General features: G+C 37.1%; 1 protein-coding gene across 1 annotated transcript; it reads right to left on the reverse strand.

Moving 5' to 3' along the window:
• Positions 1-9437: 9437 nt before the first annotated feature.
• Positions 9438-48684, reverse strand: LOC149223658 (uncharacterized). The gene is made up of 3 exons (XM_089387967.1): positions 46763-48684; positions 10329-10392; positions 9438-9728 (listed from the first exon to the last, which is right to left on the reverse strand). Exons 1-3 carry the CDS (start codon positions 48682-48684, stop codon positions 9438-9440), a joined length of 2277 nt encoding a protein of 758 aa, XP_089244093.1.
• Positions 48685-72089: the final 23405 nt, after the last annotated feature.

A 72089-nucleotide genomic window follows, 5' to 3' on the forward strand; every position in this document is an offset into this window, starting at 1 on the left:
GTTATGTACATGTGGGATATGTAGTGTTATGTGCATGTGGTGTTGCGTGAATGTTCTACATGTGGTGCTATGTACATATGGTGTTGCGTACATGATTGTACAAGTGATTTTGTGTGCTTGTGGTGTTGTGTACATGTTTTACAAGTGGCATTGTGTGCATTTGGTGTTGTGTACATGTTGTGCATGTGGCACTATGTACATGTGGTGTTGTGTACACATTGTGCAGGTGGTGTTGTGTACATGTGATGTTGGGCACACGTCGTGCAAGTGGTGTTGTGTAAAAGTGGTATTGTGTACATGTTGTACCTATGGTACTGATGTACATGTGGTATTATGTGCATGTCATACATGTTGTGTTGCAGGCATGCAGTACTATAAATGTGCATTGTGTAGTCGTGGTATCGTGACATGTGTATTCGTTGTGTTTTACTCTGTTCATGTATATGTATTGTGTTGTACGTCGAGTGTAGGTGTGTGTATTGTATTGTGGTGTACACCGGATGTAGGAGTATGTGTTGTGTTGTTTTGTACACTATGCGTAGATGTATGTGTGGTATGTTAGGTGTAGGTGCATGTATTGCATGGTGTTGTATGTTGTGTGTGGTTGTATGTGTGTGATGCACACTATGTGTATGTGCACATGGTTGAGGAGAAGGAAATAGGTGTTTTTTGGGTGTGGAAACTGATCCAGTGTGCGTACGGGATAAGGACAAAGGTAGAAGCTAAAGATTGATTAAATGATAAGTATTAATATTTTATTTCAGTTTTATTATGCATGTGATTTATGATTTTGTTATATGATGATTACATGTGATCTATGATTTTGGTTTATGATGGTTACATGTGATTTATTATTTTTATCTATGATGGTTGTGTTTTTAGTTAACTTGATGTGATATGTTTATACATGATGATTTGATCAAAGATGCTAGTTTGACTTTTTGTGATAGGAAGTAAACAAGATTTCAAGTGTACCTTATTAACGAGCTAACAATGAGGAATGATGTGAATTTATTTCAATTTACTTTGAATCTAATGGAAGTTATGTGCTTGGCACAGGAAGTATAGAAATGCCCAGTTGGGTGGTTGAAACTGACTACAATAATTAGCAGGAACAAAAAAAGGAATTGGAACATGCAACAATATGTTGGTAAATCACTTCAGGAGTAGGGCCATTGTGGGACACTGGTACCCAATAGTGTCCATTGATTTCCATGAGCATGCTATGAACGGTATGATGGTTTTGAGGTAGGTATATGCCTTGGTTGTTTGACCTTTTGATGCGAGGAAGCCTTGCTAAGGGATGGATCACCCAGGATAGGGTATGTCAAGGAACTTGGAAGGTGAGTGACTACATGGAAGGGGTGACCAGATTGCCCGAGGGACTATGTAGCAGAGAAGGGAAGGTCGAGGATGGATTTGTTTTGGTCATTAGCATTTCCAGATGGAATCAAATGCACATTTGGAGTGTGCCTATAACAATGAGATGGTAACTGTTCATTAAGGGTATAGTAGCACAATATTGTAGCGTTGGACATTGGATGCAGATTTGACCTTGTAGTGGATTCTAGACTTCCTGGGAAGGAGTTGAATCTTGGTACTACTTTTGAGGGTGAAGGTGTAAGCCTCTGGATTCCCTTGTTGCTAATGTGGGCATCGTATCCATTTATTTGTTGGGTGAAACAAATGTGTATGTGTATATGTGGTTATTATTGTAAATATCGTAATGAGTTGTGTTATAAAGCTCCAGTAAATGGTATGTTTGTCATGTTTTAACAGATGTTCATTGTAAATATTGCAACAAGCTATGTTATAAAGCTCCATGGGAAGTATCTTTTGTTTACATCGATCTTTCTGGTTATATGTGTCATTGAACACCAAGGATGGTGTTCCCCCAAGGGGGAGGGTTCTATAACAACCCTGGTTAAAAATCCATGTAAAAAAAAATATATGACCATGGTCATGGGACACATATTCCAAGTTGAACGGTGGGAAAAGCATCCTAGTGGGTGTTCATTTTGGTTATTATGGCTAAAGGAAATTGGCAAAGGCTTTGGAAAGGAAAAATGGCATTTTTGGAAAATTTATTTATGAAAATATTGGAAATTAGGAGAAAAGGAAGGTGAAAGTTCATAGGTTTCATGTGAGGAGTAAAATGAAAGAAAATAATGGAAAATGAATCAAATAGAGGCCTTGTTGATAAAAAGGCTTCTAAGGATCAGTTCATGAACTTTTTTAGTTCAGTTTTGGGCTGTCTCATTACTCTCTCTCTCTCTCTCTCTCACTCACTCACTCTTGGACACAGAGTTTTATTGGAGCACTTTGGCATTGGATCAAGAAAGGAAAAAGAAGGAAAGACGAAGGAAGAGCAAGATCAAGCAACTACAACAAGATTCTTTGTAGGTATCAATTTTCATGTGTGTTTTCCTTTCTAGATTTGGTATGCGTGATATTGCATGCGGTTCTTTGTTTTTACGGCATGGGTTTGCTAGGTGTGACAACGTTTATCAGCCTAGCCTTGCTATTTCTGGATAGTCATGGTTTGATGGGGTTCTCATGTTTTGGTGAAGCTGGATTGCTGTATGGATTTAAAGATGAGTGAGGTGGATCTCTGAATAATAGAACACATGGCCTAGTAACCCTTGAACCAGACTATAGGTTGTGGTAAAGCCAGATTTTGTGTTACCTCGATGGGCCTAGGAATCCTTGACCGGTGAATGGCGACATATACGATAAAGCCTAGAGGTGGGTGCTATTCATCAGGCCTAGTAATCCCGGGATGGGGTATGCGTAAATCCTAGAGAGTGGATCTCAGTTTAGGGCCTAGTGATCTAGTGTGGATTGTGGTAAAGCCTGAGAGACCAGGAGACAGGAAAATTCCTCATGGTGTAGGTGGAGAAATCTGGTGGCATCCATTCTTTTTTTGGCCTATTGATCTGGTGGAGATCATGGTAAAGCCTATTATTACCTATTTATGGTTTAGACTAGTGATCCAGAATGGATTACGGTAAAACCTATTTTCTATTGGTGAGGGTGAGGTGGTTTAGCCTTGGGATTCCCTGGTTGGTTCTTTTAGTTTGAGTCCCACATTCATGCTTGGAACATGGCATGGGGGTGATTGGTTGAAGAGAGATATGACTCATCCAATCTATGGCTAGGTGGAATGTGGTAGTCCCATACCAGGTTGGATTTTGCATTCATTAATAACAAGTTCTCTCATGGTATATTATGTGTAAATGTACTGGTTTATATGTGGATTTTATAGTTGATGTATCTTTGATATTTATGTTGCTATTATGCTAGTTATAAGCATGTATTATGATAATGATGATGTATGGTTGTCCTCATGTTTTGATTTGTAAATAAATGAACAATGTATCTATGACCTAATAGATGATAATGCAACTCATGATATAAGGGAACAATGCTTCTTAGCAATTATCAGATAAGTATGAGTCCCCTATGCTCAACTCTATTGTTTAGAACTGTAGATCACATATTTGTGACATGTTTGACGAAATTCCTATCATGGCTAGTAGGAGTCCAGTCAAGTCCTTATTAAATAAATTGCATTTGTAAAATCATTCAATTGTTATCTTTCTATTCTAAAGGTGTCATTTAGTTCTGGGCAGTGACCAGGGCTCTGAGTCTGAAAAAAGTGGCTCAAATCCCGGGGATGCTGGCACAACACTAGGGGAAAATTCCTTGGACTCTAGCATACCCTTGTTGTAGGAGTGTCCAAAGCCCCCTGGATGCATGCATGCTCATATCAAGGGAGCATCGAGGAGCTAAATGGTCTAAAATATCAATGGGACTAAAGGGCTGGTTACCTAAGAGGTTGGGATGGTTCCTGGGAGTCATGTTGCTATCGTGGAAGGTTTGTATGGTGCATTTCCTTCGATCCAATTCCTTAAGGTCACCTAGGAGGTTGAATCCAATCATAGTAGCATCTTGTCACATGTTTACCCTAGTTGGATGACTACTTGGGTAGATGTGGGGGGATGGTGTTACATGCCATCTCCTTACACCACTCAACCACCTCATCCTCCACCTCTTCAGTCACAACTATAATATGCCTTCTACACTTTGTATTATTCAACCCATTTATCCAATAATGTATGTTAGAGGCAGCAATACCATGTTTTTTTGAGGAGGCACAGATTGAATATCCCTTAAACTCGATGTCATCAATTGCAGCTAGCATGTCTTACTTTGTCTAGCCTATGATGGCACCAGTTTCCTTTGTTGAAGTTTCACCTTGCACTGTGGCTGAAGGTGGCTCTGTGGTTGATGGTGGGATAACATGATCTGCCACCACAGTGTCCTTTTAAATGACATTGTTGGGAGCATTCACTTCTCCCCCCCATCCTCATATGATGAAGTGGATCTTAGTTGAGTCCCCCTCTTCCCTCACCTTTTCCTATTCCTTGTATGATATGCAATAGAAACTCTTGTCATGGGTGCAACAACCTACAGATTTACCATGAAATTCTGATTTAAAAAAAATGTTGATTTTTCTCAGTAGATCACCAATCATTCATGCACTAGAATTTTCTTAGTGAAAATAAGGCTTATTGCATGGAATTTTATGTTGATTTTCAAGGTAGAGAAATTGATATTACAAGAGGCTTGGAATAATTAATTTCACACAAAGAAATAAGAATGCTATAAAGAAATAGTAAGGATTGACACACAAAATTTCTTTCTAGCATTCTTTTGCATGGTTGTGGGATTTATTTGATTGATTTGTTTAGATTGTGAGGGTCTTCTAAGGCCTGTTGCATGTTATTGATGTTTGGAGTGTATGTTTTCACTCACTTGTAAGCTTACTTCTCCTCAACAGTGACCTATTGCAGACTGTTGAAAAATATTAGGTTTGAAGCATTCTTATTATAGTAGTCTGATTTTAAATTGTAGGGGTCAGATTTGAGGTTACAATGGCATTGAAATTGGTTACTAAACTGGAAGGTATGGTTATTTTCATCTTAAGAATGATTTAAGTGTTGATCTCATCATTTAATTAAATGATATATACTTTCCAGTAAGCTACAACAGTCCAAGTTCCATTGACAGTGGTACATTGAAGGACTAGTACTTTCTTGAGTTAGCATATTGACATTATTGTTGGATTTTCTCCCTAGCCTAGTCAAGGATAGGATAACCTTCTTGGATTCTAAATACCTCATTGAATCTCTCATCAACCTCTTACTACTCAGTGGTCCTCTAGAATCTCTAGATGTTATCTTTTATAGATCTGTAATCACAGAGTTTACTAAGTGTTCTATGCTCGAATCTTGCTCAACCAATATTGTTGACAATGGACTGATATCATTGCTATAGTGGTCCGATAATAAATTGCAAGGGTCGGATTTGAGGTTACAGTTGCATTGAAATTGGTTACTAAAATGTAAGGTATTGTTATTTTCATCTTGAGAATGATTTAAGGGTTGATCTCATCATTTAATTGATTGATATATACTTGCTAGTAAGCTACAACAGTCCATGCTTCATTGAAAGTGGTACATTGAAGGACTAGTACTTTCTTGAGTTAGCATATTGGCATTGTTGTTGGGTTTTTTCCCTAGCCTAGTCAAGGATAGGATAACCTTCATGGATACTAACTACCTCATTGCATCTCTCATCAACATCTTACTACTCAGTGGTCCTCTAGAGTCTTTGGATGCTATATTTTATAGATTTGTAATCGCAAAGGTTAGTAAGTGTTTTATGCTCGAATCTTGCTCAACCAATCTTGTTGAAAATGGAGTTATATCATTATTATAGTAGTATGATATTAAATTGTAAGGGTCATCTTTGAGGTTACAATGGAATTGAAATTGGTTACTAAAATGGAAGGTATGGTTATTTGGATCTTGAGAATGATTTAAGTGGTCCTCTAGAGTCTTTGGATGCTATCTTTTATAGATCTGTAATCCAGCCTTAAAGAAAGTTCATAAGTAATAGATAGTATGGCACAAGGTTATTAGACTCTGAATGGATTGGGGTTCGAACAAACTCATTATATTGAGTAAAGAGCATGAACGAATGGTAGTAACAACAGGCCCATATCACTGAGGAAGGAATAACTTTCTTGACATGAGGAGTGTGAGGTGGGTTCAAATACAATATCTTGAGCCTTAAAGTGCATCCTAAGGCAAAAACGAAATAAATGATTCTTCGTTGCATCTCATATTTCATAGTTGCATTGTATAAGTATCTCTCTCTTGCAAATTGCATTGCATATCTTTTAGTCCATTTGACTAACTAATCTCACTGATAGCAAATTTGTCTAATTCCTTGTAGTTATGCTCTTGCAATCTTTTAGTTGGATCGTCTTAATTTGATAATCTAATAATTAAAAAAGAATTTCTAATAAGCATATACAAGTGATAATGAGACAGTGGTATCGTTATTCATTTAAACGTGCTTCTCTAATCAAATCTTGTGATTTGTTTAACAAGTGATATTGGCTATAATGCCTTTCATTTACCCTTGTCTCTCAATAAAAATAATGATAAAATAATCAATATGATAACATTATTCAACAAAAAAACCTGTATGTCTCCAACAATTGATGAATAAAATGAATGTAACAATGTGCACACACTCTATACTGATGAATAAAATGAATATAACATTGTGCACACACTTTGATTGTATGTCTCTAGTAGCTAATGAGAAGAATGAATGTTTCAAATGAAAATCAATAAGGGTTGCTTTTTCTTTTCTTTTTTTTTATAGTTTTTTGATCTAGAATTTAATTGGTAGGGAAGATTGGCATGGATTTCCATCTCCCAAATTCAAATGTGTGTTTTCGATTGAATTGTACATGATCCAATGGCTGACAAAATTTCATGGTTGATCCTTGTGTTTGATCGTGTTTAATTCCTTAATTGAAAGGGCTAGTGTGTGTAATACTTGAATTGAAAGGGTTGGTGTCATTTATGCATCCTATGAACTAATTCCTGAATTGAATGGTGTTATTTATCATCTTTAATATGTTGAATGGTTAAACACATGTAGATATGGCTAACACGCATTTCACTTGTTCTTGTGCATGTATTACCCAAAAATGCAGATGTGTTCCTCTAGTGGAAATTAGTGGGTGACTGTTTGATGGGATAGGTGTACTTCTGGATATAATTCAATGGAATGTTTTGTAGTCTATGTTGACTTAATTGGAGGTAGTTGGGATAATATGTCTTGTCAACTTTTAATGTTAAGGCTTAGTGTTTGAGAGTTGTTCGTGCAATCAATAAATGGGCCCATTTTGAACATAATTTAATACCTTATATAACTTAATATAAATTATTTATATACCTTATTTTATGGTTTATAGTGATTTTTTTATGGATGTGTGGGACCAATACGAATCCCTACACAACAATAGAAACTTCTCCCTAAATCTAAAAAATTAATTATAAAATTATAAAATAACTTATTATTATACAATTAATTAATTAATAAAATATTATTTTTATTTAAAAATATTAATTAATTATTTTTTAATATTAAATTACTTTTTAATATTAAATTACTTTTCAAACTTTAGTGAGGGCTATCCTGATCCCTTCCAACTTTTCTCAGAAGTACGGCGTGCAGAGTGAAAGTCTCGAACCGACGTTCAATTTGGTCACAGACTTGGCTTTAATGGGGAGGCAAAAAGCAAACTCAAGACAAACACTTCATCACATTATATTATATTATGAAAATCATAATAAGAACAACAAAATTAAATGAATTGTATTTAGCTTTTATATCACTAAATATTGATTATACGAAAATATGATTAGTGTATATGTGTGAATCTGAAATATTTATTATTTAATATTTAAAATCTTATAATTAATAGTTTATATTAAATCTCATGTAGCGTTTGATTCTGTGTTAGGATTACGAAGGAAAGTGGAAAATGAAAGATGATTGGATAATTAGTTTTTTAGTGTTTTAAAATTAATTTAAATAAAATAAAAATTATATTTTATATTGAATAAATAAAAGTTATATTTGGGGCCTGGAGTATGCCCTAAAACTACTTTTGTTTGGCTAAGAGCTCGTCTTCCTCGGACGTAAGGAAACAGGTTAACGGCCCAAGACCCAGAGGCATCTGGCAGGAGTGAAAACCTGCTCCCTTACGGACCACCAGCGGGTTATTTCAGGTGGCGTGGTTTTCCTTGATAACAGTGATGTGTCAACTGACATTTGCGGATAGCAGCCAGAGATGGCTGTCCTCACTGTTGGTTTGACAAACTGAGTTTGATAGGTTTTTCCACCTTTTGAAAAAAAAAAAAAAAAAAAAAAAAAAAAAAAAAAAAAAAAGTTATATTTGGGTAGAGTATGTATTAAAATTGTTTTTGTTTGGGTAAGACTTAGAGGCATCTGGCACGAGTGAAACTCTGCCTCCTCACCGACTGGCAGGGGTTATTTCAAGCCCCGTGGTTTTCCTTGATTAAGGATGATGAGTGAGTGTGCATTTTAACCTTTTTCACGATATCTTTTAATCAAAATTTTATGGAAATTTTTAAAAACTTGAATTTAAATTATTTAATCTATATAATTCGAACCCTCTAGAGTTTTAAACAACAAAAAATAAAAAAATTATATTTTCAGATTATTTTAATAAATTCAGGTGAAAAAAATTATTTAATCAATAAATAAATTAGACTAAACATTTTCCTAAAAAAAAAAAAAAAGTCGGCCTGGAGTATGCCGTAAAACTGCTTCTGGTTGGCTAAGAGCTCGTCTTCCTCGGACGTAAGGAAACAGGTTAACGGCCCAAGACCCAGAGGCATCTAGCAGGAGTGAAAGCCTGCTCCCTTACGGACCACCAGCGGGTTATTCCAGGTGGCGTGGTTTTCCTTGATAACAGTGATGAGTCAAACCGACATTCGCGGATCGCAGCCAGAGATGGTTGTCCTCACTGTTGGTTTGACACCTGAGTTTCATAGGTTTTGCCACCTTCGGAAAAAAAAAAAAAAAACTATGGAAAAAAAATTAAAACAAAAAATATATTTTTTTACAAAATTCCCATTAAATTTTAGCAAAACTTTCTGATTTATACACCGGGTTTCCGAGCACGCTGGCTATAGAAAGTGGTCTGCTGTGTAAACGGGTTTCTCAGAAAATTTGACCAGTGTAGCCACAGTTCCTAGTGGAATGCAAGTGGGGAGTGCGAAACGTTACAGGATTCGTACCGATATTATTAAAGATCCACTACAGTGTCACCGACTTTAATCAGCCACTGCTGGACGTGGCCCAGTGGAAAAATACCTCGAAAAGCGGAAATAATGATGCCAACTTCCCTATTTATAACGAGCAAACCTGCAATTCGTTTCCAGGGCTTATACTCGCATTGGACTCTCTATATGTGGAAATTCAAAGCCTTCACGCTCTGTAGCAACTCGAGATACGTTTTAATTAGAGGTATACAAATTAAATTAAATGGCGATAAGTTTTATGGATCTCTGGTGGAGCTGAAGCAACTGAAGCCGTACACTTTCAAGTTTCAGATGAGCAACGTGCAGACCTGGATGAGCGCGGCCCTCACAGACCAGGAATCCTGCCTCAATGGCTTTCAGGATCTCCACGCCACCCGTCATGTTACGGCCATGGTCACCGGTCGCGTGCAGAACGTGCGGAAATTGATAAGTAATGCCCTCGCTCTCGTCAACACATTCGCTGCCACCGGAGGAGGATATGGCCTCCATGCCTGAAGCCTTCAAGGGCGCCTGAAATAATATATTCAGTATTTCATCGAATCTGTATACCATAGCTTTTACCTCAGGCCTCGGGGTTGTTTATTGTAAATTCGGTTGTAGTGATATAATAAATGTTTTTAAATTATAATTTTTTTTGTGTAGACTTTTTTTTGGTGCGGAGAAACCATATTAGACATAATTCCTTGGTGATAATTCCAATAGTGTGGTTTATGAATCTATGTACGTTTTTGGTATATAATATTTTTAAAATACAATTTTGTGGTGGATTCAATAATATGAAACGGTTTTAAGTGGCCTGACGACGCACATAGAAACCTGATAGGTAAATAATCAAGGCCGGATTCTTATTATTTTTATTTAAAATTAGTTTTTAAATTTAAAAAGTAAATATTAATTTAATTTAATTCCAATTATTTATTATTGATGTTTTCACTGTAATATTATTTAATTTATTAGTAACCCTGAAAAGAACCAGTCTTCTGTTCCATAGTTTTGTTCTCTCCAATATTTTGCCATGATATCAAAGCTTAGAAGGCTTTTAGAAAAAACATTTACATAAAACTTCCCGAAAGAACAACCCTATGAGTGAAAAGAAATAGGCAAGCTAACCTTTGACAGAGCAAGCATATTGCGAAGAAGCAAAGAGAACATAAAATAGAAAGCCGCAAAAGCACTGAAAGAACGAAAAAGCCAGCAAAGTTAAATTCAAAGTCCGATATTTTTCAGAAATTTTTTACGTATTAACCCAACTCAAAAGTTTGGAGAAGGTGAATATCGTACATCATTGAATACAACATATTAATGCAGCCTAGAAATTCGGAGAAGGCGATAGCGTTACTAGCGATTAACAACACGGCAATAGAACGCGTTAGTTTCATTTACTCTGCTCTAACGCTGCCTTTGCTCATCCCACAGTGCGTCTCATCCCACAGTGCGTTAGCTGTGATATTCAAAAAAAATTGAATGTCTACATGTGGCAGTAGCCCACATACAAGTTGTTTTTTGAAAAAGTCCAAGATATGTTTAGACGATTTGGAAGAATGGAAGACTTGCACCAACAAATAAAGAATTTGAGGTTTGAAGGATACAACAAGAAGAAAATGCTTAAACAATTTAGAGGTTACAGAATCTGGAAAAAGAGAAGAAGAAAAGTAAATGTAGTTCAAGTCAATTTTTTAAATTGTAAACCCAACAAAGTATTCTCATCTGAGTTGTTGCAGGCCTCCTCATCGTGGTATTAGCAGCTCCTAATGTCTAAGAATCTAAGGTACGTTAAGTGACTTTTTTAGTGACTTATTTGAGAGGGGTGCTTCTTAACTAGGATATAGAGTCACACATGTTAGATTTTCATAGGATGTGCACAGGCTTGACCATAGGGAGAAGATGCGTAAGCAGGCTCGACTGTTAAGGATGCTATCGCTGTAATTAAGGGGGAGTGTTGGAGAATCTAATCCCAACCACCTGTTAGGTGTCAAAACTATCCCTCCAAGTGTCCTAGTTAAGTGTGATTAAGTTCAGTTTAGTCTAATTTAACTCCAATAATTTATTACTGATGTTTCCAATGTAATCTCACTTAACTGATTCGTAATACTGAGAAGAGCAAGTCCTTTGTTCCATAGTTTTGTTCTCTTCAATTTTTTTTGTCAAAAATTAAATTGAAATTAACCCCTTTCAATAACCAAAACCTAGCCACAGTAAGTAAAGTCTTGTGTTCTGGGCCTCACACCTCGTTGTTCTAATGAGCCTTTTCTCGAATGAAGTCTGCAAATGATTTTCATTACTCCAGTATCAAATTTTCCCTGAAAGGTTTCTACCTTTCACTTAATTGAACAATTATTTTATATAACTTCTATGAGATTAAAATTTTGTGGCGAGATGCCAGTTTACAGAGTAATAACAAGCAGGAATATGATTTATAAAATATGCTTCTGCGCCTTAAGATGGTAGTCCGGTTGTAGATGCATTGGATGGTGTTTGGTTCCATCAGATCTGAGGGTCGAATTCAGGGGCCTTCTCAGCAGAAGGTTGCACTGGATCCTTAGTTGCACATCCCACCCCGCTTGCTCACTCAAAAGATAAATATATGTTGAAAAAATTTCAGACTGGAATCATATGTAAAATCGCTCTACATTGTTTTAAATATCGTGATGTACACATTGCAATCAACATATTTATTTTTTTAATATTGATTTGGGTCACGAGCGACCATATCACTATAACTTCGAGTTTGTGTCATATCACTATAACTTTTAGGTAATGTGCATAATGATTAATTGATTTTATTGCTAAATATCACTTTGATCAATTTGGGGAATTGAATCAATTTTATATAAAAAAATAAATATTTTAACAGAATACCCAATCACTATCTATTTTTTTCTTTGCATAATTTAATTTTATTATTTAAACCTAAAACATTTTTCCATTTAAAATTATAACATGAAAATATTAATCCATTTAAATTTTAATAGGAAAATATTATGATATACAAATATTTTTATTTTGGTTTACATTGTTGTTAATATTTTTACAAAGCCCACCAACACATCCTACCATGATTGAAGCATTGCAGTGACATGGAAAATGGGTATAAATGAAATATTTTCGATTTCCATCAACTTCATTCAATTACTATGTCCTGTAGTCTAGTGCATAAAGTCATGTTTCCATTCATAGACCAAGGCCCTAAATCAGAGTAACGAAAGCTACTTTTGCTAGTGTCTTTACCCTTGCCTTTACTAATAGTGCTTTAGGAAGATATGAAACAATATTACATGATTTCTAAGGACTAAACTTCTCTATCTAATAGTTGGACCACATTTTTATGAACCATATTTTTATGAGTTGTTTCTGGTGCTTTCTCTAACTCCCCTGTAAGATACCTTTGAACTAACTTAACTAGGGAAATTGTGAAGTAGCATAATAAACAACTTTCACAAATTTGCTTAACTAACCATTGATTCCAACCATTGATTATTATTGTGTTGATAGTGCCCACTATAGGGGTGATGTGTAGGTATAATGTAAGAAAGTTTGTAACATTTTTACATGTGTGTTTAATATGGAAAATGTTGTAGTGTCACTAAAAAGTTAAAAGTTATAAAAATAATAAAACTCATTTGGTTACATTGTAATTTTGTTTTTATTAACAAAATTACAAATAACATTTTAGATAAAAGAAATCATAATATACATATTACATTAAAATATATAACGTATAAGTAGAAACAATAACTTAGCATTTATTTTACCTTGTAAATTAGAATAGTGATTCTGTAAACACATTTAAATTTAATTGATAAGCATATAAAAACTTGAATACTCCCAACAAACTTACAATATAACAATATGTTTTACCATGTATATTCACATCCACTTTGGGATAGATATTATTAACTTGTAAATCTTTGTTACAATACGATGAGCCAACACCATGGATCATCAATAAAACATGCCCAAAACCATATCAATACCACATTGCTAAAAACGATGACTCATGAATACCACATGCCCAAAAATCATCTCACATTTCACAATCAAAATTTATATATATATATATATATATATATATACACACACACACACACACACATATATATAATTTTATTACATTTTTAGGCAAGAGACTCCCCATCCAAGTATGGAAGAGATGTTATAATGTCCTATTATATTATGTTATCTAAACATTTCGACCAGGTAAAACTACATAAAAATAAAAATGAAAATACAAAATAAAATTATTACTTAAAATATTTTGACTCAGTGAAATTACGTAAAAAAAAAAATTAAACTAAAAAAATAATAACTAAATTGGTCGAGATCCATTTTTACTCTCGATCTATTAGACTTCGAGAGGGATGAAATCTCTTGAGCAAGTTTTACACTTAGAAAAGAGGTTTGCACCTTGTTGTAGCGGCTACAACCACCCTCCAAAAGTTTTCCTTCGCCTCGTTTTGGAGCCTCCCTCCTCGAAATATTAGCAGCATGTCTTGCACTGCTCAGGTACTTGTGTTTCATTCAATTTTATCTTGTGCTTTACAGCTTGTGTTCACTTACTTGCTTTGTTGACTAACCACAAGCTGACCCTATGACTTGGTTTACATCCGGTTCTTGTGCTGTCTTGAAAAACTACGCAGTCCTAGAGGGCAACCTACCTTGCTCTCAGGAATTGTGTAGAGTATCCTGGTAGCCTGCCTTTCTCTCAAGAATTGCGGAGAGCAGCCTAGTAGCCTGCCTTTCTCTCTAGGATTGCACAAAGCAGTCTGACAGACAACCTTGCTCAGGGAAATTGCGTAGAACATCCGGACATTGAGCTTTGGCTTAGGAATTGCGCAGACCCAGATGATAGCTTTTCTTCAGCTGGGAAACTGCATAGATCATGAGAGGAAGCCAGAGCCACTTAGCCCAAGAATTGCGCAGAAGAATTCCATCAACTGTTGCTCGATGCATGTGCCAGCAAGTTGCTTGGTTCCCTCTAGAAATATGTAATTTCTCCATGCATGTATGGTAGCGTTTCCTGAAAAATCCAAAAGAAAAAAGAATCCCTAAAAAGTGGGGATATATTTTTAGCACTGGGAGTTACACTCAAGTTGATTTTAGAAACTCCCCGCCACTTGTCGCTTTTTCTTAGATTTTTGGCATGTACGTCATAAAACCTAAATCAACCAAATCTATTTAAACGACGCCCCATAGCTCATTCTACACATTTGATCTTGGATCTCTAGCATTGCCAAGGCATCTAGGAACCTTCAACATAGTTGACACAACTTTTCCGGTTAAGTTTCATTTTTCAAGTATGTTGTTGCTTTTTCTGTCGCTTTTATTTCCTTGGCTTGTGTGAGTGTTGTTTTGCATGTTTTACCGAATGACCACTAGAATTTTAGTTTGTTTTAACTTGTAGACGTTCAGTTTCAATTTTTCCATTGTCTTTCTTAAGTGTCGCATGCATAACACTATTTTTGCACTAACAATCATTGTTGTGATGACTCTCCCCACTAGTTTCGTTGTTCATCGATTTGACTATTTCCTGCATTGGTTTTGATTACATGCATGATCATTCACTCCTATTTGCACCACCTTTCGCTCATGCATTTAGATCTACTCATTTTCAAGTTGCCCTTGGGTAGATATGGGTTGCCTCATCTTAGATCTTGCTTTACCCAGCATGCACTGCGCATTCCTAGAACTTAAGGCTCTTCCTTGCCTCCATGAATTTTGTAGAAGTTGTCTCTCACTGGTATCTAGTTGTGCTATGCACAATTCTGGGAGATAGTTCCCTGTCTTGTCCAATGGGATTGTGCAATGCACAGTCCTAACGAGCAGTCAAGCCATACTGAACTGCGCATTGCGTAGTTCCAGTCCACAATCAACCGAGATAGAATGTGCTCTGCACAGTTCCAATCCACAGCAAGTCTCACTAGCAGCTGAGACTATGCAATGCACAGTTCCAGCTGACAGTCTCCTAGCCTCTGAGAGTCACTACTGTCCAATCTTGCCCAATAGTCACCCATTTTATTGCATGATTGATCCTTGAAGTGATTTGTGTTTTAAACTAACATTTTCTTTATGTGAGTGTCTACTATGTCTCCAAGTACATCATTTGTTGAGCAGTCTCTTAGCAGAACAAACATCATGGTTTCTAAGAGAGCCAAATCAAAGGACACTATAGAGAGCAGCACTAGGGATGTGGTTGAATAGGTGCCAATGAACTTGCCCATATATGCAGACATGCAGTTGTTCATAAAGAAGGACATGAAGATCACATGGCAAGAAATAAAGGACATATTTGCAGGTAGTTTCAAAGAATATTTGGAAGATCAACAAGTTTATGTCAACATTCACAAGTCAGTCTTATACAGGGTTTTATGCAAGTACCCTACCTTCCCGTGTGTGGACATCATTCACTAGGTTGTCTCATATACTGATCCTGAGACGATGACACTAAAAAATACCAATGGGACACAAATTTCCACCTTTAGGACAGAAAATTACCATCATATGTATCACTTACCACAACCAGTGAACTACATGGATGCATTGTTCTTCACTCCCAACAACAATGTAAACTTTAGAGATATCATGAAGTGTTCGGTAAAAGATCCATCGAATTTCAGGATGACACCCAACCAGGTCTACAAGACGAAGTCACTTAGGAAGGCTTACCAACTTCTAGTCATATTCACATGTCACTTGTATGGTCAAGAGAGCATGAAGACCTTCCCGTAGATTTTGGTTTTTATGTTAAATAAGTTGGAAAATGAAGGAAGGCATTTCAACTAGTTGAACATGATGGCTCTTCAGCTTAAAGTGCATGTGTCAAATACCCAGAATTCGCCTAAGGATGGAAAATCAAGATTCTATATGTCCACGTACTTGCTTGATGCAATCTGTGCCCAACAACAGTTCCTTGGCATGGATTGGGCATGGACACCATTAGAGGAAGCTATGTATGTTTATTGAAAGTTTCTCTTTGAGTGCAGCTATCGAGGAGTCATGGCGAGGTTATCTGACCACTTCATCGCCCCTCTATACAAGATAATATTTGAACAAGATCTGCCTTACATGTCCCAGGAAACGATGCAGGCATTGTTTAACATAGTAGATTGGTATGCCTCACCTGGTGGCACCTTCATCAGGATTTTTAGTGCGTAGAAGCCTCCATATGAGCTACTAATATTTTCCACGAACAAGCTAGTCATGCTAGAGGTTACATACCACATCTCTACAGGGTTATCAATAGGACCGCACATGAGGAAGAAGGCACCATAGCCTACTCTTCCTTTGTGGATTGGGTTGTACGAGATCCGTACCTTGAAAGATGCAGATGTCGAGACCGAGGACTTGAAGAAGTTTGGATTCGACACCAAGAGGTTCAATCCATATTATTTTCACAGCATATGCAACAACCATTATGCAAAAGTGTACTACTCATGGATCCACGGGGCATATCATTGGCCAGAGGAAGATCCATGGAGGTATTGCTATAACTCCTCTAAGCTCAATGAACCGGTCATCATAGTAGTAGAATGGAAAGTAACACTCCAGGAAATAGCACCATAGGAGGTAACAACAACAGCAGTAGTGAGCAGCAAACCGGTGCAAGACAAAGGCAAGAGGAAGATTGCGCGCAGAGGTTGAGAAAAGCTACAAGTTCAAAGAAGGTCCACTTGTTGAGAGAGTAGCTTAGGAGATAGATGTGAAGAGGCGACAACATGAAAGAAGAGTAGCGGAGAGAAATAGAGAAAAGAAAATATTGGAAGAAGCAAAGAGGAAGTTGCAGGAGATGGAGAAGAAGCTGAAAGAAGAACAAGAGCTCAAGAGGAGAGAAAGGGAAGAAAGGAAGAAATAGGAACAAGAAGAAGGCCAAGGTGCACTGACAGAGCAAATTGAGCAGATACAAGTTGAGACAACAAAGCAGTTAGTAGATGAAGAAGCGGGTGAGTAGGTGAAAGTTTGGGAACTTGCTCAGAAGGTTGAGTAGTTGGTTAAGATAACAAGCATGGAGATGGAACATGAGATAGAGGATCAAGACATCGATCTCATACTGAGGGAATATGAGATCGCACCACAGTATCTGCCACCTCCACAACTACAACCAGTCCTGATCGAGAAAGGAGAAGTTTTGATCCTTGATGATGATCTAGAGATGGATGTGTACAATTTGGCATTTGACGAGTCACAACAAAGGATTGTACAGGCACAAGGAAATCATCTCCTAGATGTTCATACATAACCTGCACACATAGAATAAAGGGTGATTGCACCAGATGTTAGAAGATATCCAATTGCCATGATCGAGGCTTATAAGGCCTATGCAGAAGCCACAAGTTCGATGGTCAAGTTCTTGATAGTAGATAGTGATCGAATAGCGAAGGAATTCCAAGAGGCGAGGCAGAGAACAAAGCATTCTATAGGATCCACCATGAAAGAGATGAAGAAAACAATAGTGGTGGAGATATCAACTTTGGAGCCCACCATGAAGATAGTGTATAGAATATTTATCACCATGCACAAAGCGGTTGTCCATCTATACGGTTTTCAAGAGAAGTACACGCATACAACCCAAACTCTCAAAGATGTTCATACTGTTATTGTGTACATGTAAGAATGGACAATGAAGTACAAGGGAGCCCCGATTTACTTACATAAGAGGATGAAGCCAGAGGCTAAGCTAGACAAAACATGGATTCAAATGTTGATCTGGACCTATGAGCAACCCCCTCCACTCATCACTAGCATTGAGGATTCCTATGCACAGTTGTTTAGGAGTCTAGATGTCATAGTACGAATGCACAATATCCCTTCCATCGAAACCCTCACCTAGGCCTTGAGGAAGAACCAAGTCATGCTGGATGTCGACAAGTACATAAAGCAGTTGATGCGTGAAGCCACTAGTGATGAATTGCATCTCAAAGCAAAGAACATGCAAAGGTACATCAGTGGTCCATCCACACTCAGGATAGTGTTGCGCATGCTTCAGGATGAGTTGGACAGAGGTTTTATAACCATATACCCGAAAGCCTTGGAGGCAAGAGTCCGCTTCGACAAAGATGTCATCAAACAGTACGGGGACACAATAGCGCATTACCAAGATTCGTATCAGTTCGTCACCAAAGATAACCGCAAGGAGGTTACCAAGTTGGTATTTCCCCAAGGCCCTGAGTGATGTTGTTTGTCTTGTCAGGCTAATCAAGCCTAGTTTTGTCTCACATGGGTATATGTGGAGATTGTATTATTGTAAACATGTTGTAAGTGAAATTCCAAGTGTCATTAGTGGAATGTGAATAGTCATTGTTGTAATGTGAAGAGTTAGGAGGGTAGTCTAAGAGTCAAAGGGGAATATCAAGGGTCACCCCACCCTTTTCTATATATAGAACCTCATAAATCATAGTACAGGATTTTGGGAGCCAATATTATGGCTAGGCATGCTTAGAGAAGGCTTGGAGAGTATTGTGACAAGCCTTGGTTCCTCCACAGTGCAGAGTGAGTACATCTCTTTAGAGGAGCAGGCGGTGTTGAATATAATGTTACATTATTAGGGCTAGTGGATGTCAATGGCGTATGTATGGATGGAACTTTCACTTTATATATATATATATATATATATATATATATAGCCAACACGTTTCATGCATATGTTGTTATTGTATTTGGACTATTCTGGTTGCTTTAGCAATGTATGTTATCTAACTTATGCATTTGTCTATGAACTATTTTGTATGCAATTATATGAATCTTGTTTCAGACGTGTTGTTGGTTTAACTCGTCACTTCGGATTGTGGACTATTCTGCTTTCCAGCTCGTGACGTCATTCAGCTTGTGTGTTCCTTTCAAGCTATGTACTATTACAGGCTTTTAAGGGCCACACTTCCTTTTCCCCTCCGTGTGTTAGAACCCCCACACATCTCACTTGACTCACTGCAAGGTCACACACTTGGTTCTGACAAATATATCAAACTTACCTCTGCGCGCTATCACAGTCAAGGAATTGCTTTACTAACCATTGTTGGGACTCCTACTCCAAATGATCTGAGGTCTAGTTGGGACTTCTTACCAGGGAGATCCCCTGACATGTTGGCAGGTCCAGCGCCGTCAACACATCTAGAAATATTTTATCGTTCCCGACACTTGATAGACCCAGAGTTAAGATGGATCTAAACTAGCTGAGATCCCCTATACAGAATTTCTAAAGCAATGTTTACATATCCTATTCCCCTCCAATAAGTTTCCTATTCCCGTCGAATAAGCTACCCATTCCCTCAATTATATATATATAATTATAATTGATATATATATATATATATAATTGATTGGCATTTATTGCTGACCTTATTTCACTTTCATTCGACCCTACACTAACAGTTGAAAATATGTACAAAAGACATACAAGACCGTGGTCACCACCTCTCTATATGTGGAAATTCAAAGTCGTCACTCTCTGTAGCAACCAAGATAAGTTTTAATTAGAGGCATACAAATTAAATTAAATGGTACGTTTTAATGAGAGGTATGTAAATTAAATGTGAATAGTTTCAAAATATATGTTATATTATTAAAGAAAAATAAATAAAATAAATTATTATTTTATTTTAAATTATTATTATTAATTATAAAAAATATATATATAAGAATTAAATGTAGATAAAATTGGGAAAGTATGTAATAAAATTATTAATAATAAAGTTTTACAACACTAGTTAAATCTCTAATAATTAAATTAAAATATAAGAAGATCTATAAATATTTTTGCAATTTAATCTAAAATTTAGTTTGTAATTTTAGTTGGATACAAAATTATGATTATGTTAAGAGGCATTCTCCAACTCAATATACAACATATATAATATCATGTCTTGCTTGTCCTATTAAACATTCTATGCTTGTCAAACTAGATAAAAATAAAATAAAGATTTAATACGTGTTTGGTAGGTTCAGAATTACCAAGGACGTAGGGATCAAATCTCTTTTCACTCTAAAACAAGTATTCAGAGTAAAGATGAATCTAGACTCTTTTTAACAATTACAATTCGTAAATATAATAATGTTCAATTGTCCAACATATTATTTATATATTTAAAATTATAATTTTATAAATTCAAAGTAAAGATGAATCTAGACTCTTTTTAACAATTACAATTCGTAAATATAATAATGTTCAATTTTCCAACATATTATTTATATATTTAAAATTATAATTTTATAAATTCAAAGTAAAGATGAATCAATTCGTAAATATAGTAATGTTCCAGTTGTTGGACACAGATTGTCATTGATGTCAATATGGCAATATTCAAGGAAGGAGACAGAGCCAAAGAAGAGGAGCACACAGAGCCAAGAGGAGCCAAGAGGAGTAGAGGTAGTTAAGCGTTGTATGAAGTTACTGGTGAAGGCTGCTACAGCTGTTGAACACTGTTGAAACACCTGGAGAAAAGTTGCTGAAACACCAATTTCTCCGTTGCTGAAACACCAACACTTAAGTTGCTGGTGAACACTGGTGAAGGCTGCTGCAGCTGTTGAACACTGTTGAAACACCTGGAGAAAAGTTGCTGAAACACCAATTTCTCCGTTGCTGAAACACCGACACTTGTCAAAAATTTGCCGATACACCAGTTTCGGCGTTGCTGAAACACCTTCGCGACGACATTATATTTCCGCGTTGCTGAAACACCTCCGCGATGACATTATATTTTCGTGACACCATCAATCCAAGGTAATCATGGGGAAGATAAAGCAAATGGAGGAGGGAAGCCGGAAGGTCGAGCGAGTGTTGAGGAAGCCGAAGCTCAAACGAGCGAGGAGGAAGCCAAAGAGCCATTGAGTAAGCGGAAACGAATGGACAAAGGTATGAGAATGTATAAAACAGTAAAAACATAGAACTGTTGTTGCTGTTGGTGTGTTGAAGAACCAGAGTGTGAGGTAGTAGAAGCAGCAGAGGCAGGAGAGCAAGAGTGAGACAATCTCAGCTGAATAGTGTGCAGCAGCATACCTGTTTATACCAAGGTTGGGTTGGAGCCCAAGAGGTTGGAGCCTCAGAACTGAACTGGACAGAAGTCATTGGGGTAGGTGCTCCTAAGTGTAGGACCACTACAAAACAGAGTTGGTGCTCTGGAGGTTGGAGCCTCACTGAAGTCCAAGTTGGAGCTTGGCAACTATTCACAATCAGATTTATACTTATATTGTATTTATTTCATTGCACTGTTTTGAGTTTTAATAAAAGCATTAATTACAGCTGTTGATTTCTGTGTTCTGTGTATACATACACATATCTATATATGTTGTTGGCAATCACTAGAACAATTAAAAAAATTATATAAATAAATTGTAAGAAACATTGATTCACCCCCCTCTCAGTGTTTCCAACAATTGGTATCAGAGCAGGCTTCTTCATACTAGCCTAACAGCTTGAAGAAGGATCCGAAGCCATGATGAGAAATCACGAAGCATCGGGAAGACCTCCTCTGTTCGATGGCACTAACTATGGTTTCTGGAAGAAAATAATGACCTACTACCTAATGTCCCTTAGACCCGAAGTCTAGCATTTTGTTCAAAATGAATACAAAACGACTACCACTCTTCCAACGGACCAAGACGAGAGGAAAGCCTACATCGCAAATGCAAAGGCCATGAACTCCATCACTAGTGGAATCACTGATTCTGAGTTTACAAAAATCATGCACTGTACATCTGCCAAAGAAATGTGGGAGAAGCTAGTTGGCTTGTATGATGGAGACTCAAAACTAAAAAAGGCAAAGCTTCAAACTCACCGAAGACAATTTGAAAGTTTGAGGATGGAAGATGAAGAAGACATTGCAGCATACCTCCTCTGAGTAGCTGAAGTGGTAAATTCCCTGAAAGCATTGGACGAAAAATTTGAAGAAAGTACCATTGTTCAAAAGGTATTAAGGTCTCTTCCAGACAGATTTGACTCCAAAATAAGCGCTATAGAAGAAGCAAAGGATCTAGATACCCTCAAAATGGATGAACTCCATGGAATTCTCACTGCCTATGAAATGAGGAAAGGTGGCCCAAGTTCCAAAGATGCAGCATTCAAGGCCTCAAAGTCAAAGAAGGGGAAAGAAAGGAATGACTGTAGTGATGAGTCTGATGTGGAATCCGAATTGGCTCAATTTGTACGAAAGCTTAAGAGAGGATCTAAGCTTAAAGGCAGGTATCCTCTTATCTGTTTTAGATGTGGTAAAATAGGTCATTATGCAGCAAAATGTCCTCATAAACATGACAGTGATGATGAAGGAAATTCTAAAAGAATGGCACATAAAAATAAAGGGTTCAATAAGAAAAACTTCTTCTCCAAGCAAGATGGGTCTGATGAGGATGGGTTTATGGTCATCAAAAAGAAATCAAATGAGGAAAGTGATGATGATGAAAGCCAAGAAGCATTATTCATGGCACTCACAGATGATGATGACTCAGGGCTAGAGGGAAGTGTAGATGAACTGTTAATAAGCGCCATTGAAGAAAATGAGAAACTACGGAACAAAATCATTTCTCTCAAAGTGGAAAACGAGGAAATAAGAAGGAGAGAAGATCTCTTGGAAGCAAAGCTTAAAGAAAAAGAAGAGACTTGTGAAGAACGCGAGGTCGAAATAGTATCTTTGAGAAAGGAGTTGGAGCAAATTAAAAAGGGCTGTAAAAGCTCTCAAATACTTGAGACTATTCTGAAAAATCAAAAACCTCAACATGACAAGTCTGGAATAGGTTTCAAAGGAGAATCCTCAAGCACTAAGAATAGTGCGAAAAGCTATGCCGATGCACTTTCCTGCAATCCAAAAGATGAAAAAGTATGTTATCAAAAGTGCATCCCAGATTCCAAGAATGAAGAAAGAATCACTCCAAAGAAGAATGTGGAGTCGAATCATGGACACTACAGCAAATACAAACCTATACTCCACCAAGGGCCCATCAAAAATCCAAAGAACGAGGGAGAAGTAATTCCCAGGAAGGAAATCAAATCAAACCATGGTTGCTTCAACAAGTATAAAACCATTTTTCTTGGACATTGCTTTCACTGTAAAAATTTCGGTCATCAAGCCAGACATTGTATGGCTCTCAGAAATGAAAAGACAGAGCTAAAGGACCGAATAATCAACTCATATGCCCCCAAAAGGCAGGGACAAATCAAAACCTTCAATTCATTTGATCCCTTAACCAAATTTGATCTGATTTGCTCTTTCTGCTACAACATTGGACACTATGAACAAGATTGCCCACTCAAAGGAAGAAAGACAAGTAGCAAGAATTCCAGCATGGACAAATGCGGCCTGGCTCTATATGCTCAAAATAATGGAAACCAGTGGTTTGTAGATAGTGGGTGCTCCAAACACATGACAGGAGATAGAGGGAAGTTTGTCTCACTGAGCAAAAAGGAAGGGAATGTGTCTTTTGGAAGCGGATCTGGCAGAATTGCAGGAAAAGGAACAGTTACTCTGATAAATGGAAAAGGAAAAGCTCAAGATGCTCTGCTGGTTGACGGACTCAAACACAACCTCCTGAGTGTCAGCCAAATCTGTGATCAAGGACATAAGGTTGTTTTCAGCACCAAAGACTGTGAAATAAGGAACTCTACCTCAGGGAAACTTGTGGCAAAAGGGGTGAGAACACCAAACAACATTTACATTCTGAACAAGATTCAGGAAAATAAATGCTACTTGAGTCAGACAGATGAGAGTTGGCTGTGGCACAAGCGACTTGGACATACAAGTTTCGAAAATCTGATCAATATCAGCAAGATCAAAGTTGTACAAGACATCCCAAGGCTGTTCAAACCAAATCAAGCAGTGTGTGGTCCATGTCAACATGGAAAGCAGACCAGAACCAGCCACAAGACAAAGGAACACTGTACATCGAAGCCCTTGGAGATCATCCATGTTGATGTGTGTGGGCCAACTAGAAATCAAGCACTCCAAGGAGAAAGGTACTTTGTGTTATTTGTTGATGATTATACTAGAATGATGTGGATATATTTCATAAAGTATAAATCTGAAACTTTTGAGTGTTTTAAGAATTTAAAAGCCCTTGTAGAAAATGAAAAAGATTCAAAAATTAAGTGCCTCAGAACAGACAGAGGAGGAGAATTCACATCAAACGAGTTTAGTGAGTTCTGTAATATTCATGGAATTAAAAGGGAATTCTCGGCTGCCAGAACACCTCAGCAAAATGGGGTAGTTGAAAGACGAAACCGAACAGTCCAAGAGATGGCAAGAACCATGCTATTAGCAGCAGACCTACAGCCTAAATTCTGGAGAGAAGCAGTAGGGACAGCTGTCTATACACTGAATCGAACTCAATTAAGACCAAATTGTGATAAAACTCCTTATGAGCTATGGAAAGGAAGACCTGCTTCGGTGAAGTACATCAAGATATTTGGAAGCAAGTGTTTCATAAAAATAAATGATGGCTCACCCGGAAAGTTTGATTCTCGGGTTGATGAAGGGATATTTCTTAGATACTCTACACGGAGCAAGGCTTACAAGTGCTACAATTATCGACTGAAGAAAATAGTGGAAAGAATTGATGTAAAGGTTGACGAAGAACTTCCAGTAAAGGAAATTGAAGAACATGAAGATGAATTTCTCCTTGAAGAAGAAGAACCTAAAGAAGAAGAGATAGATGATGAAGAAGAAGAAGAGAAAAGAGAACCACCTCATACCCCTTCAAAGATGAAGTATGTTGAAAGATACCATCCAGAAGAATAGATCATTGGCGATAGAGATGAAGGTGTGCAAACCCGAAGAAGGATAACAACCTCACCCAAGAGAAAAGTAATTGCCCTCCTATCTATGATAGAACCAGAAACATTTGCAGAAGCAAGTAAGGATCCTCATTGGGTAAAAGCAATGGAAGAAGAAATGTCCCAAATTGAGAAGAACAAGACATGGGAGCTGGTACCTCGTCCAAAGGACAAAAACATAATAGGAACCAAATGGGTGTTCAAAAATAAAATGAATGAGGAAGGACAGGTTATCAGAAACAAGGCAAGACTTGTCTGCAAAGGCTATTCACAAATTGAAGGAATTGACTTTGAAGAGACATTTGCACCAGTGGCCCGTATGGAAGCTATCAGGATGTTCTTAGCATTTTCTTGCTCAAAAGGATTCAAAATCTATCAAATGGACGTGAAATTAGCGTTTCTAAATGGGGAACTCAAAGAGGAAGTCTACATGGAGCAACGAGAAGGTTTTGATTTGACAGCAGGAAAGGACCTAGTCTGTAAGTTGAAAAAGGCTTTATATGGATTGAAACAAGCTCCTAGAGCTTGGTATGCAAGATTGGATCACTACCTACAACAACAAGGCTTCAAAAAGGGAGTGGCTGGAAGTAATCTATACATAAAGACAGATCAAGGTAAGTTACTAGCTGCTCTTGTTTATGTCGATGATCTGATTTTTGCTAGTAATAATGATGAAATGAGCCATGAATTTTCTCAAAACATGTCAAAAGAGTTTGAGATGTCAATGATAGGAGAGCTGTCCCACTTCCTTGGACTTCAAATATCTCAAACTAGAGCAGGATTGTGTATATCTCAAACCAAATATCTAAAAGACATGCTCAAAAAATATGGAATGGAGGACTGTGCACCCATGAGCACACCTATGACCACCAACTGCAAACTGAGCAAAGATGATGACTCCCCTCTAGTGGATGCAACTCATTACAGGTCAATGATCGGAGCCCTTCTTTACTTAACAGCTACACGACCAGACATAATGCAAGTAGTAGGAATGGTGGGAAGATTTCAATCTGCTCCCAAACAATCCCATTTATTAGCTGTAAAAAGAATTCTCAGATATCTAAAGGGAACTTCTGATTTCGATCTTTGGTACCCAAAGAACTCAACACTGACTGTAACTGCATACACAGATGCTGATTGGGCTGGAAGTATAGATGATCGGAAAAGTACTAGTGGAAATGCATTCTTCCTAGGAGACTGTTTGGTATCCTGGCTCAGCAAAAAACAGTCATCCATATCATTATCCACAGCCGAAGCCGAGTATATTGCTGTAACAGACTATTGTACTCAGATACTATGGATGAAGGAAGCTCTAAATGATCTCGACATATGTACAGATCAACCAATTACCGTCTATTGTGACAACACAAGTGCAATTAGTCTCAGCAAAAATCTAGTGATGCACTCAAGAACCAAACACATTCCAATCAAGTATCATTTCCTCCATGAGCAAGTAGCTGAACAAAACATTGTCCTGGAATATATCAGTACTAAAGAGCAGATAGCTGATGTTTTCACAAAACCTCTTCCTCGAGAAGCATTCGAATATTTGCATCAAAAGATGGGGTTATTTCTTTATCATCACTCAAGTTCGTTCATAAAGATGTAGCAGGACAGGGGGAGCAGGTTGACAGGGGGAGTCTGTATGCATTCCTTTGCCATTGATGTCAAAGGGGGAGAGAGAGAGCAGAAGAATATTGCCATCAATAACAAAGGGGGAGATTGTTGGACACAGATTGTCATTGATGTCAATATGGCAATATTCAAGGAAGGAGACAGAGCCAAAGAGAGGAGCACACAGAGCCAAGAGGAGCCAAGAGGAGTAGAGGTAGTTAAGCGTTGTATGAAGTTACTGGTGAAGGCTGCTGCAGCTGTTGAACACTGTTGAAACACCTGGAGAAAAGTTGCTGAAACACCAATTTCTCCGTTGCTGAAACACCAACACTTAAGTTGCTGGTGAACACTGGTGAAGGCTACTGCAGCTGTTGAACACTGTTGAAACACCTGGAGAAAAGTTGCTGAAACACCAATTTCTCCGTTGCTGAAACACCGACACTTGTCAAAAATTTGCCGATACACCAGTTTCGGCGTTGCTGACACACCAGTTTCGGCGTTGCTGAAACACCAGTTTCGGCGTTGCTGAAACACCTTCGTGACGACATTATATTTCCGCGTTGCTGAAACACCTCCGCGATGACATTATATTTTCGTGACACCATCAATCGAAGGTAATCATGGGGAAGATAAAGCAAATGGAGGAGGGAAGCCGGAAGGTCGAGCGAGTGTTGAGGAAGCCGAAGCTCAAGCGAGTGAGGAGGAAGCCAAAGAGCCATTGAGTAAGCGGAAACGAATGGACAAAGGTATGAGAATGTATAAAACAATAAAAACAGAGAACTGTTGTTGCTGTTGGTGTGGTGAAGAACCAGAGTGTGAGGTAGTAGAAGCAGCAGAGGCAGGAGAGCAAGAGTGAGACAATCTCAGCTGAATAGTGTGCAGCAGCATACCTGTTTATACCAAGGTTGGGTTGGAGCCCAAGAGGTTGGAGCCTCAGAACTGAACTGGACAGAAATCATTGGGGGTAGGTGCTCCTAAGTGCAGGACCACTACAAAACAGAGTTGGTGCTCTGGAGGTTGGAGCCTCACTTAAGTCCAAGTTGGAGCTTGGCAACTATTCACAATCAGATTTATACTTATATTGTATTTATTTCATTGCACTGTTTTGAGTTTTAATAAAAGCATTAATTACAGCTGTTGATTTCTGTGTTCTGTGTATACATACACATATCTATATATGTTGTTGGCAATCACTAGAAAAATTTAAAAAATTATATAAATAAATTGTAAGAAACACTGATTCACCCCCCTCTCAGTGTTTCCAACACCAGTGTCCAACATATTATTTATATATTCAAAATTATGATTTTATAAATATGAACTTACCCAATAATTCCCAATAGAATGAAATTTGAGTATCCCTATTTTTTAATTAATTAATATATAACAAATTTTTTTCTTAATTTAAGATAAATATTTATTTTTAGTAAAATCAAATTTAAGGAAAACAATAAGATTTAAGATAATAATATTATTAATAATAAATATTTTTTAAGAAATTAGAAGAAATTTATTTTTTTAGTTGTATTTTTAACATTTTTTTTTTATAGATTTACTTAAATGTGAGGTGTAAATACCAAATTTTATTTTTTTAATATATACACATTTAAATAAATTAAATAATAAATAGTAAATTAAAGTAAAACTAATTACACCATAAGGCGTTCCCTCTGAGAAGAACTCCCCTCCCATGCCACCTGTATCTTTGTGTGCCTTTGATTTAGGTGTTAGACGATGAAAATAGCCTCTGCCATTAGATTGAAAACGAGTATTAGTAAGTTACAATTAGTTATGTGATAGTTATAATTCTCTGTATAATACCGTGATAAAATTAGAGTACCAAGTTTCATCCACACAAACCAGTGTTCATTGCCACTTTCACACATAAACCAATGTTCACTAGGACTTTCACACTATGGAAAATAGTCTCTTTTTTTTAGCAGCAATTGCTGTACTGTTTTTGGCTAGAGCGATAACCTTGTTTTTAAAGTAGACAAAGTCATTATAGTGGATGCTGCAAGAGTGATGATCCTCAAGATGTTGTAAAGGTATACAAACATATATGTCCTCAGGATGTTGTAAAGGTATAGAAAACATAATTTCCATACTATCTTGTTACTATGCACAACTACATATCTCATACAATTTTGTTAGTCTAACGTAATTTTCATGTTGTTTTCCTACTACCCACAACTATAGTTGTCATACAATTCTTTCAGTGGGCATGAGTCACCATAACATTTAAATATATATCATGCATAAAAGCATCCCAATTATACATATCAATGACACTCCTGAAAAATGATGCGCAATCAGGTACAAGGTCGTCGAATTCTCATTGGTTCATATGGAGCCACCAAATTAAGTCATGGAATTTGGATTGACCCAGAAATCTTGAAGAATAATGATCTAGGTTGAAGTGGTTCCACCAATTTTTTTCATCCTTCTCTAGTTCTTGCTTGACTATCAGTGATATGCCTATGAATATTAGATTCTCTACTAATATTGTTTTATATCTAATAGCCACATGTTCTAGAGCCAACATATTTTGGTGGAAGATGGTTTTGTTCATAGCTAGCCATAATTTCCAATAAACATATTTAGTTGAGGTCATACATAGGAATTTGAAGGCTCGTTTTTTTAATGACACTTTGTTTAAGTTTCCCCACTTATAAAAAACAAATCTCCAATTTTTTGGCTTTTGAAGTCTATGCTCTATACTTTCTAAATAAAATTTTGAAATTATTCTTGTTTATTCACATTCCAAAAACAAGCGTTGCACTATTTCCCTAGAACTTGTACACTAGGCACATATAAATAAATCGTAAACACCCTAATCAATAATTTCACTTGCTAGAAACTTCCTATATGCTAGTGTTGAACTTGTACTCTAGGAACATATAAATAAACCGTAAACACTCTAATCAATAGTTTCACTTGTTAGAAATTTCCTATGTGATAGTGTCTAAAAAAAGATATTGATCTTTGAAATACCAGATCTGTATGTGATATTTTACCCCAAATTGTTGCCCCGGGAGAGAGAGTTGAATTTTCCCAGATAATAATTCTATCCCTATTTTATTGTGTAGTTGGAATTCCCCAATCCCCTTTGATTCAAAGTGGTGAACCATTGTAACTCATAGCCTCTTTGGAATTATACAAGTTGATGCACAAGAAATTGTCCAAAATTCCAGCTTGTACAAAGCCTAGAATTCAACAAAGAAGATATGTCACAGAACATATTTTTCCCTTATTGTGTTAGCTAGTTGTGTAGAGCAAGAAGATCCACATTGGTAATAAAATGTTGTTTACACATTATTTTGTCCCTCCATATGTTTATTTTTCTTCCATCCCCTGGAATGTAGGTCATATTGGAGAGAAGGATCTAATATTAATATTATAAATCTAATAACTTATGATTAATATAGTATTAAATTTAATATAATATTAATTTTGTTATATTATAATATATATTAATATATCATGATATATATTAACTTTATATATATATGGGAGGGAAGAACAAAGAAAGAGTGATAGAGGTAGAGAGATACAGGGAGTGAAAGAAAGGGAGAGAAAGGGAGAGAGGAAGGATGAGAGAGAATTTGAGAGACATGAGGAGAGAGGGAGGGATAGAGAAATGGAGTTGGAAGGAAAGAGAGGGAGGGAAGAAGAATCACATAGAGAGAGAAAAGTGGAGAGAGAGAGGGAGTGACAAGGGAGAGATGGAGAGAGAGTGTATATGTTTGGGGTGAGATAGAGAGATAATAGGAGAGATAGAGAGAATAGGGGGAGAGAAGGAGAGATAGTGACAAAGTTGGATGGTGGAGAGAGAGAAAGAGAGAGAGAGAGATAAGGGGGAGAGATAGAGGGAGGTAGGAGAGAAAGGAAGGAAAAGAGCTTGGATGTGAGAGAGAGAAGGAGAGAGGAAGGGAGAGAAAGAGGGAGGTAAGAAGAAAGACATGGAAAGAGAAGGTGGAGAAAGAGAGAGGATGAGATGAGAGCAAGATGGAAGAGAGATAGAAGGGGGGGGAGAGGCAGAGATAGATAAATATGGAGAAATAATACGTATGTTTTGGGGTGATATAGAGAGACCAAAGAGAGCCAAAATAGAGACAAAGAGACATAGATATATGGATGGAAGTTGAAGAAAGGGAAGAAGAATTCTTGTGCTAAATGCATTGATTTCAGTGTAGATGGTGATTTATAATCCTATTTTATTTCTTGCATTGAAGGAGATAAACTAAAGGACAGGGGAGAGGAGGAATGAATAGAGAGACAAGGAGAGGAGTGAGAGAGGGAGACATAAATATGAAGGGGGGAGAGAGAGTGAGAGAGAGAAGGAGAGAGGGAGGGAGATAATGACAGGGTTGGAGAGAGAGAGATGGGGGAGAGAGAGGGAGATGGGAGAGAAAGGGAGAGAGATGACTTGAGATAGAGGAGGAGAGAGGGAGGGAGAGAGAGGAGGAGAGACAGAGGACAAAGGGATGAATTTGGAAGGGGAGAGAGGGAGGGAAGAAAAAATAAATACAAAGAGAAAAGTGGAGTGAGAGAGAGGAGGGAGGAGTGAAAAGGAAGAGATGGAGAGAGAGTGTGTATGTTTGGGGTGAGATAGAGAGACAAAAAGGAGATATGGAGGGGGGAGAGCAGGAAGAAGATCCATTGCACTAAATGAATTGAATTCATGACCGTAGATGGTGATTTCTAATCCTATTTTATTTCTTGCACTAGATGCATTAATTTCAATGTAGATGCTGATTTCTAATGATATTTGATTTCTTGCACTAGATGCATTGATTTTAGTGTAGATGTTTCTTTTTAATCCTAGTTGATTACTTGAATTAGATGCATTGATTTTAGTGTAGATGTTTTCTAATTCTACTTGATTGCCTTCACTAAATACATTGATTTCAGTGTAGATGCTGATTTCTAATTCTATTTGGTTTCTTGCATTATATGCATTGATTTCGGTGTAGATGGTGATTTCTCATTCTATTTGATTGCTTGCACTAGATGTATTAATTTCAATGTAGATTGTAATTCTAATCCCATTTGATTGCTTGCACTAGATGCATTGATTTTAGTATAGATAGTGATCTCTAATCCTATTTGATTGCTTGCACTAGATGCGTCGATTTTAGTGTAGATGTTGATTTCTAATCGTATTTAATTTCTTGTACTAGAAGCATTGATTTCAGTGTAGATGGTGATTTATAATCCTATTTGACTGCTTACACTAGATGCATTGATTTTAGTGTAGATGTTGATTTCTAATCGTATTTGATTGCTTGCACTAGATGCATTGATTTTTGTGTAAATGCTGATTTCTAATCTTTTTTTATTGCTTGCATTAGATGCATTGATTTTAGTGTAGATGTTGATTTCTAAACTTATTTGATTGCTTGCCTTAGATTCATTGATTTAAGTGTAGTTTTTTTTTAATCTTATTTGATTGCGTGCATTATATGCATTGATTTCAATGTAGATGATGATTTTTGATTTGATGTAACTCAATGTATGATGGTACATTAACTTAAAGTGATTGGATTAACAATGTGCATTGATTTTAGTGTAAGCACACAAAAATAATTGACAATTTGCATTGATTTTTGTGTTATAGTAATTCAACCTATTAATATTGGAGAGCAAGAGAGACAAGGTATGATGTTTACTACAATAGTTCGAGTTAAAGAATTGAATGGTTTACAATCTCAACTATCCTTTTCATATAATTGATATGAAAAGATGGAAAAACTAACAAATAATTTAAAGATTTTGTAAATCCAGCCACTCATTAAAGAAAAATCAAAATTACATTATTTCTTGAATTTTGCAAAACAAGCTATAGATAAAAAAAATCACCAATTTTTTTTGAAGGAAATAAATTATTTCAAACATTAGCAATGAAACAAATGATTTCAAGAGTAATCTTGATGTAGTAAATTATTAAAACTACTCTTCAAAATATATTTAGTAATACCTAGAGGGACACTATTAAGAATTATTAATTGTCAAAAGTTGTGATACCTAAAATTAAATTAAATATATGTGCAGTATCAATCCTCTTGCAAACTATTGACAAGATTGTCTCCCTTCTTCATCACCAACTAATTACTAATAGACAATTACATACACATATAGAAATATAACACAAAAATTGTAGCATTCACAAACATTACCATCCAAATCCAAACACATAAATACACAAACCACTCAAAGCATCCAAGCACAGACATACGAACCATTCAAGGAAAAAAACAAAAACAAATTTAAAGAAGAGAATGATATAGTCATGTTAAACAAAGAAAACATAATGTAAATTTAAAAGTATGAAGTTTATCTCAAACATATATATAATAACGATAATCTAAAAATGTGTCATTGTCGCCCTCAACTAGAACCGACCAAACATAACACAACAATTGTAAAATTCACTAAGATTACCATCCAAATCCAAACACATAAACACACAAACCACTCAAAGCATCCAAACACAGACGTACAAACCATTCAAGGCAAACAACAAAAACAAAATTAAAGAAGAGAATGATATAGTCATGTTAAACAAAGAAAACATAATGTAAATTTCAAAGTATGAAATTTATCTCAAACATATATATAATAAAAATAATCTAAAAATGTGTCATTGTTGCCCTCAACTAGAACCAACCTAGATCCATCTAACTCTGGATCTATCATGCACTGAGAGGGATCAAATCCCTTGAGGTGCAAACCTTTCCTCAAATTCTACACTCCAAAAAGAAGGTTTTCACCTCGAGGGATTTGATCCCTCTCGGTGCATGAGAGATCCAGAGTTAGATGGATCTAGGCTGATTATTTATAATTATTATATTGACATAATTAGGAATAAGAATAGGCATACACTTGGGTAATGAAAGAAAAATAAATTTTTATTTGACAAAATGACTTTGAAAGTGGAAAAAATCACTCAAATAATAGATCTAGACCAATGTAAGCTAACAACCATTCATTTAGATAGACCTAGACCAAGATAAGTGAGTAATTATTAATGAAGTAAAAGAAGATTTAACAAGCAACTAGTAAAGATTTGATGAAATAAGACCGAAAAAAAATCGAGTGATTGTACTCCATACCATGAATCATAATACCAGTAAGCATTGCACATGATTTCCTATTTATGTTGGTTGAATTCACAATAGCAATGGGATTGATTCTACAATGACAAAATAGTGTATTTAAATTTCCAAACTCTAAAATAGAATAAAAACATTTTTATGTCAAAGGGATATATTTAGAATAACTTTTGTCATTGGGTTTATTATATTAGGCCTTGCTAGGTTTATTATATTAGGGCCTTTTGATATTTGGTTTATAATATTAAAGTTTAATATTGAGTTCATAATTTGTATCATTAGGGTTTATAATATTAACCTTAGGGTTTATAATATTAACCTCTTGAGTTTATCAATTGTCTCAGTTTATAATATTAATCCCTTTGGTTTATCAATCTATTAAGTTTATAATATTAATCCCTTGGTTAAAATGATCTCCCTCGGTCTATAATCCATTGAGTTTATAATATTAATCCCTTAGGTTTATTAATTCCTTGGATTTATAGTATTAATCTCTTGGGTTTATAATATTAATCATAAGGTTTATAATATTAATGTTAGGGCTTATTTTCGTAGGGTTTAATATTAAACCTAGGGTCTAATGTTATTCCCTTGAGTTTATAATCCTCATGTTTTTAGTATTAATCCAATGGGTTTATTAATCCATTTGGTTTATTGATTGCTTGTGTTAATATTAATCTTAGGGTTTAATGTTTATTTTAGGGTTTATATCGCTTGGGTTTATAATATTAATTCCTTGTGTTTAATATTATTCCCCTAGGTTTATAATCTTTTGGGTTTATTAGTCCCTCACCTTTATGATATCAATTCCTTGGGTTTATTAGTCCCCCACCTTTATGATATCAATCCTTTGAGTTTATTAATCTAAGGGTTCATATTCCTAGAGTATAATATTATTCATAAGGTTGATAATATTAATCCCAGGTTTTAATTTAAATATCTTGGGTTTATAATCTAATGGGTTTATAATACAAATTCCTTGCATTTATTAATCTCTTAGATTTAGAATATTAAATATTGGGTTTTCAATATTAATCTCTCTTGTTTTTAATATTAATTCCTTGTGTCTATTAATCCCCTTAGTTTATAATTTGTAATATTAGGGTTTATAATATTAATCCATTGGGTTTATAATATTATTCGGTTGGGTTTATTAATTCCTTGAATTTATAATACTAATAATTAGTTTGGTTCATTAATCCCTTAGGCTTATGATATTAATCCCTAGGGTTTTTAATATCAATAATTAGTTGGGTTCGTTAATCTATTGGGTTTATAATATTAATCTCTTTTGTTTTTAATCCCTAACATTTATAATATTAATCCCTTGGGTTTATTGATCTCTTGTGTTAATAATCCCCAAAATTTATAATATTAACCCCTTAGATTTATAATATTAATAATTCTGTGGGTTTATAAATCCCTTGGATTTGTAATGTTAATCATTTTGGGTTTTTAATATTAATTCATTGGGTTTTTAATCTGTTTGGTTTGTAATATGAATAATTCCTTGGGGCTATAATATTTCTCCCTTGGATTTATAGTATCAGTGGATTTGGTTTATAATATTTATTTATTTTAAGAACAATAATTATAATTATTATTTATTATTAATAATTGACTAATTATTGTTATTTAATTATTATTAATATGACCATGGTTTATAGTAGCAATCCATTTGATTTAATGATAATTAACTATGGTTAATATTATTAATATTATAATTATTAATATAAATATTTATATTATTTTTAATTATAAATTATTATTATTATTATTATTGTTGATTGGTTATTTAAGAGCACTAAATAATAATAATGATAGTAATAAATATGAAAATATATTCTTCGGTGAAAGAGTTCTGAGGCTCGGTGAAAGAGTTAATCACATACTTTATATATACACTTTCTCGCATTCTTCGCATATATTCTTCAGTGAAAAAGTTCTAAGGCTCGACGAAAGAGTTAAACACATACTTTATATATACACTTCCTCGCATATATTCTTCGGTGAAAAAGTTTTGAGGCTCGGTGAAAGAGTTAAACACGTACTTTATATATACACTTCCTCGCAGTCTTCGCATATATTCTTCGGTGAAAAAGTTCTGAGGCTCTGTGAAAGAGTTAAACACGTACTTTATATATACAATTCCTCACATTCTTTGCATATATTCTTCGGTGAAAGAGTTCTGAGGCTCGGTGAAAGAGTTAAACATGTACTTTATATATACACTTCCTCGCATTCTTCACATATATTCTTCGGTGAAAGAGTTCTGAGGCTCGGTGAAAGAGTTAAACACGTACTTTATATATACACTTCCTCTATGATATAAGACCATAAGGCTCGCATCTTCGGTGATCAGTTCTGAGGCTCACTATATAACCAAGGCAGAGGCTCGCATATATTCTTCAGCATTTAAACCCGGTTCTGAGGCCCGGATCTCTGGTCTACGGGCTGCGGTGGGAACGGGCAATCTACAGTCAGGTTTGCTGATATCAGGTGCACACATTCCTTATCTTTTTCTTTTTCTAATACATATTTTCTCATATAATTTCAAGTATGAAGATTTCACCACAGCTACCAAAGATTACAAAGGGCAGACCTAGCACAGTTACTCTACAAGGCCTTTATGAGTATATAGAGTCTTTAGAGAAATGTAGAGAAGAAAGAGAAGCCAAGCTACAAAAAAGTTAGAAGACATGCTGGAAAATAAATTTGCATCTCTTGAAGACACAATCCAAAAACAAATAGAAAATAAAATAGAACTACTGGAGAATAAAATGGAGGCAATGGAGACTAGATTGTAGGTTATAGAAAAACAAAATCAAGATACTAACCAACCATCCCAGCAAGGAGATGATGATACTTTAGAGAGTCTTAAAATGAAAGACATGATTAAGAACTAGAAGAAAAAGTTAATAGCCGCCTCACCCTGAATAATGTGGTAGATAAGTTAGACATCAAACCAATTAAAGATGAAATGAAAAAATTAATAGAATTAGACCACGAACGTAACAAAAGGGCCTTGAACCTTATAATCTTCGGTTTAAAAGAGGAAGCAGACGAGGATACTTTAGCCTTAGCCCAGACAGAATTACATAATAGATTACAAATTGAAATAGTGTGTCTCATAGAAGCAACAAGGTTGGGGAAATTAACCAAGAATAAAGGAAGACTAATTTGCATAAAGGTGAGCTCCACTGATCATAAGTATGACATACTTAGTAAAACCTCAAGTCTAAAAGGAACGAGAATATTCATAAATGAAGATCTCATTCCAGAAGATCAAGCATAATTAAAAAAGGAGGTTCAAAAGGTAAAAGAAGCTAGAAAGGAAGGAAAATGGGAAATAATCAGAAATAGAAAAGCCTTTATTCGAGATAGAAACCAAAAATATAGTAATCAATAGAAATTAAACATGCTCCGGATCCTTTCTTGGAACTGTCGGGGCGTCCCATGGAACAAAGGCGCCAAGCTAAGTTGGATTTCAAATGATGTTGATATTATTTTTCTTGTTGAAACTTGGGAGCATGAAGAATCTAAGGTCCCTAACATAGATGGCTTTACGCTATGGTCTACCTGGAACAAGTGATCCTCCCATAGAGGTATTGGGAGAATAGCTTGTTAAATTAAGAAGAACATCTCCCCCCATGCTAGGATTTATAAAAATGACCCTCACAACCAATATAGTTGGATAGAGATCAGTGACAATAATAATAAAACGTCCTACATAGCAATATGTTATTTTCCCCCCATCAATTCTAACTTCTATAAGAAGAAGAATCTAGATAAAACTAACCCTTACAATGGTTTAGAGAATGATATTTCTAGCCTAAAGAATGACGGTAATATCCTTTTAATAGGTGACTTTAATGCTCGAACTTCAAACAACCAAGCTATTATTCTAAGCAATCATTCCAACCCTAATCCTCTTCGGTTAGAAGAAGACCCTACTCTCGCTAGTAAGTACAAAAGGAGCTCTGAAGACCTTGGGGAAAATTTGTTTGGGTCGAAGTTAGTCAAGCTCTGTAGTGCTCTGGATCTCATAATTTGCAACGGTCTAAAGAAGTGGCCCAATTCCAGCAAGATGACCTGCATCCATGGACTTGGTAGCAGTGTGGTAGACTACGTTATTTCCGATCTCCCATTATACAACGAAATAATAAATTTTGACATCTTAAACAACCATGAACCTGACTTTGATCATAGGCCTTTACTTATAACTCTCAATTTTGTCATGCATAGAGTTTCCACAGAAAATAATACTTACGGCCAAAATAACTTAATATTTGATAGAAATAAAAACGATCTCTTTCTAAATGAATTAAAACTAATTTTCTTCCTTTATCTAGTATAGACAACATAGAAGACCTCTATCATAATTTTACTACAACCCTCTCATATTCTATTAACAAGTTCTCAATTGAAGTTTCAAATAATAAAAGAAATAGCAAAACCAACCCATGGTATGACAAAGATTGTAAAAGTGCAAGGAGAGAAATTAAGGAAGCTGTTGATGAATCTCCTAAAATGGACAAGATAAAAACATACAAAGCCCTAACTAAAAGGAAAAAGAGGCAGTGCATTCGTCAAAGACAGGAGAATCTCTTACACCTCTCTAAGGTAGCTCCTAAGAAATTTTGGAGGTAGATTCTGACTAGGAAGACTAAAGATAATAATAAAATTTCTCTTCACGATTGGAATTCCTATCTTAAAAGCTTTATGAATCTCCAAATGTCATGGATAATTTGGAAACCCTACTCACAAAAAAAGAAGTTTTCTCTTTAGAAGACATTAAGTTTGGGGTTAATTGCCTGACTAATGGGAAAGTTAAGGACATTGAAGGTTACCAGGCGGAAATCTTAAAAATTGGAGGTCCTATCCTCATCCCCCACATCCACAAGCTTTTCAATCAAGTAGTCAAGCAAGGGTTCCCTAAACCTTAGACTGAGAGCCTCATTATCCCTATTTTTAAAAGTGGGGATACAAATAACTCCTCTAATTATCGGATAATTATGATTAGCCCTCTCTTAGCCAAGTTCTATGGTAGTATTTTGGAAAATAAGTTACGCATATGGCTTTAAAGTGAAGGTAAGCGGGCTAAAGGCCAAGCAGGTTTCAGAAGGCATCACTCAACAATAGACCACCTCGTTACACTTAGGATCATTGCGGAGGAATGTCGTAATGATAAATCCAATTTATTTTGTTGCTTTGTGGACTTTAGAAAGGCTTTCAGTACGGTTCCTAGATACAACCTTTGGAATAGATTAGAAGAGCTAAAGGTTCCTCTCGAGTTGAGAGCTGCCGCTATAAGGTTATACGAGAATGTAATTGCCAAACTAAAGAGCAATGAGGGGGGTCGAAAGATATTAAGCGTAACATCGGAGTTAAACAAGGTTTCCCCCTCTCCCCTACCCTATTTGGCATTTACATCAATAAGCTCGAAGGCTATTTAGAGGAAGCAGGATGTGATGGCATGATCTTAGTTGGGATAGTCATCATCCTTCTTCTCTATGCTGACGATATTGTTCTTTTCGCAAGGTGCCCATCTGATCTTGATAAGCAACTCAGGCTTCTTAAGGATTTCTGCTCTACCATGGATATGACTGTTAACACTGACAAAACAAAAGTTATGATTATCAAATCCAAGAAGGACACTTACGCTAATTTTATGTATGACAATAACAACTTGGAGGAAGTGTGTTCTTACAAGTACTTAGGAATTGATATTCATTACAAGCTCAAATGGAACTATAGCATTGAGAAAAGGATTAATGGGGGGTGGAAAGCTTATTTTGGTCTTGAAAATAATTGTAAAACAACAAACCTCGTAATGTGGGATAAAAAGAAGATCCTCTTTGAAACTTTAGTCACTTCTGTTATCTTATATGGCTGTGAGGTTTAGGGTTGCAACATCTCTAGAGAATCATGGAGAAAGATTGAGCAAATCCAGAAGCGTTTTATAACTTATAACCTGAAAATTAAAAGTAATACACCCTATCCTATTCTCCTTATAGAAGCAGGTCTTTCCCCTATTGAGAGGCTAGCTATGATTAGGTTTTTGTTGTACAAGAACAAACTCAATAACACAGACGATCATAGACTTCCTAAGCTAGCTTTAAATTCCAGCCAAAACCACCTAAGGCTCAATCGGGGGTGGCATAAAGACACAAGGGCTTGGTTAAACTATTAAGAGATCAATGAGAATGATGCATTGCAAAACATTAATAACATTAAAGATAGTGTTACTTCTAAGTTCAAAGAAAAAATGTGGTGTGAGAAAGATTTAGTGGCTAAAAGAAAATTAAGTTATTATAAGAAGGTCATCAACCCCACCCTAGAAGATCAAAAGTATCTCTATATTTTAACTATCTCAAAGAAGAAAATTAATATAGCAAAGATTAGAACGAATTCTCATGAGCTACATAGTGAAACAAGTCGTTGGGTAGTTCCTAAAACACCATGGATGGAAAGGATCTGCCATATATGTGAGAATAGGAACATCGAGGATGAAAACCACTTCCTCTTAGAGTGCCCCACGTACAACCGCATTAGATCTCAGTTTCACAATCTTTGTTACAATACTGACCTTCCTGGCCTTTTACAATGTTAAAATTATAGTGAGCTTGGGAGGCTTCTCACCAAGCTTTTTGAGCATAGGAATAAAATCTTAAATCAAAATAAATAATTTGTTTCTTTAGGTCCACTAGACCAAATTTTGGTCTCAGTAGACGTTAACCATCATCATCATCAATAATAAATGTTGTTGATATATGCTTATTAGCATTTATCAACCAAATTTATTAATGTAGTTGTGCATCACACCTATTAGTGTTCATCAATCATATTTATTAATATAATTGTGCGAATGATTGATATATGCCTATCACTTATATCAACCACATTTATTAATATTATTATTTTAATATATAACTAACCCTCCCACTCACCATTTTGCAAAAATGTGATATTCTTCCTAATTCAAAGTTACCTTACCAAAAATAATTCAAAGTTAGCTTACCAACAATAACGTGTCTCACTACAATATTAAAACTTATATAAAAATATAACATTTGTTTTGTCCCATCATCTTAGTCGAAAATAAATATACATAATTTATTATAAATATCTATTTTTCTCCTCTCATGTCCGTTACAGTTGTTAGAAAATAAATATATATGATGTATTATAGATATTTTTTTTTAAAGGTTAAATTTAATTTACTTTAAAATATAAATTTTTAAAATATTTATTAAATTTTATTATTAATTTTTTTAAAATATGTTTTATAAAAAATATATTATTTTTAAAATCAGTAAACAAATTAAAAATAAATTTTAATAATAAATTTTATTTTAATAATATTATAAATTTTAAATGATTATTGCAATATAAATACTTGATACATTGTCTCAAAATGGGTTTGTAAAAACAAAATTACCTATGGTAAAGGAAAACAAGCAAATGTAAAATGATAGGACTAATAGGTTAGAATGTGTATATTTTAATTTTTATTATGCTTATACTTTTAAAATATATATTTTCATTTTTCCTTTTTTTTTATAATATATATTTTCATTTTTCTCTTTTTTAATTAAATTTCTATTACTATAATTTTCAAATTACATGCGGGTACATCAAAATTTACAACAAAACTTACTAAACTATGATATTAGCCACAAGGCAATGTCCAAATCTAGTTTAAACTGACAAAGCCAATATATTAACAACAACTTTGATCTTGGAGCCCACCATTGATCACAAGTGTTTTCTAAGTTACGTTTTTTTGTACATTGATCCATTCCAAGAGGTTGCCTTGAGCCATTGTTTAGGAGAAAATAGTTGCATTTTCTTGAGACGTTTCTATTTCCATAGGTCCTTTAGTGTTGGATGCTTCCTTATCACTATTTGAATGATCCAATTCATGGAAGTGCTTATGCCCACTCATAGGTGAGACCAGGAATATAGTTGAGCTTTTCTCTAACCTATTTGTGGGGAGAGCCCCAACACCGTAAAGATGATATGGTGTTGCGTGTCACTACACTATGGTTGGGGGCCTTGTATTTTTTTCAGGTGTTTTTATTGTTTCTTGTTGTTTTGTGTAGGAATAGATGGTTGCTTAGACTCCTTTGAAGTTTTAGGATCTTGCCACACTTGGGCCTTTTTCATGTCCACTGAGAGTGGAGAGGGCCCTTAAGAAGAAGGGAAAACATTATGGAGATCACCATCTTGGTGGCATATCCAGCAATGGAAGGTTGTGTTCTCAAAGTCCAGTGGTTGTGAAAAACCATCTCCCCTCCAGTTCAGAAGCATTTTATTAGGTATTCCCTTGCTGAGATCGACTTTAATGCATATATGTGCAAATGTTATAATACCCTTTGCTAGCCTATTCATGTTTCTCTTAATAAATCCACCTAAGGAATTACCAACATTGACTAGAATATCTAGGTGCAATAGACGAAGAGGAAAATTGTGGAGCCAAACCCAAATAGGAGTGGCCAAAGCTGCATAGCTAGGGGTTTAAAATATTGAAACTATGGTTGAAAGGAAAACCTAGATCTACCTTAAAACCATGGTCCAAGATCAAAGATCCTTTGTTGATCCTCGAAATTCTCAAAAATATACTATAAAGAAGCCTTATGAGTAGAAAAATAGATTTGAATTCGGGGACTAGGTCTGAGACACCTAATCCTGAAGCATAGATGTTGTAGGCCAAAAACCATTAAATTGACAAATGATAGCATGCTCCATATAGTCAACACTAAGAAAGTCAAATTGATCTTTTGGAACTTTAATAGATGAGATATTTTATACTTGATCCATAACAAAGGTTGGACTTGAGAGATATTTCAGAGGATGATACAAGGTCATTTCTTTAGTGCTTCTTTAAAAGATCTAGACTCAGAGGTAGAGGCGACACCCGTTCCTTTAGCTCCAATTCACAATATTGAAAATATAAGTATTGATGTGCCCTTGACTATGTCACGATCACTAAGTTTCTTCCTGTCTTGAAGTTGTCATCCCTCATAGAGGAGATCTGTAAAGGTAGAGGGGAATCTAGTTCATTAATGAATTTGAGCTACAAGGGAAGAAACTATATTAGCGGCCTACAACTTCAAACTGAAGGTTCCCCTTAAGAGGGGCCTTGCAAATATCGAATGGGTTGATAGATCTAAATCATTGAACAGAACTTAGGGGAGGGATGAATCCATTAATGTATAGTTTCCCAAAGCTATCTTCCACTCATAAGAATTAAAGGGAGAGTGGGCCCACACGAGATCATTTGAGAGAGGGCCTTCGACTTCAACAACAGTAGCTGCCCTGGTGGCATAGGAAGACTCACAAGTCATAGCTAAAGAACGAATAATTCCCTGGGCGACAACGACAAAGAGAATGAAAAATATCAACTTGATAATGTTTACAAGATGGTGAGGGTTAGCTGTAGTAGCAATGACAACTACTGCAACAAAACTTTCCTTCACATCGTGTAATCGCCCGAGAGATCCAATGGCCATTGCAAAATACCTAACCACAAATCCATCCCTTATTTCCTTGGATTGTGTCTTCTAATTGGTCAAACTCGAGTCTAACTGCGAAAGAGAATTGCCTCCATAATCGATCTTCAAACGACCCCTTTGAAACGAGCGTGAAACACACTTCGACGCTACTACTGCTGATGACGAGGATTATTTTGCACTTAGAGCATCATCGCAAGCATCCTGTATCATCCAAATTATTATTATTATGATGATGTTACTCTTCATTGAAATATTTAACTATAGAAATATTTTATTATTATTGTATCACGAAAGAAACAACCAATTTTTCATAATACATGAGATATTTACGAATTCCAATTAATTAAATATTATATTATAGGTATAGAAACTTGTTTATTACATTAAGTTTTTAATGATATTTTATTAATTAAAATGTTTTAATAAATAAATAAAATAAAATAGATTTGATATATGAAATCTATTTAATAAAAATAAGGTTTCTAAAATGCATGAAATATGTATAAATATATTAAAATAATAATAAATGAGATAGAAGGTGTTATTAGAGAAACAATATATGGAAAATATATGAGATGACATTAATGTAAAAGAAGAAAAAGATGGAAAGAAAAAGCTTCATAATGAATATTTCATGGACTATATTGGAATGGGAGAGCAATTTTTAAATCTGGTTTTAAAATTTCCCCAATGAATCATAAACATGGATATTGTTGTTAAGTTAATCTTCTTAAAAGCCACATTTATAAAAACCATATAATAATATACTTACAGATTCTCTATATGATTGTGATATTTGACAATATGGTGTGTGAGATGCATAGAAAATTCCTATGAAATAATTTGGGAATCATAAACATGGATATTGTTGTTAAGTTAATCTTCTTAAAAGCCACACTTATAAAAACCATATAATAATATACTTACACATACTCTATATAATTGCGATATTTGACAATATGGTGTGTGACATGCATAGAAAATTCCTATGAAATAATGTCAAATTACCACATTTAGGGCATATTTTTGTACCGATACAAATTTTATTAAGAAGCATTTGAGATTCCCTCCACATATATATCAATGGAATTAAATCACCCAGAATGGGAGGTTGGTCACCTTGCTAATACACTTTGGATAATCTACAAATGTGTCATATAGAGCTCGAATTCAACATGGTATCAACAACAAATGTTGCAAATTATGTTAAATCAATATACCATAATGTCAACTTATCCGACATGTTAATTTTATTTTTTATTTTTTAAAGAATGGCGCAAGTAAAATGAGCGGCGAAACTAACATATTTTTATTATTTGAAAGTAAAACATTTTTTTATTTAAAATTATAAAAATTTCATTAATACGAAAATATCTTCATTTACATTTTCATATGAAAGTATTTTTATTTTCGTTTACATTCATGTTAATCTTAGGTTTACAAAGTATGAAGCATTGTCGTGACCTGGAAAATGGGTAGAAATGAAATATTTTCGATTTCCGTCAACTTCATTTAATTACTATGTCATGTAGTCGAGTTCATATAGTCCGGCTGCCATTCATAGGCAATGTACTGAACTAGAAACATAGTAGGAGTAGAGGAAGCTATTTTTTTAATTTTGTTTTTAAGGTAAGTGTTTTTGGTTAATTCTTAGTGTGTATAGTTTTGTCTAGGATTGGAGCATGAGACTTGTGGAGACCAAACTACCCCACATAACAGTTGGATCATATTTTTGGGAGTTGTCCATATTCTTGGGAGTTGTCTCTTGTGGTGTCTTTGACTCCGCCTTTAACCTTGCCAACCATTGATGCAAGCTATTGATTATAATAGGCAGTGATACCTCCTTTCACAAATTTGCTCAACCAACCATGCAAGCCATTGATTGATTATTATAGGAGCTCTATAGTCCAGTATAGGGGTGATGTGTAGGTGTAATGTAAAAAAGTTTATCAACATTTTTACATGTCAATTTAACATGTTGAATTTATATCAATACTTATAATTTATAATACGTAAAAGATTGGTAAATATTTACATGTCAATTAAAAGTAATATAGAGCCCAATATAGGGAGATGTTGGAGTATACCTAGAAAAGTTAAAAGTAATAAAAATAATAAAATTCAATTTGTTACATTATAATTTTTTTTATTTTTTTTTTAACAAAATTACAATTAACTTTTTAGATAAAAGAAATGACAATATATATATTACGTTAAATTATATGACATATAAGTAGCAACAATAAATTAAGATCCATAAGATCCATTTTGTAAGCAAATTACATAAAAATTTGAATACTTACAATATGTTTAAATATTCATGTTCACTTTGCATATTTGTAAATAGGCTTTGTTACAATACCATGAAACAATAGCATGACTCATAAATACAACATATCATTTTAAAAAATAAAAATTGATTCTCAATAAAATTAAATTTAAAAAAATCAATAAAATTTAAAATGATGATATTATTAAAAATAAATATTTTTTTGACAAAAAAAAATTAAATTTTAATTGTATTTTTAACCTATGTATTTATATATTTATTTAAATATGAAGTATAAATACCAAATTTTAAATTTTGAATAGACAAACATTGAACTAAATTAAATAGTGAAGGGTGCATATCCATTTTCATAAATTGAATAATGAAACGTTTCCACTATTTTAATTTTTTTTTTTAATAATAATATTTTTCTATTTTTATTACACAAAAGAAAAACGAATTAAGATTCATCTCAGTTGACAAAAACAAATTCAGCGATAACAATATTTTTTTCTATTCCCTTTCGTCACTCAAACATAAAACTTTAATTAAAGTCAAGACCTTACCTAACTTTGCCCAAGATGCCTAAAAGGCCACTCACAAAAAAACAAATTAGGTGACGGGCCTTTTAAACACATCATATATGAAATCCATTTACAAGTTGGTTTCAATTTATTGAAAAGAATCATATAACTAACTTAAGTCAAAAGCTTCATATTTAATTATGTTAATTTCTATGTAAATAAATCTTTACATTTTTTTTCCCTGGAAAAATCCGTAATTTTCATTAATATGAAAAATTACATGTGTAGATGCATTGAAGCATATGCCGTAGTCATTTTGTACATCTGTGCTTTTTGCAAAAAGATCGGTATGAGTTGCTGTACAGATTTACCACGCAGGGTATTTTGGTTGAGCAGATTACAGTGTGCCTTTCCGGCATCTATCTAACTGAAAACAAAAATAAAAGTTTGTCAAAATATATACTGCTGTCATATACATGCAAGTTCATTTAAACTGTTAGATGACCTGCTGTTGGATAACCCGGGTCTATGTATGGACAGTGATAAAATTTTTGTTCCTATTGATCTTGGACCTCAGTGATCTCCCAGATGCCTTTGTCCATCAGCACGGCCTCCTTGGATAATTTATCAGCGCCTTTGTTCTATTCCCTGTAGATGTGAGAAACAGTGATATTGTTAAATGCCACTTTGAGTTCGAGAACTTCATTCAATATAATGCTGAGTGTGTGTATGTGACAGGTGGATATGCCATTGAACCAATTTATGATGATCTGAGAATCCCCGAAAATGTTGATGCTAGTGCAGTGGTGACTCAATGCAAAATGAAGTAAGTGGCGCAGTGTGATAAGTTCAGCATAATTGTTGGTTCCAGCACCCAGTCCCGCCTTTATTTTGAATATATGATGCTCTGATATATGGATGATGATGCCGCCCCCACAGCTCTGCATGTTTGCGGCTCCATCGAAGAAGGCCCAAGGTGTGCCTTGATCGATGTGAGGGGGAGGAGTTGGATGTCGAGTTTTTGGAGGGGGCGGGTCCGGAAGCTCTCTTAAAGCAGTGATGATACCTGCCTCAATCAGTGGCCAGTGTATCGGCTTGTCCTCAAAGATTAAACGATTCCTTGATTTCCATATGGACCCGTTAACAATAATAGGCAGATTGATATTCTTCGAACCTTTATGTCTCCTTTCCCATTCGGTCCAGGCACTAATGAGGTCTGTTCCATTCCATTCTCCAGTGTAATTTGTGAAATTCTTAAGATTTTTCCATAAGTTCTGAGTGGTACAACATCTCATGAATATATGCTCTGTTGATTCTGAGGCATCTTTGCATAATACGCACCAGGTGGGTCCATACTGTGCCCTGTGCATTAGATGTTCTCCTGTGGGTATTTTGTTTCTCAAGATGCACCAGGTGAAGAGCTTGGAGCCTGGCGAAGCGGAGTGTTTCCATATACTCTGCCACCAGCTAGCTAGGGCTTCAGGTTTCTTTTGAATGATTAGCTCGTTGTAGCCTGCCTTGGGTGTGTAATATCCACTTTCAGCCTGGTTCCAAATGAGCTCGTCCGGCCCCTCTATGATTCTGATATGTGATTCAATTAGGGCCTCTCTGTATTCCCGCCAAGTTGGGTGCCATCTTCTGGGAAGGTTTAGTTGATGAGCAGATTTCCATGCCTGGTGGAATATATCAGTGTGATCTTGATCCGCGATCTGCGCGATCACTTTTATATCTTGTGCAGAGAGGTAATCCACCAGATCTCGTGGGAGTAAATGCCTCCCGCCACTGCCAGTCCAAGGGTCGAGTCCGATCCGAGCTCTGTTTCCATCTCTGATACGCCATACCAGGTTGTCTCTAATTAGAGACAGAGAGTGTAATAGGGCCTTCCAGATGGAGGATATGCCTGTTATGTTCCATGATGGAAGTCTAACCCAATCCATAGTGCTGAGAGGCCATATATATTTATGGTAGGTAAGACTGGTCCATAAACTTTGTGTCGACAGCAGTGCCCAGCCCATTTTCGTTGCCAGGGCTTTAGCAAAAGTGGGGAGCTCCTTTAACCCCCAGCCGCCCCATTTCTTTGGTAAAGCTATCTTATTCCAACCGATCCAGGCAAAGATACGTTTGTCTTGATTTCCTGCCCATAAATATCTGTTACATAATTGCTGTAGTTTTTCCAGTATGTTCCGAGGGATCCAGGCGAGTGCCATCCAGAATACCGGCGTTGCTTCTAGTACAAATTTGATCAGGGTTAACCTCCCAGCCCTGGAGAGATATCTGTGGCTCCAACAAGATAACCTTTTTTCCACTTTTGCTACAAGCCAAACCCAGTCTGCAATCTTTTGGCTTGTCGGCTTTAACCAGTATCCAAGATATTTTAGCCCCCTGTCCAAAGGTTGAGTAGTGTATGGGAAAGCCTGCCTTGCAATAAAGGTTTCGTTAGCTGAAGTACCAACCAGAGTGATGGTAGATTTCATCCGATTGACTTCCATACCCGTAGCATGTGAGAAGAGACCTAATATGCGGTTGAAAGTAGTTGTGTCCTGTATGCTACCATCCAATAAGATTAGGACATCATCTACAAACAGTAGGTGAGTGAGGTAGCATTCATCAGTAATATTTAGGCCTCTGATAGACCCTTCCCTTTTTGCAGAGATGATTAGCCGACTTAAAGCTTCCATAACCAAGAGGAAAAGGAGGGGCGATAGTGGACAACCCTGTCGCAGCCCTCTTTCGGAGTGAAAGAAGTGTGAGGCAGATCCATTGATCAAGATACTGAAGGTGGGAGATGTAATGCAAGCCATGATCCAATTGATGAGAGGAAGGGGGAAACCCAAATGAATAAGGATCATCTTAATAAAAAGCCAACTGACTCAGTCAAATGCCTTAGATAGGTCAATCTTCAGCAGAATACACTTGAGGTGTTTGGTCCAAATGGAATGAATTGCTTCTTGGGCGGAGCCAATGGCTTCGTGGATCTGCCTATCTTCCAGGAAAGCAAATTGCTGAGGGGCGATGTGCTTTGACAGGATGGGCTTGATCCTATTGGCAATGATCTTAGAGATGATTTTATAGAGTACATTGCACAGGGAGATGGGACGGAAGTCGTCAAAGGAGGAAGGGGAGTCTGATTTAGGGATGAGGGCAATGAAGGTGGAGTTTATAGCATTATAGAGATGGCCCGAAGTTCTGCTTTCCTCGACCACTTTTAGGATGTCTCCTCCTATGAGTTCAAAAAAGGCAATATAGAACTCTATGGTCCAGCCATCCGGCCCAGGGCTCTTTTCCTTTTGAAACCACTTGAGTGTGCTTTCCAGTTCTTCCATAGTGACGGGGACTGATAGACCTTCAGAGTCCTCATCATCTACAAATCTGGGGAAGTGTGAGGCCACATTGATGATTTCTGCCAGATTTGTGCCAGTTGGGCTCTTGTATATTCCTCTGAAGTGTGCAGTGCCAAGCTGTGAGAGCTTGTTAAAGGAATCTGCCAGTCCACCTTCAGGAAGGGGAAGGTTCCAAATGGTATTTGCCACTTTCCTTCCTTTTGCAAAATTGTGGAAAAATCTCGTGTTTTCATCCCCAGCTTTAAGCCAAGTTGCCTTGCTGCGCAGTCTGAGCGATTCCTCCCTATTCTTGAGAATATTGTTCTTCTGGTTTTCCAGTTCCACCAGGTAGGCCTTGTCTTCATGCGAAATGAATCCCAGATTTCGCTCATCCAGAAGATCTTTCAATTCTTCTTTCGTTGTAGAGAGCTGCACATCTTCTCTTATCTTCTTATCTTTAGCCCAGTTGATCACAATGTGTTTTAGTTCAGTGAGATTTTTAACGAAACCCCTAGCCATAGATGATTCTCTGTCAATGGGATGTGCTTTCCAAAAATCTGTGACCAATTTAAGGAAGCTTTGATCCAGAAGCCACAGGTGATTAAACTTAAACGGGGCTTTTGGCTTCAGATGAGGGCCTTGAATTTCCACTAAGATAGGGGAATGATCAGATATACCACCATTTCCCACCCATTGTTTGTAGAAATGTAACTGTTGGGTCAGGGGGCCTTTCAGCAGGAATCGATCCAGCCTGCGAGCCAGTGCTGCTGCCCCCACCCTTCTGTTTCTCCACGTGGGAAGGGGTTTCTGCATGGGAATGTCAATGAAGTCGTGCTGCTCCAAGATGCTCCTCATGAAATCTGTGATGGTATCCACTTGGGCCATTGAGCCCCATGACTCCCTGAACCCCAGTGAAAAATTCATATCTCCTCCCAAAATGATGCGATCAAGAGTCAACAGATTACGATTGAGGAGTTGTCTCCAAAAGCTTTCCCGCTGTTGACAAGGAGCATATACGTTGACAATGTGAAGGGTAAGGCCAAGGTCCATAGAGAAGATGTCCACACCCATGAAGCCTTGGCCTCCCCATGAGGAGTCCAACCTGATAGATTTGGGATTATACCCTATCGCCAGTCCCCCCGATCTGCCGATAGCATCTGTGGCCAGGAACTTCCATCTCGCCGACAGGGAGTTTAGGGAGTGAGTTATGGACTCAGCAGGGCCAAGAGTTTCTTGTAGTAGAATGATATCAGGTAATTCGACCTTAAAAAGTCATTTGAGCGCTAGTTTCTTAGGGGAACTAGCCAGGCCCCGGCAATTAAAGGAGAGGCACTTCATGGGGGACCATTCTTCGGGGGTTTTGATGCTCTAAGGACCCCGTCAATGGTGGATTGGCGCCCAGATGCGACCTCCGCTCCTGCACGCCTAGGGACCCAGGACCCAGAGGGATAATACCCAACCCGATATGTGTATCAGGGACCTCCAAATGAGAAGACCGAGGGCGAAGGGAGTATGGGTGGGAGGGTGTCGTTCTGGATGATGAATTCGTGGAAGGCGAAGATGTGAGAGATAATGAGGGCGGTGCAGTAGATGGGATCAGAGGGGGCGGAGGGATAGTGCACTGCGCCATGGAACATGCAATTGTATTCACACATACAGATGAGAGATCTAAAGAGATAGAGGGAGGGATAAGTGAAGTACCCAAAGCCTGCGCTGCCGCTGCTGCTGCCCGAGCCCTTGTCAGTGGCGACGAGGGCGAGGCTGTCTTGTGCATATCTGCTTTCTCTGGGGAGCCTTGGGGAGCCGCTCTGCCTTGGGGAGGACGGGGGATGATTGGGGAGACACCTCTGGAAGCTGAGGGCGAGATTTTTGGAGAACCTTCCGGACTTTTGTTCAATGGATAGTCCTTGAAGAGGTGTCCCACTTGGTGACATCGATTACAGCGGAAAGGGACACCTTCGTAATCAAGTATCTGTGTTCTACTGTATTTTCCCCATTTCAGTGTGATTTTTTCTTCCAAGCCATCCCGCGTGTCCAGGTGCACCAGAACCCTCGCTAGGGTTCTTTTCTTTGTTTCCACATACGAATGATCATGGTCCAAATATGTGCCCAATGCGTTCCCGATTCTGATTAGTGCTTCCTCACTCCAATATTGTAACGGCAGCCCTGGCAGGCGCACCCACAGTGGCCCTGCTCCTATCTGTTCGTGCTCAGGATCGAAAAGGGGACTCCACCGCTTCAATAGCACAGGTGCCATTTCTATATGCCAGTACTGTGCAAGTACTGTATCCGTGTAGCCCTCGTTCGCAAAGTGGAGTGAGAACCATCCCCTTGGGAGTACATGTACCTCTGGCAGTTCTGTGAAGAGGGCACCCCATATTTCTTTGACCCATTGCGTCAATCTGCCCGCCGAGAAGGTACGCCCCCGCACATGTCCAACCAGGACCGTCCAAGCCATTGCCATAGTTTCCCCAAAGTCTGTAGGGTCACCGAAGGCTATGGTGATGTCTTTTGTCGTCGCTCTGATGCACGTTGATTTCCGCTTCTTTGTGCGGGGTGCCGACGGGTGATCTACAAGGGGGTTTGTAACCCCAACCGGAGGAGAGGGTTTTGTGGGCTTTACATTGATGGCCGGAGTACCAAAACAACCAGATGGTCTCGTCCCAGCTTCCTGGTGGGGTTTTGCTACTGTCTCCCGAAGCTCTTCTTGTGCAGATGTGGGTTCGAATCGCGTCGATGGGGTCGGGTCAAAAGCCAAGGAGTCAGGTAAGAGAGTGGAGAGGAGGAAAGCTGTCCCAGGCGAGAGAGGCGGTGCTTCCAGTCTGATCGGCGGGGAGAGAGGATCTGGCAGGGTAACCACAGGTGTGGTATCCAGTGTGGGGGCCTCTACTGCAGTTGGTGAATTGGAACCCGGGGTCGCCGCATGAGGGTTTCTGAATATTATATACCCGTCCAGTGGATCCTCGGAATAATCCACGAGCTCCGTAGCGCTGTAACCCTCCATACCGGTCAAAACCGCAGATAACCGTCTTCGAAAACTGAACTGTCGATAAACCCAAACCCCGTTGTCCGGTTCCTGAGCAGGCCGATCTATATGCGGCGGCCTGTGGTCCTGCGGTTCTGCTGTCCTAATTAACCTAATCCTTCGCGGTCGCGATGCGCAATCTCCATTAGAGCTCTCCCTGGTTTTGCTGCTTGTTATTGCTTGCTTCTTTTCGTAAATAAATCTTTACATATATTATGATTTGTTTTAGTTGATTTAGTTGTTAATTAGTGGTGAGATAATTATTATGCATTGTTATGGATGAATGCATTATGTTATTATCATTATTGTTTAATGAAATTATGTGGATTTAGAATTATTCAATAAAAATCATGTCACTAAAATGATTAAGTTAGTGATTTTTAATGGAATAGACTTTTATTATTTTCAAATGTTTTTGTGTTTTGGGTAACTTGTTTCATTATCTTTGAAAAAGGTGAGTTATTAACTATTTAGAAGTAGTCTAAAGAACACTCCAAATCCAAAAATAGTTTTCAACCAAGATAAAACTGATAAGATAGTCAATATTCCTTGTGGTTATTATTAAAATTATATCTCTAATATGGTCTTGTGCTTTTTAGTAACATTTAGTCTTTATTTCATATATGAAACCAAATACCATGTGAATCTTAGAAAAACTAAAATATTTCCTTTAAATGAAAAGTAATTAACAAAAACTAGGGAATTTGTATAAATCGAAAGAGGTTGTAGTAATAACTCATAGTAGGGTTCTACAAAACAGGCTTCCCATGAAAGTAGTATAATTTAAAAGGCCATCTAATTCTATTCTATAATGGCCAGTTGCAAGCATCTTCTAGTACACTTTAAATTAGAAATTCTTGATGTAAAAATACAATAAATGATAATTTAAGAATTAGACATAGCATATTTGGGTGTGGATCGAAGAGTATGAAGGCTAACCACTGCTTTTTTTGCTTCCTTCAATTGAATTGTCTATTCGAAGGTGTGGAGAGGGGAGATTTTTGTTGTTGACAGCATAGAACATTTTTCTCAAATATTATCTAAGCTTAATGTGAGTCTATGATTGGAGATGTTTTGTACTTTGAATCCCCATGATTCTCTATAGTAACGTAGTTTCATTAATGGAAAAGCACTTGAGTTGCTATTTCCAATACTTTTAATTTCTTCTTTTGTAGAAGAAAGACTCTCGTAATGATATCCAACTTGAGATTATGACTAGTTTCTTGCTGACTTTACCTGTCAATGAAGGATTAAACTGAGATGTTCAATTCTTTGATGTAATATACATGCCTCCACAGGGTAAGTAACATTTCAGGAAGCTCATAGTCGTTAATTTTCTCACAATCTCTCCCTCACAAGAATATTTTAGTACATTAACTAGATATCCTTTGCATTACATTACTTGCATTACATTGCACCAATAATTAGATAAATCACAAATAATGTATGATTCCTTGAATTTACATAAACATACATGGAACAATACATATAACCTCAACCTTCACCTTCACCTTCACCCAATACACCTACAAAAATAGGGGTCTTTAGTACCTACCTTAATTTCCCACTCAATGTACCAAATAGGCTAAAATAAAATTTACTATGTATAATGTTATACAAAAGTAGATTTGGTGCAAAAACCAAAAAACATAGTTCCTCAATAAAAAATGAGGGAAGCGACCATTGTATTAAAACAAGAAGATAGCCATGCAAGAACAAAAAGAGAACTCACCTTCCCACTTTGCACTCTCTTACACTTCTCCAAGTCTCTCTTATGCAGAAATATTTGAAAAGTTTTAACAGTACTTACTCCTCAACCTTCGGGTTACTACATTAAGATTTCATTTAATAAATAAGTAAATCTCAAATAAATAATATCACTTAAATAAAAGCACATTTTATTCTATGACCAAAAGTCATAAACTTGAAATTGTTGAGGAGTGTCCAAGTCTCTCTTATGCAGAAATATTTCAAAAGTTTCAACACTGCTCCTCAGCCTTCATGTTCTTGCATTTAGATTGTATTTTATAATTATGTAAATCCCAAATAATATAATATGCATATAACTTAAATAAAAGTGAATCTTATTCTAAGACCAAAAATCATAAATTGTAAATTGCTGAGTGTCCAAGTCACTCTTATGCAGAAATATTTCAAAAGTTTCATCATTGCTCCTCATCTTTCAGGTTAGTGCACTTTGATTGCATTTAATAAATAAGTAAATCTCAAATACTATAATACGCATTTAATTTAAATAAAATTACATAATATTCTAAGACCAAAAATCATAAACCCTAAATTGGTAAGGAGTGTGGAGAACCATTGAATCTGAAGTAGAGGGATTTCACGATGTTGAGATTTGTAGCTTAGGAGGTACTCCAAACCCTAGGGTTTGAGGTTTTGGGGGAATGGGCACCACAAAAGTGGGTAGTTCCTCTGAGGTACCGTAGGCCATGCTTAGCTAGCCTCCAAAATAATTTGGTTGGCCTAACCATAGCTTGGCTTGGCTGTTTCACTGCATAGCACATATCTGGTCATGTGTTCACAAGATACATTAGTGAACCCACCAACTGCTGGTAAATAATAGCATCCACTTCATCACCTGAAGTGGCACCCTCTTTCCTCCAATTGTTCATTAGAGGTGTCTCCATAGGTTTGCAATTTTCCTTGCGGAACCTCTCAAGTATCTCATTGGCATACTTTCCTTGAGAGACAAATAGTTCCAAATTACCTTACCATACTTCCAATATGAGGAAGTAGTGCATGAGGCCCATGTCCTTCATTTCAAACTCTCTTGCAAGGTCCTCCTTGCAAGATTTGATCAACTACTCATCACCAATTAAAATCAAGTCATCAACATATAAGACAATAATAAAAAACTTTACTTCTACCAAGATATGATAGAGTTTTTCATCCGCTTCACTTTTGGTGAAGCCCAAACTAGTGAGATAGCTATCAATCCTAGTGTACGAAGCACGAGGTGCTTGCTTGAGACCATACAATGCTTGCTTGAGTTTGCACACATGATACTCCCAATCAAAAGTCTCGAAGCCTTCTAGTTTCTCGATATACACTTCCTCCTCAATAACTCCATTGAGGAATATTGTTTTCACATCCATCTGGTGGATCTTCCACCCCATCTGTGTAGCTAGAGAAAGAATTGATCTAATTGATGAGTACCTTGCTACAAGAGAAAAGGTATCCTCATAGTCAATCACCTCAATTTGAGAGTACCGCTTGGGCACAAATCTAGCCTTGTACTTTTCTATACTTCTGTCTAATGCATTATTTACCTTGAAGATCCATCTCGAACCCACAACTGATTTATCTGCTGACTTGGGACCACTTCCCAAAGATTTTTCTTTACAATGGATTCATATTCCTCTACCATTGCATTAAACCTTATAGGTTGCTCTACTGCTTCCTCGAAAGAGGATGGATCAGTCTCTACAAGCTTAGTCATTATATCCATGTAGCCAATGTACTAATATGGTGACCTTCTTTGCCTAAGCTGATTTGAAGGAGCACCCACATTCTCCCTCACATCCTACACAAGTCTCTCAGCTTCCCTGGTCCTTTTCCCTCCTTCTTTGGATGGTTTTGCTTGAGTTTTTGTCTCCACTCTTTGCTCGTCAACTTGTGGCTGCTCAACAACTTCTTGAGGTTCCTTCTTTGGAGCTAAAATATCCCCTTCTAGTGGGACGTTAAGCTCCCTCACAAGAGAGCATCGCATGGCTTTATCTTCGTCAAATTTTACATCCCTTCACACAAATATCATTCTAAGGGATGGAAAGTACACACATAGTTGTGGGGAGTTTTAGTGTAACCCACAAATACCCCCAATTCTCCTATCGGCTCTAGCTTCTTCCTTGATTCTTTGGTGACATGGCAATAAAAAAAGGCTCCAAAAATCTTGAAGCGTGACACATCTAACTTTCTCCCCAAGCAATTCTCCTCCGGTGTAATCATGCCACAATGAGGACTTCGGTTCTGCAAATAGACTATTGTGTTGCATGCCTAGGTCCACAAATGCAGAGGTAAGCCTTGATCATGTAACATCTCCCTCACTACTCCCATAATGTTACGGTTCTTTCTCCTAGCCACCCCATTCTCCTGTGGGTTGTGGGGTGCTTTCAAATCTCGTCGAATGCCTTATTTTGAACATAAATTTTTAAATTCATTTGGCACGTACTCACCTTCATTATCTCTCTTGAGAGCCTTCACCTTATTGCTCGTTTCTTTCTCAAATAGTGCCTTGAATTCTACGAATTTGGAGAATGTCTCATCCTTCTTCCACATGAAGAAGATCTAACACTTTCGTGAGAATTCATCAGTAAAAATGAAAAAAAAATATGCCTGGTAGTGGAGGTTATTGATAAATGTCCACAAATATCAGAGTGGATCCTTTCAAGGACTGCATGTGCTTTGCTGTCCTAATCATGGAATATGGATTTTGTGTACTTCCTCAAGGTACATCCTTTGCATACATCATGTTGCTCAAGTGCTCCTTTGGGGAAGTCTGTGGTTATCTATTGCATGACCTTCAAAGTACCATGATGCAAATGGCCAAGTATCCTATACCAAAGTTCATCGACATCACGACTCTGCACCTTCTCCGCCCTTGTGCTTCATGAAGCACAATCCTCCACATCTAGCTTGTACAAGTTCTTCACACAAACCCCGATCTACTTCACCCGTCCTGTGGTTATGTGCCTCAGGAATGCCTTTCCTTTGCTGAAGATCGCATCGTAACCACGGCCTTCCAAAACTACAATAGAGATGAGATTTTTCTTTAGGTTTGAAATGAAGATGTCATCCTTAAGCCTGGGGGGGAGTTTGACTCCCTCTAAAAGGTGATTGTACCAATCCCAATCACGTTATACCTTCCATCATCCCCCATCTTGATGTGAATCTACAAATATTTTTCTTCCAAGTCATTGAAGAAATGCATGGCCAACACAGTGATGGGGAGCATGTGGTACTTGGACTCAGGTCCATCATTCCACATGATGGGGAATAGAGTGCAATGAGGGTAAAGTCAAGCTCGAACTTTGAATCCAAAGCTTTACCTGTTGCTCCTCCTGAGGTCTTGTTTCTTGCCTTCTTATGTGGATCCTTCATGCAATAGTGCATGATTTCATGACAATGGAAACATTTAATTTTTGAAAAATATTTCTTCTTGCCCCCTTGACTAGATTATGGTTTGGATTGAGATTTCTTCCCTTTTACCTTTTTTTCCTTTCTAGCCAATGAAAATTTTTCTTCATCCTTGCCCTCAGATAAAGTCCCACCTCTAGTTTTTCGCCTTATTTCCTCTTGTACCAAATCAGACCATAAGTGCTCCCAAATTGGTAGTTTCTCCCTCCCATTCATCGAATCTTGATATATATCCCAGCTCTTGGGAAGGCCCAGAAGGGCTAGGGTTACCAAGTCTTCTTCAGGGACATTAACACTGAACCCTCCAAGTTCATCATGACAATGTGTAAACTTGCTCAGATATTGCAGAATTGTGTCATTCTTTTGCATCTTGATACGTTGAAGTTTATCCTTGAGGGCCAGCTTCCTGTGGTCACTATTATTCTCGAACAATTATGTTATTCCTTTCCACATTACAAACAAATTTTCTTTTCCGTGGAGATTTGAGACAATATGATCCCATACTCCCTCCAAGATTATTCTCCTTGCCTTGGCTACATATTTCATATTTATTCCACTGAGCGAGATTCTGGGCATCAGATGCTTATGGTTTTGCAACATCTGCCTTGACATATTCAAGAAATCCATTGTTATCCAATACTACCTCTGTGTGATCCTTCCATGCAACAAAATTAGAGGTGTATTCCAGGGAATACTCCAGCCTTAGTTCATTGAATTCCATCTTCTCAGCTATGAATAAATCTTGCTACACTGACTTCAAATTCGAGTATCTGAGAAACAATTTCGAATTTCCTGCTCTAATGTGAATCCAACTTTGATACCATGTAGAAATTAGGTTGTATATTTGAAACTTCTCATGAAGTTTTAACCAAAATCACAAGACACAAACCTATATTATTTCTTTGCGGACATTAATTCACTATTTAGAACAAAAATCTTAGACATGCAAGAATAAATAACACACATGCAACACGTATTTTTATCTGGGGAAAGAAATCTGATAAAAACCCCAATTTCTGCTTCCATTAATCAAATGAATAGAGATGTATTACAATTGATGTTACACTCCCTTGGAATCTCCACCTCAATTTGGTAATTCAGATTCTCTGCTTGCACTAGCTATTTTGGGTTGATTGATTAGTTAGTTGTATGATCATTGAGTTTGACTGAAGTCCCACTCCTTAATTGACCTTCCACTAGTTCCTCCAAAAGTTGGAACTAGTTTAACTGAAAACAACCTGAGATAACTGACCTTGATTAGTACAAATTAGCAATCAAACACGCATAACTGAACTCTAACTCTTCCAACTCTAATTTACTGAGTAAAATGGGTGACGCAAGCCATATCACACAAGTTAACATCATCCAAGTTGTCTTTTGATGTGGAAATTTGAATTTTCTCAATTTAATTAAGGAGAAATAAAATTGAGAATTTTTGGCTGCAATTTTCAACAATCACAAGTGGAATTGCGACTTGTGGGAGATCACAATGTATTACTTTTGTTTCACCTATACTATGTCGCTAACAACACTGTTATTGGAAGCTTGAATGACTATAATTCATCCCCTTGTAACACTGAGTACCTGATCCAGGTGGATATTAGTGGCCACCCACCTATACCACTTGGACCCCCACCACTTTTTCTTTCAGGTTTTCAGTTTCCTTAATTGTAGCATAGTTTACTATTTTTGGTAATTTTTCGGATCCTGAACTTATAGAGCCATTTTGAGGCCCTAAAAGACATTTTTTTGGAAATTGGGAAAACATGAGTCTTTAAATCATGTTTGTAGTCAAATGTTATAGTCAAATAGATCTTTCTAATCAGGTATTGTGTGCATCAACTAGAGATCGTATGCCAAATTTATATCCCTGGGAAGTTGATGTACCAATTTACCCAAACGTCGCCCATAGTTTTGGTGCTTCATCTCTCAGGGTTAAGTTTTTTGATGTTTAGGGTTTTCCATTGTTTCTCAATAATAAATAGGCCTTTGAGCCTCATTGTAACACAATTCAGAGGTATGTAGCCGCCACATCTCTTCTCAAAGATATGCTACCATCGCTCGAGCTAGTTTATTTCCATTCTGTATGTAAGAATATTTCAGTTTTTTGATATTAATGAAATGAAGTGTTAATTTCACTGCAACTCTATAGTTATGGTTATATTTGTATTTTGTTGCATTCATGTTTAAGTTCGAATTAGTGGTACCAAAGTGGTCTTCTCTTTCTTTGTTTTTTATTTTCATGTGCCCAACGAGGTCAGGGTATAAGGAGTTAGGGATCAAACTAGTTGAACCTTTTCAAGACCAACCTCGCAAACCCCGACGACTCCCATGGCGGAAGAAAGGAAAGATGAGGGGGCAGGAGGTCCTTTCAAAATATTGATCGAAGAAGCCCTCAAGTGATAGAGGAATGTGATTATTGACAACTTTTCCTAAATCCTTCAGCGGCTACCCACAGGCAATGCATCACCTTCCAGTAGCCACTCTGGAAGTGCCAGACCCTTTAAATTATAAGCTAGATTTGGTATCCCCATATTTGAAGGTCAGATAATTGCGGATACCATAGATAAATGGTTAAATATGCTAGAAGGATATTTTTTGGTTCATGAATTTTCCAACCGAGAAAAGATTACTTTTCCACTCATCAAAGCTGCCCCCCACATCAAGGACTAGTGGGAAACCTACTGTGAGAAGAGGGATGAGAGTGCACCCCCACTATTTTCAGCTGCACCCACTTGGAATTATTTTTGGGACGCCATCAAGGAGGAGTATTACCATATCGGGAACTATGAGGATAAATGCATAAAGTGGACCATGCTGCAACAGGGAAGGGACCAAGCCGTGCCGAAGTTCACAAATATTTTTCATACCCTTCGCACGAAGTGTGGTATCAAGGATTATGAGTGACATTTGGTACTCAAGTACCATGGTTGTCTACACAAGTACATCCAAGACGAGATGGAGTTCCTAGGACATCTCCTCGCTCAACACAACCTATCGATATGCTGTCAAGATCGAGCATGAATTTAAACAGAAGAAGCAATACTTTGGATATGCAAATCTAAAGCAAGGGAAAGGTGCCCCCAACAAATAGAGAAAAGGAAAAATCCAAGGCGGGGGAACCCCGGAAAACCCATTGAAGCCGCAAGAAAATAAAAACACCACAAAGACAAAGAAGGACACGGGAAAATGGTGCGAGTTCCATAGGGGCCCCTCTCACAACACAAGTGAGTGTCGGGCCAAGCAATCACTAGTGGCCGAGATGAAGGCTTCTAAATCAGATGCATGTTCTGACTCTGAGTCAAAACTTCACAAGGAGAATGACAAAGGGAAGTAGAGTATTCATGTGGAGCCCAGTGCCACTGTTGCCACTACCATGATCCAGAAAAATGGGCCCGAAGATCTAGAGGAGGGGGAGCGCCTCTTCCACTCACAGATGTGGGTAAAGGGTTCTCTGCTTTAGTTCTTTGTTAATAGCAGGAGCCAAAAGAACCTCATTTCATTAAAGGTCATGAAGTGGTTAGCCCTACTCACCACAACGCACCCATATTCGTACACCATCGGGTGGCTTCACCAAGGGTGATATCTTGTGTTAGCTTGTAGTGTCGCTTTCCCTACAACATCAAACCATTCACAGATGAGTTATTGTGTGATGTTTCTCATCTTGAAGTTTGTGATGTATTATTAGGACAACCATACTTGTGGAAGCGACATGCTATGTATGAGTCTAGGCCTCACAATGTTATTATTACTTTGGGAAATAAGTTTTACAGGATACCAGAGGTAGCACCACCTACCACCATCTCTTTGATCACTACGAAGAAATGCAGTAAGATCATTTCCCATATCGGGATTTTTTTTTTTTCCTTATGATTCGTCCTCAGGGCAAGAAGAAGGTTGTGGCCACGACCTCTATACAGGGCTCCTCCACACACCAACAACAAATGGACAAGGTCATGGAGGAGTACAGGGACATTTTCACCTCATCCACAAGGGTACCTCTACACCATCAGTTCAAGCACTCCACCGATTCGACCCCAGATGCGTTGCTACCTAATGGAGCATATCGATGCTCTATTTTAGAGAATAATCAAAATCAAGAGGAATATTCACGAGTTGTTGTAGAAAGGGCACATCAGGCCAAGTTCATCACCTTGTGGGAGTTTGATCATGTTGGTACAGAAGAAGGGCGAGACCTGAAGACTCTATATTGACTATCAGGTGCTAAACAAGATCATTGTTCGGAATAGGTATCCAATCCCATGGATTGATTACCTTATGGACCAGCTCAAGGGGTCCAAATATTTCAGCAAGATTGACTTGAAGTCCATTTTTATCACCAGGTACCAATTGAACCCTTCGAAGTGTGGAATATTACCTTCAAATCTAAGGAGGGCCTTTTTGAAAGGCTGGTCATGCATTTTGAGTTGATGAACTCCCCCACAACCTTCATGAGGCTGATGGATGACATCTTGAGACCCTTCACCAACTCATTCGTGGTGGTGTATTTGGATGACATCCTGATCTCTAGCCGGACTTGGGAAGAGCACCTCGACCATATTCGACAGGTCCTCCAAACCCTAAGACAACACAATTTGTGTGCCAATTTGGAGAAATTCACTTTTGATATGACTAGGTTTAATATCTCGGGTACATCATTGATGAGCAGGGTGTGCATGTGGACCCAATGAAGATATAATTCATTTGGGATTGGCCAACCCCAACCACTCTAATAGAGCTCTGCAACTTTCTCGGTCTTGCCAATTTCTACCACAAGTTCGTGTTGGCGTTCTCTCATATCACTTTCCCATTAAGTAAAGTCACCAAGGGTGGAATGAAATAAAAGTTCTTTTGGTCTGAATCCCAACATCAGGTGTTTGTTGAGTTGAAGCATCGCCTTTTCTCTGCACCAGTTCTCACTTTACCAGACCTACAAAAACCATTTGTGATTGACGCAGATGCCTCTAAATATGCTATTAGTGAAGTTCTTACTCAGCAAGGGAATCTAATGGCATATCACAGTGAGACACTTTCATACACCGTTCGCAAGTATCCCACCTATGAAAAAGAGATAATCAGGAAGAAAATGGTAATCCACACATAACACTGACCCTTTTAGTTCATACAGACACAAGGGAAGTTGCAGAATGATCGCCATCAGAAATGGTCCACCTACCTTTAACAATTCCATTTGAACATTAAGTACAAGAAGCACAACAACAATAATGTTGCAGCCAACTTGAGCCAACCATCGATCATGGAGTTGATCACTTTTCTCAACTCTAAGTGTGGGTACGAGACTTCGGTGTGGCCACATCTTTACAAGAGCGATCCATAATTCAGCAACACATACCAGACACTCCACGAAGGCAAGAAAGTTCCAAATTTTCACCTCCAGGATGCACTGTTATGCCACCTGGGACACATATGTGTTCCTTCAAGTGAGCATTCCAACATGATTTTGGAGGCACACTATAGTCGGATCGTTGGACATTTCGGAGTAGAAAAAATAGTGGCAGTGTTGCAAAAGCATATTTATTGGCCGAACCTTTGACAGGATGTTGGGAAGTACATCAGATCCTGAACTTCCTATGCCATTGCCAAACCAACCATCAAGAAGCAAGACCTATATACTCCTCTGCCTACTCCTTATCGACCTTAGGAATCCATCTCCATGGATTACATGTTATACCTTCCCTCTACTAAGCATGGAAACGACTGTGTTTTCATGGTCATCAACATATTCTCTAAGATGGCCATTCTGGCAGCCTACAAGAAGAGTATCACAACAAAATCCACTACTAAGCTATTCCTTGAATGAGTGTGGATACACTTTGGGATCCCATAGTCCATTATCTTAGATCAGGACAGCAGGTTCCTAAGTACATTTTGGTCAAGTCTTTGGTCGATGTTGGATACCAAGCTCACTAAGTCCACAACTTTCCACCCCCAAATTGATGGCCAAACACAGGTCATCAAGAAGATGATTGTGTACATTCTCCACATGTACAAATCGAAACATCCATGCACATGGGATGAAAGCCTCCCCTATGTCCAACACAAATACAACAGAGCTCTCCATAGCTCAACCGACCGCAACCCCTTTCAGGTGGGGTTGGGATTCCAACCACTATGTCCCATTGATGTGGCCATACCATTTACAACTACTCGGGCAGATTTGGCTCATGTCCAGTCTGAAGCCAATAGGGCTAAAAACTTCATTGAGCACATTCAACACATCCATCAACAGGTCCACGACATATTAGACATAGCCAATGCTAAGTACAAACAACGTCATGATCAACATTGGGTGCCACACAAGTTCCAGGTGGGCGACAAAGTTTCGTTACATTTATAGAAGGAACGCCTTACTGGGCCCCACCACAAGCTTCGCCTGCTCTGATACGGGCCTTACACCATGACTAAGGATGTACAGGAAAATTATTTCAAGCTCAACACTCCACCATTCCTTGGCCTGCACCCATTTTTCAATGTGGACCACCTTCGAACATGCTTTCCACCATTACTGGACACATCAGACATTGCGAAACAACTCACACCAACAAAGTTAAACCCAAACTGCATGGAATAGGCCACAACTTATCAGATCATGGAAACACAAGTCAAGAACACTCGCCAAAAATATATCCAATTGTATCAGGTTGTCAAAGTTTGCCAAACTGCATGGAATAGGCCACAACTGATCAGATCATGGAAACACAAGTCAAGAACACTCGCCAAAAAAATATCCAATTGTATCAGGTTGTCAAAGTTTGCCAACTCCCGCACCAAGGTAAGTGGCTCACTAGGTACCAAGTTCAACAGAAGTTTTCCCATCTCATGGAGGCACTCAACGCAATGGACACCATTGCTTCCTAAGGGAGGAGGATTGATCTAGTTAGATATTGGTGGCCACCCGCCTATTCCACTTGGACCCCCACCATTGTTTCTTTCAGTTTTTCAGTTTCCTTGATTGTAGCACAATTTTACTATTTGACGCAGCGATAGCTCTAGACTCTTTGCCGATTACTAACTATGGATCTGCTATCACTAATTTTCCTTTTTACAGGTCGGAATCCAAGTCCTTCCTTTTCTTTCACATAAAAAAACCGTTTCAATTCTCCTTACGACTCTGACATGACCATTTACACCATTCAAATAGCGTTAAAACTCTTTCAGAACAGTTGATCCATACATATATTGCAATTCCCCAATGTTTAATCTGCACCGATCTATTATAAATCGGCGATTTCGAATCACTCTTGGCAAACTCTACGAGTGTTGATTCCTTACTATAACACCGTTGCGATAACCATTGGAGATCGCATCTCGTCAGAATGAAATGTCACTCAATTATTGCAGACTCCACAATGCCGATGCAATAATTCTGGACACTTCGCGTTTGGTTATATTGCGATATGGTGTGATATGGAAATTTCTCCCACTACGATGCGATGATTACACAGAACCGATATCTTATACAATAAACACTGTATATTTTCATTCTATTCCAATATTTTGATGCAATTTCTGTGTTAATGACCTTCGTATCCGCATACTTAATTATGTCGAGCAATTAAAATAAATACAGATCACAACCCTTTCAACAATTACAAAGAAAACAACCGCATCAATCTTTTATACTCGCCATACAGTGATGGATATAACAGTGATTTTATTCATCATATAGGAAAAGACAGAGTTTCGTTATTTGCTCCATTTCACAAAAAATGATCACTGTTACAACACACTCCTCACAACTCTGAGCTGTCGCTCCATACCTCTGCCCTCTACGAAGAATCTCTTCGCTTATTACAATTTTCTCTATATTTCTTCCACTAATTCCTCTAACAAATAACTAATGAAATCTTCTATTATTAAAATCTAACAGAAGTCTTTTAATTCGTAGTCTCTTATGCATATCTCTAATCTAAAATAAGAAATCTCTCACTTATTACAATAACAAACTTTTTGATAAATCGACTTCCTCAGTAAACTAAAATTGACCAAACAGTAAATGAAATTCACTGTGTCAAGCCACAACATGTGAATAGATTTTCACATTGCTGGCTTATTCCGATGCTTCTGCATCAGACTCCTGGGGAAGAAAAGATTTGTCCTTCAGATTTTCTGGGTTTATTCCATAAATCTGTAATTCAGCTGCTGTCAACCAACTAGAGTCTTCCATTGGTTGCTGTTTCCACTTGACTAGATATTGGAAATATGCCTACCCTCGAGTTTTCTTGAACATTCTTTGATCTAAGATAGCTTCCACTTCCTTTTTGGATGCTTTTGGTACCTGTTCCTCCCAATCTACAATTTGAATTTCATCAGCTGTAATTTCATTCTGCAATTCAGTTTCTGCTTCTCTGAATGGATATAAGTCTGCAACATTAAAAATGGGGGATATTTCGACTCCTTCCGGCAATTCAATCTCATATGCATTGGTTGAAAATTTTCTTTTGATTTTACAAGGTCCTATCTTCTTTAGTTTCAATTTGTTATAAGTCTTTGTAGGAAATCTCTCTTTCCTCAAATATGCCTCTCCCACTTGAAACTCTTTTTCTCTTCTTTTCAGATCTGCTCTTTGCTTGTATCTTCTGCTACTTTCCTGCAATTTACCTTTAACTTCTTCCTATAGCTTCTACATTTGTTCAACAAAATCTTCAGCACTTGCACTCCTGGATTCCTATTTTCCCAAGTTTCTAAGCTCATATACTCCTCTCGGATGCATTCCAAAGACAATCTGAAATGGACTCATTCCAGTGCTTCAGTTTGGTGTATCATTGTAAGCAAATTCAGCTTGAGCTAATGCCAAATCCCACTGTTTGGGATTCTGATGTACCAGACTTCTTAATATATTTCCCAAGCTCCTATTCACTACTTCAATTTGTCCATTTGTTTGAGGATGGTACGCTGAACTAAAACTGAGTTTAGTCCCCAACTTCTTCCAAAGTGTCCTCCAGAAATGCCCTACAAATTTAGTATCTCGATCTGATACAATGCTTACAGGTAAACCATGCAATCTTTCAATCTTTGAAAAGAATAAATTTGCTATGTAGGTTGCATCATGAGTTTTCTTACAAGCAATAAAATGTGCCATTTTTGAAAATCTGTCTACTACAACATAAATAGAATCATTTCCTCTTTGATTTTTTGGTAAACCCAAAACAAAGTCCATACTCACTGCATCCCACGGTCGATTTGGTATGGGCAATGGCTGATATAGACCAGTATTCTGACTCCTTCCTTTGGCATATTGACATACCCTGCATTGCTCAACAAACCTTTTAACATCAGTTTGCATTTTAGGCCAATAATAAAAAGCATTCACCTGAGCGAAGGTTTTATCTTGTCCAAAATGACCAGATAAACCTCCACTGTGCTTTTCCTTAATTATGTTCTCTCTCATGGAACATTTAGGAATACATAATTTGTTGCTTTTAAATAATAGGCCTCCTTGAATAAGGTAGTCCATCCATTGACTTCTCTTATGGTTCACTGGATTCTGAACTGTTGTGTAGATGTCTTTAAAATCCTCATCATCCTTGTACATTTCTATCATTTCATCAAAACCTACAACACCCACTTTAAACTCTTGCAAAAGAAAACCTACCCTGCTCAATGCATTTGCCACTTTATTAGACTTACCACTTTTATGCTTTATTACAAAAGTGAAACTTTGTAGAAATTCCACCCATTTGGCATGCTTTTGATTTAACTTTGGCTGATTATTAATAAACTGCAAAGCATGGTTATCTGAATATAAGATGAATTTCTTTGGCAGCAAGTAATGCTTCCACTTTTTCAATACCTGCACAATAGCATAAAATTATTTGTCATAGGAAGAATATTTCTTTTTCACATCATTTAACTTTTCGCTGAAATATGCTATCGGCCTTTGCTCTTGGCTTAGCACTGCACCAACTGCTTCTCCACTTGCATCGGTTTCCACTTGAAAGACTTTCTCGAAATTTGGCAATGTTAGAATTGGCTTTTCTGTTATCTTCTTTTTCAGCAGATTAAAATTCCTGTCAGCTACTTCTGTCCATCGAAATGGCTGATTGACCTCCCGGATGGTGTCAAGGATTGGTGCACAAATTTGACTAAACCCCTTTATAAATTTTCAGTAGAAACTAGCAAGTCCATGAAAACTTCTTACCTCAAATACTCTCTTAGGAGTAGGCCAATTCATGATTGCTTGTACCTTCTCCGGATCCATTTTCAAACCTTTTTTGGAAATCACAAATCCCAAGTATACCAGCTCCTCTTTCATGAAACTACATTTCTTCAAATTGATTAGTAGTTTTTCTTTCTGTAGAGCTTTCAAGACTACTTTCAGATGTTCCAAATGCTCCTCTTTAATTTTGCTAAAAACCAGAATATCATCAAGGTAAACAACAAAAAATTTACCTGTATATTCTTTCAAGACCTCGTTCATTAATCTCATGAATGTGCTGGGTGCATTAGTAAGCCCAAAAGGCATCACTAACCGCTCATACAGTCCACTGTTGGTTTTGGAAGCTCTTTTCCATTCATCACCTTCTCGAATTCTGATATGATGATACCCGCTTTTCAAATCTATTTTAGTAAAGTACTTGGATCCACTTAAACAGTCCATTAAATCATCCATTCTGCGCAAAGGAGATTTGTACCTGACTGTTATCTTGTTGATAGCTCTGGAATCGGTGCACATGCGCCATTCTCCTCCCTTCTTCGGACTAAGTACCGTTGGCACAGCACATGGGCTTAAAATTTCTTGAATCAGCCCCTTGTTCATCAGCTCCTGTACTTGCATTGCGATCTCTGCATTTTCTTGGGGAGTTAGTCTATACGCAACTTTATTAGGTAGACTTTCTCCTGGTATTAAATCGATATGGTGACTCACACTTCTCATCGGTGGTAATTCATTTGGTAATTCATCCACAATGATATCCATGTAATTATTTAACACAGGTTGAATTTCTTCAGGCAAATCATTTAAATTCGTGGAGGTTAAGATTACCTAGGGCCTCCCTACAATAGCGAAATGTACCTCTTCGCTCTTGTCGACTTCCTGAAGCAGTTCTTTGCCACTTATCAACATAATATTATTCTCAGGAAGTTCTTTGTCAACATCATTCTTCACTGGCAGCAACGTATGTTTAATTCCGTCCTTCTCTATGGTGTATGTGTTCCTTCTCCCATCGTGAATCGCCTTCCAGTCAAATTGCCATGGTCTCCCCAATAACACATGACATACATCCATGGGCATTATGTCACATAGGATCACATCTTTGTATGTGCCAATCTGCATTTCCACATTACACTGTTCTGTCACGATAACTTGATGACCCTTCTAAAGCCAAGATACTTTGTAAGGTGCAGGATGTGTCGTCCCTATTAACCCAAGCTTCTCCACCATCTCTATGGACACAAGATTGTCAGTACTCCCGCTATCAATTATAACCTTACAGCACTTACCCTTTGATTTGGATGTAGTCCTAAACAAGTTCTTCCTTTGCGCAGGTTCTCCAGTCTCCTTTTCTGATCTCAGCAAAGTTATTCTAAGCAGCAATGATACACCTTCTTCAGGTGGTTCCTCCTTCTCCATAAGTCGAGGTGGTTCTGGCTCTGCCTCAGCCACATTTGCACCCCTCTGGCTTGCTGATTTGTTATGAGGACAGTCCCTCGACATGTGTCCCCATTCTCCACAAGCATAACATCTAACATCTCTTCCTCGCCCTCTTCCTCTAGGCGCGAATCTTCCTCTACTGGATTCACCTGTCTGTGGTGATTTGCTACTTGAACTTCTTGCTTCAAACTGATGTTGTGTTCCTCTAGATCTGGCAACTCCTCTACCTCTTGCTGAGCTCTTCCCTTTGTTCCTTTGACTTTGTCTCCTCAGTATTTTCTCCTCTGCTTTCAAACTTGCTTGATAGGCATCCTCAATAGTTTTCAAACTTAACAGGCTAATCTCATCTTGTATTTCATACCTTAGCCCATTTACATATCTAGCTATTTTCTCCAAATCATCTTCTACATGCCCTGTTCTGATACTCAATCTATAAAATTCTTCAGTGTACTCCTTAACAGACATTCCTTTCTGCTTCAGATTTTGCATTTGCTTAAAAAGATTTAAATGATAGTCTCGGGGCAAAAACTTGGCTTTCAGTTTACTTACCATTTTATCCCACTGCTTGATCTTAGATTTCCATTTTCTCGTTCTTGACGTCTGTACTTCATCCCACCAGATGGCTGCATGACCTTTCAATCTAGTGACTGCAAACTTTACCTTCTTGTTCTCTTCAACCTCTTCATAATCAAAATACTGATCTATGGATCTGATCCAATCCATAAGCTCCTCAGCATTTAGACTCCCTTCATACATAGGAATCTCCATTTTGGGTTTGCTTCCAACCTTTTCCAGCATCTTGATGAATTTGACATTATCATTCTCTTCTTCTGCTTCCACATCTGCATCAAATTCTTCTGAAGAACTCTCAGCTCCCTCATCAGGCGCTCTTCTTTGGGCTGTCTCCATTGTCTCCATTCGTGCACGCAAGTTCCGCACTTCTTCCAACAGAACTGTGTTTGATTCTGGTCTCCCTCGACCAATTCCCCTTCTTGGTGGCATCTTTGCTACAAATACTCCTTTCTTCTGCTCTGATACCAAAATTTGACGCAGCGGTAGCTCTGGACTCTTTGTCGATTACTAACTATGGATCTGCTATCACTAATTTTCCTTTTTACAGGTCAGAATCCAAATCCTTCCTTTTCTTTCACATAAAAAAACCGTTTCAATTCTCCTTACGACTCTGAGATGACCATTTACACCATTCAAATAGTGTTAAAACTCTTTCAGAATAGTTGATCCATACATATATCGCAATTCCCCAATGTTTAATCTGCACCGATGTATTATAAATCGGCGGTTTCGAATCTCTCTTGGCAAACTCTACGAGTGTTGATTCCTTACTATAACGCCGATGCGATAACCATTGGAGATCGCATCTCGCTGGAATGAAATGTCACTCAATTATCGCAGACTCCATAATGTTGATGCGATAATTCTGGACCCGATCCAATTTCAAAACTAATTTATAACACTTCGCGTCCGGTTATATTGTGATATGGTGTGATATGGCAATTTCTCCCACTCCAATGCGATGATTACACAGAACCGATATCTTATACAATCAACACTGTATATTTTCATTCTATTCCAAGATTCTGATGCAATTTCTGTGTTAATGACCTTCGTATCCGCATACTTAATTATGTCGAGCAATTAAAATAAATACAGATCACAGCCCTTTCAACAATTACAAAGAAAACAACCGCATCAATATTTTATACTTGCCATATAGTGATGGATATAACAATGATTTTATTCATTATATAGGAAAAGACAGAGTTTCGTTATTTGCTCCATTTCACAAAAAATGATCACTCTTACAACACACTCCTCATAACTCTGAGCTGTCGCCCCATACCTCTGCCCTCTACGAAGAATCTCTTCGCTTATTACAGTTTTCTCTATATTTCTTCCACTAATTCCTCTAACAAATAACTAATGAAATCTTCTATTATTAAAATCTAACAGAAATATTTTAATTCGTAGTTTCTTATGCATATCTCTAATCTAAAATAAGCAATCTCTCACTTATTACAATAACAAACTTTTTGATAAATCGACTTCGTCAGTAAACTAAAATTGACCAAACAGTAAATGAAATTCACTCTGTCAAGCCACAACATGTGAACATATTTTCACATTGCTGGCTTATTCCAATGCTCCTGCATCACTATTTTTGGTAGTTTTTCGAGTGTTGAACTTCTAGAGCCGTTTTGAGATCCTAAACGACGTTTTTTTTTGGAAAATTGGAAAACATGAATTTTGTATTGATGTTTGCAATCAAAATTTGTATTCCTCAGATAGATCTTTCTAACAAGGTATTTTTCACGTCAAATGGATATTGTATGCCAAAGTTACAACCCCGGGAAGTTGATGTACCAATTTACCCAAATGGGGCCCACAGTTTTGGCACTTCATCTCCAAGGATTAGGTTTTTGGATGTTTAGGGTTTTCCATTGTTTCTCAATAATAAATAGGCATTTTAGACTCATTGTAACACAATTTAGAAGCATGCATCTACCACATCTCTTCTGAGAGATAAGCTACTATCACCCGAGCTAGTTTATATCCATTCTGTATGTAAACATATTTCAATCCTTTGATATTAATGAAATGAAGTGTTATTTCTACTTCAACTTTGTATGTATAGTTATATTTGTATTTTGTTGTGTTCCTACTTAAGTTCGGATCAATACCCTTGGCTGATATATGTCCACTCATAATCTTCACATGGCGCTCTATCAGATGGCATGAATCCATCCAAAACACAACCTTTAATTCTTGGTGATGAGTGAACTGCACATGATGAATATATAGGATTCCCATTCTGGAGTACTATTAGAATGATTTAAGTTCTTCCATAACAAAAAAATTATTGTGTGACATGTAATTCAATGTCCTTGAGACATTTTTATCATTTTCTCTTTTGTTTGACCAAAAAGATGACATACTATATTCTTTATT

The sequence above is a fragment of the Pinus tabuliformis genome, chromosome Q (assembly GCF_031772625.1).
Source record: "Pinus tabuliformis cultivar Carrire ecotype Pingquan chromosome Q, CPIR1, whole genome shotgun sequence".
Lineage (NCBI taxonomy): Eukaryota > Viridiplantae > Streptophyta > Pinopsida > Pinales > Pinaceae > Pinus > Pinus tabuliformis.

Excerpts from the sequence above, each read along its gene's own strand:
- LOC149223658 (XM_089387967.1), bottom strand. The coding sequence starts at position 48,684 with ATGGAAGCTTTAAGTCGGCTAATCATCTCTGCAAAAAGGGAAGGGTCT. Across the intron at positions 10,393-46,762 it reads TCTCAGATCATCATAAATTG|TGCTTTTGCGGCTTTCTATT; the intron begins GTTCAATGGCAT and ends TCGTTCTTTCAG. Across the intron at positions 9,729-10,328 it reads ATATGCTTGCTCTGTCAAAG|GCGCCCTTGAAGGCTTCAGG; the intron begins GTTAGCTTGCCT and ends ATATTATTTCAG.